The 60,948-nt window shown below is 40.2% G+C and overlaps 3 protein-coding genes and 1 pseudogene across 5 annotated transcripts; 2 read left to right on the top strand and 2 right to left on the bottom strand.

The window, feature by feature from the left end:
* Nucleotides 1-2,239: 2,239 nt before the first annotated feature.
* Nucleotides 2,240-27,416, top strand: GCR1 (G-protein-coupled receptor 1). 2 transcript variants are annotated; one of them, XM_039131517.2, is made up of 9 exons: nt 2,240-2,514; nt 3,894-3,925; nt 14,971-15,140; nt 17,221-17,315; nt 21,016-21,117; nt 21,274-21,327; nt 24,317-24,460; nt 26,506-26,576; nt 26,743-27,416. In XM_039131517.2, exons 1-9 carry the CDS (start codon nt 2,341-2,343, stop codon nt 26,846-26,848), a joined length of 948 nt encoding a protein of 315 aa, XP_038987445.1. In that variant the 5' UTR covers nt 2,240-2,340; the 3' UTR covers nt 26,849-27,416. The 2 variants fall into 2 exon arrangements, with proteins under 2 accessions (XP_038987445.1, XP_088570252.1); XM_088714126.1 differs by having other exon boundaries at nt 2,254-2,514; nt 17,221-17,319; nt 21,020-21,117.
* A 1,690-nt stretch (nt 27,417-29,106) lies between these two features.
* LOC148699537 (subtilisin-like protease SBT1.4 pseudogene) lies at nt 29,107-31,467 on the bottom strand (annotated as a pseudogene).
* An 834-nt stretch (nt 31,468-32,301) lies between these two features.
* LOC103703290 (uncharacterized) lies at nt 32,302-45,432 on the bottom strand. 2 transcript variants are annotated; one of them, XM_008786090.5, is made up of 5 exons: nt 44,797-45,432; nt 41,528-41,583; nt 41,049-41,093; nt 40,925-40,969; nt 32,302-33,337 (listed from the first exon to the last, which is right to left on the bottom strand). In XM_008786090.5, exons 1-5 carry the CDS (start codon nt 44,932-44,934, stop codon nt 32,419-32,421), a joined length of 1,203 nt encoding a protein of 400 aa, XP_008784312.3. In that variant the 5' UTR covers nt 44,935-45,432; the 3' UTR covers nt 32,302-32,418. The 2 variants fall into 2 exon arrangements, with proteins under 2 accessions (XP_008784312.3, XP_008784313.3); XM_008786091.5 differs by having other exon boundaries at nt 41,528-41,580.
* A 10,406-nt stretch (nt 45,433-55,838) lies between these two features.
* LOC103703407 (trimethyltridecatetraene synthase-like) lies at nt 55,839-59,182 on the top strand. The gene is made up of 2 exons (XM_088714327.1): nt 55,839-56,921; nt 58,328-59,182. The coding sequence occupies exons 1-2, from the start codon at nt 56,001-56,003 to the stop codon at nt 58,955-58,957; spliced, it is 1,551 nt and encodes a 516-aa protein (XP_088570453.1). The 5' UTR covers nt 55,839-56,000; the 3' UTR covers nt 58,958-59,182.
* Nucleotides 59,183-60,948: the final 1,766 nt, after the last annotated feature.

Genomic DNA, 60,948 nt, shown 5'->3' with positions numbered 1-60,948 from the left:
TTCCAACTCTTCCTTAGTATTCAAATTTTATTTCGACACCAATTTTGAATCTAGTCATGTATCAAATGCATCAGAGAATATGGCCAATCGGATACCCATTCTAATTCATTTCTATTTCGATCGCAAACCAAACGCATCCTAAACTTAGACATTATGCAAAGATAGAGAGAGAGAGAGAGAATCATTAGTCTATTGCCATCGAAGCTGGTGAGGTGTTACCAAAGAAAGTTCAATCACTGTGGTTAACCTAATCCAGGGAACATACAGCTAGTTGGCTAATAAACCTTAATGAGAATGGCGAACAGCTTTTTGAGATAGTGTTGATAATAGTGCATTCTTAGTTAGTAGAGATGAACTTGCCTAACCTATGAAAGGGGGGGGAAGAACTCTATTTGCGCACCAAGCGTTCTCTAGACTCCAAATAGAAGAAGAAAATGGAATCTATGGAATAGAGGAGTTAGTACTTTAAGTGATGGTTATGTTACTTGAGGCTGTATATTTTAAACAAAGATTCTAGGGAATTTTTTAATCTATAACTTGTTATGTTATGTGTCCCTTTGGCTCTAATCGGAGCTTTATTTGAATATGAAGCTAGATTCTCAAGCTTGAGCCAGTGGGAGCTTCTTTTACCTGGGGGATGACATAGTGACCTGGCCGTCAGAGTCCTGTTGGGCTCTTCTCTTCAATCATTTACTCTTGAAACATAAGGCTCAAGGAAGAGATTGGCTCGTGAGTTAGAGAGGGTTCTTTTAATTAACGGGATGACTTCAGGTTGGAGTCTTTAGAACCAACCATAAGTGGTAGGACGTTGTCTTGAAGAAGATTTTAAAACCACTGAGGTGGTAGCACGGTGGGAACGAAGCTTTGATTTCACCGAAGTGGCACAGATTCGAAACGCACGGGCGTCGATTAAATGCAGAGACCGAATGTCCCCCGCCTGGTTTGCCCGATGAAATCGCTATCTGGTCTGCCGTTACTTAGGTGGTGCTCGTGGGGGGAGAAGGGGCAGTGAGTCTTCCCTTTTTTTTCTAGCAATAAAATAAAATAAAATAAAAGGAAGATTTTAAAATTGGACCTAACCCGGTTCAATTTGCTGAATGGGGCAACAGCAAATTCACTTCGTCGGTGATGAATCCTGAATTGGATGGGTACATATTGGAAGATGAATCTTGATTAATTCATTTGAAGACAAGTGTTTTGAACCAAACCTCTCCAATTCAAAAAAATAATCAGAGATGATTCACGCTTTTGCTTTAAAATAGCGATTATTAAGGACTATTGGAGAATACTTCATTTCTTGCTATATTTGGAAAATGAATCTTTATACCTTTGATTAACTTCAGATTATTCGTTGGTTTGAAGTTTAATTCATCTAAAAAAAATTATGGGAATTTTTTAATTGTTGCTTGGATAATTAACCAGCCTCATATTTAAGCTACTAGATGTTAAATAATCTCAATAAAGTTGAAATTGAAATGTGATGACGATGCTGATTGGCATATACATTAAGAACCAACTCAACTCAAACCACCTTAATTAGTTATTTCAACTTATGATTCATTATGTTTTTTCAGGAGAAATTAAGATTTACACAACATTTAACATAATTTGATTATTAAATTTGATTAAAAAGTGAATTGCTAATACATTTGTTTTATCTTAATACAAATGCGTGTCGAGATAGGGTCTTCGCATGGAGTTAAACGACATAATATTTCATATAACCTGTTAAATAATCCGTGTGATGCCATTTGTGAGCCATTGAACCAATGAATTGGCTCTATGTCAATCATATAATCTTCCTCACCAAATCACTACCTATCCATCTTCCTATCTCAGCACTTTATAATCTTCAAGACTTAGGAGAATTGATTAACTTCACTCTCTCACCAAGGTGTAATTCATCGAAAAGCAATGATTTTCTTTTTAAAAAAAATCTCAATTCCACAAAGAAAAGATACATTGTGCATGGAAGAAATAGAATTATTTCTTAGGGTGCAATGATGGTAAAGCTAACAATCCTATTATGAGGCCTGTTTGGGCAATTTACTGTCTATATTTAGGATCCAACTCCCAAATTAATGTTGATATATCAATTGTCAAATTATGCTCCCAAAAAAGAAAAAAATGCTGCTAGTGACTGAAATAACTAGAAACCAGATCAATCCAGGCCCATGGGACATTAACGTGAGCATTTTCTACTAAAATACGCGGGGTTGCGCCACTTTATAAAAGCCGCCGTCGTCGGTCCATTGCTTTCCGTTAACGGCATCTCCTTCTCTCCTCTTCCGGTCTTCCCGAGAGAGAGAGAGAGAGAGAGAGACCGGCGTGATCGACTCGATGATGACGGTGGCGGCGAGCCTGACTATAGGAGATCGCCGGATCCTGGCGGCGGTGAGCACGGGGACGGCGGCGCTCTCGCTGGGGGGATCGGCCTTCATCGTGCTCTGCTACCTCCTCTTCAAAGAGCTCCACAAGTTCTCCTTCAAGCTCGTCTTCTTCCTCGCCCTCTCCGTAATCCCATCTCCTCTTCTCTCTGCTCTTCTTTTTTATATCCTTTGACTTCTTTCTGATGAGGTATGCAGTTAGGGTTATAGTTCTCTTTCTTTCTTTTAGTAGTTATAGATTTATAGTCTCTATGTATGGCAATATTTACTTCCATGAATACAGAAATAATGTCGGAGAACGAATAGATCCTGCAGGCAACAACGAAAACTTGAGTACTATTTTGTTGTTATAACCATTAAGTGGTCGTCAGATGCACTGAATTATGAGGGATCGGTTGGGCACTTTGACAATGTGCTAACCTAATTCAATGGTTGGGACAGCTCCTTGCATACAATTAAGCTTCAGCATGCTCTCAAGTTTTTCTTTAATTATTTCATGGCTGAAGTGAGATGAATGGCCTATTGCTGGATAGGAATCTGAAGTTACTACTTGTGCTCGATGCACATGAAAGGTTGTGACATGAAGATGCTGCACTCTAGTAGATTCAAGATGCATTAATGCTGAATGATGCAAGGTTTAATATGTCATGAGAGGAAACGAATGATATCCATCTTATAAACTGTAGGTTCTAGGAGTTACAAATGATTTTCTTTTGCATTTGCTTGGATGCTGGTACGGTTGGCAGGTTTAATATGTCAATTTCAGCTACACAGCTATGTTGATTTGGATATATATGTGAGCATGTATTTTTTATATCTTTTTTTTTTTTTTTTAAAGATAATCGTAACCATAACCAGCAAACTTGATCCCGGTTATTTAATGTCAACTTTATGCTCCATCTCCAAGTATTCCTATTGTGGCTTCCTCCAAGGGCAATGAGTTAGCTTCCTTGCCTTCGAGTTAGGTCTTGGTCAGAGTTATCAAATCCAGACTAGCCATTTACATGAGCAGGAGCCGCGTTAGTGGGTAATCAGTTTAACCACCAGGTTAGCTGATCAAACATGAGAGAGATGATGGAAGAGGAATTGGTAGAGAGGGGGAGGCTGAGTAGAAACCCATCAAACTCCTTGGACATGGTTTACAAAGTTGCCTCGTATCTTAGTTAAGTGAAGTGGTCACATGCACATGCGTTAAGTATTTATGGCTCTAATCCTAAATGAAATGCCTACTGTAAATTTTAGTCTGATTTCTGTTTTAAGCTGAAGAAACATGTTATTAATCTAGAGTTAATCATTATTTTCATATGTACATGCAGTACATCCTTAAAAATGCAACTTTTTTCTTTCTATAGTAGCTTGGAATTCTTCTTTTGCTCGTTTCCCTTTGGTTTCTTGTTAAAGGTTTAGTCAATACTTTGTCTACATTTCGGTTCTATGCATATCTCTTACATATGAATAATTATTACACTGCAAGGTTTCTTCTGATCAAGTGTTTTGATGTTGCAGGACATGTTTTGCAGTTTCTTCACTATAGTTGGGTATGTTTCTTTGATTTTAATGGCAAAATTAGCACTATTGCCTTCTGGATTTTTTATTTTGCTCTTTAGTGGGTCAAACAGATAATTTGCTTAATAACATCAGTATATTGTTTTTGATGAGGAAAATATCTATATCTCCCTCACCAAAGTATTTTTTTATTTTCCTTTGGTGCATTACACTGGCTGGCTTACATATGGAGTTTTTAATTAGAATAAAACACTACTTTCTTTTTTATTATTATTTTGGCTGAACCATCCTGGCCTTTCTTTCCCCAGCACTTTAGTTGTGCAGTAGTTTGGAGGTTTGCCAGATACTTTCTTCCAAGATGAACAGCCTTGTCTCATTGCAGATCTGAAATAAGAACCCTTGATCTAATATAGTTTCTGAGCTTTAGATCTGTTCAGTCCCGAAACTAGATCAAATCATCAGATAGAAACCTGTTTGCTTATCCCATTAATCAGGATATTTGATTCTTCTGGATATGGCTATCGATTTGCTAAATGGGCAGCTTTACTGTGCTATTCAATATGCATCTTGCTTGTAGAACTGATTGTTGCAGGCCCAAGAAATTTTGAAGTAACTTGCAGACCATGTTGTGCAAAAGTACAGAAAATCCTACCAAATAACTGAAACCAATGTTAGATTGACTGTTGGCATGCTTATTGAAGCTTTTCTCCAAGGAATGCCGTACCGGCCCGTACCGGCCGGTACGTACCGGTCCGGTCCTTGACCGGTACCGGAAACAGATGAAAGCCAGTATTTTCCCTTTTTTTGTGCGAACCGGCCGGTACGAAGCCCGTACCGGCCGGTACCGCTTGGTACCGGCCTCGTACCGGTGCGAACCGGCCGGTTCGCACGGGTACGGTTTTTTTTTTCCGGAACCACAGCGCCTCGCGCTGTGATTTTTGAAACCACCGCGTGGCGCGTGGTTTTTAGGGAAGAAGTGGCCCACGGGCCACTTCTTTCCTTCCCATCAAAAAACAAAGAAGTGGCCGAGAGGCCACTTCTGTTCTATCAAATCAAAAAAAGAAGTGGCCTCTCGGCCACTTCTTTTTTGTTATTTTTGTTTTAAAAAAAAGAAGTGGCCGAGAGGCCACTTCTTTTTTTGAGTTGACAGCACGAAAATCGAAGTGGCCTCTCGGATACGACTGCAGATCCGACAACATACGGATACGGATTCTATTATTCACAGCCTCAGCCTGACGAATATGGATATGGTGCATTGGATTTTGCTTCCGCCATATTTGGATGGGCCCCTACACAATCAGAGGACACCTCTCAGAGCCAGAGCGTGAGCAAGAGATCCGACAGTTCTTATAACCTGGCGCACATTCCTTCTGATTGGGTTGATTTGCCTCCTCCTGATTATACTTATGATCCGGATATCTACGAGAGCCATCGGCACTCGTCCCGATTTTTAGATATCCTAGAGTACTTTAAATGTATGTAAATGATTGTATCTTAATTTGAAGATATTTTATGTGTATCATTTTATCATTTGGAACGGGAGGAAAACATAACATGCATCATCTATATTTCAAATTTCAACACTAAATTTAAATATAAAAACATCAAAAATCATAAAAAAATAATAAAAAAATATCAATCTTCACTTAATTTAAGATCCAATAGAGACAACATTTTTTTAAAAAAAAATTCAAAATGTCTGGCTTGCGGTACCGGCCGGTAGTATCGATCACAGCTTTTTTTTTTTGTTTGAAAGAAGTAGCCCATGGGCCACTTCTTCCTTATGAAACCACGCGCCACGTGGTGGTTTCAAAAACCACAGCGCGAGGCGCTGTGGTTCGGAAAAAAAAAGAAAACCGTACCGGTGCGAACCGGTACGAGGCCGGTACCGGGCTCCGTACCGGCCGGTTCGCACAAAAAAATGAAAAATACCGGTTTTCATCTGTTTCCGATACCGGTCAAGGACCGGACCGGTACTGTGAAGACCCGAACTGAAGTCGGCAAGGAGTGCTGACTTCAGTTGGGTCATCGTGGTTTGCCCACGAAGACCACGCCGGCCGAACGGCCAGCGAGATCTCCGCCCCACCCCCCCTCTTCCCTCTTCCCCTCTCTCCCTCTCTCTCTCTCTCTCTCTCTCTCCCTTTCTCTTTTTCTCTGAGAGCCCATTCCTTCCTCTTCTTTTTTTCCCTCTTTTGAGAAGATCGCCGGAGCCGTAGCCGCCGCCGGAGCCGCCATCACCGCCGGGAACCCACTCGTCGACGACCGGAGGTGAGGAAAACAACCTATCTATTTGTTTTATGGATTTAAGGGGAGAGAAAAGATGGGGAGCCATTCGGTTTTACCTTCCCCTGTTTCGGGGAAGATTTGGTGAATTTTGGCCGGCCGACGGTGGCCGGCCGGGGTCAATCCGGGCCGAAATAGGTTCGGCCGGAGGTGGATGAACGGGGGGCCGGGCCTTCCAGGCCCGTCCTCTCTCTTTCCTTCCCTTCTTCCTCCCTTTCTTCCTCTCCTTCTCCTCTTCTTCTTCTTCCCTTCCGCCGCCTGTGACAGCATCGTGGCCGGCGGCGGCTGGCCGAGCGCCGCCGCCGAGGGCCACGGTCGGCCGCCGAGGGCCGACCGGAACCACCAGCCACCCCCCCCTCTTCCTTTCCCTCTTCTTCTTCTTTTTCTTCTTCTTCTCTTCCTTCTTCTTCTTCTCTTTCTTCTTCTTCTTCTTTCTTCGATCTGGGTGTTTTTCCTTGCTTTGAAATCCGTGCCTTAATGGTGAACCAGATTTTGAACCGGGTCTAAACTGTGAACCGGTTCCACCTATTCCGTGAATGGGTTCTGATTAGGGTCTGAATCTGAGTCAAGAATTTGGGTTGGGGAATCTGTGTTGGGCTGAGTTGAACCAAATTGGATCTGTGGGCTGGGTTGGTTTGGGCCCGAGATCTGATCTGGACCTGTAATCTGGTTTGGTTCAATTGGGCCTAATCTGTGTTGGGCCACAATTGGTTTTGGGTTTAAAGGATTCTGATTTTAGGGTCTATATTTGATCTTGGGGGCCCATTCTTGGATCTATGAACTTAGGAGTTTAAGGGTTTGAAAAATAGTTTAAATTATGTTTCTTAATTAATTAAATAATTAATATTTATGTTTAATCAGGGGTTCGTGATATCTGTGGCAGGAATTTTTAAGCGAGCCCAGGTAGGTGACCTATTGCTTTAAAGTAGAATTTTAACATGTATCTTGCATATGTCGATGTTATGATTTATTATTGGCATTATGTTTAGAATTAAAATTAAATATTTAATTTCATAAATTGTTATGCGCTTTACTGTGGGGAGTATGATTATGATTTTGATATAGAAAGTTGATTTATTGATTTTCAAAATCCGCGTGACTATAGTCTAGACCCCGCCAATGGGATGATACGTTGGCCCTGTCGACTTGTACTGAGGAACTAGTTCCGACACCGTGACCACCGGTGATAGAATAGTGGCGGCACAGGGGTGCGTTTTGCTCTTCGGAGCGGCTCGGTGGAGCGTGAGTTTGGCACCAGGGGGTGCGGCACAGTGGTGCGTTGGCTCAGTGGAGCGGCTCTTCGGAGAGTTGTATTGGCACTTCGGTGTAACCATGCCACTGGGTGATGTGGCCGTAGTCATGCGGTTGAGATATTTTGAGTCTCGGATCGGGTTTACAGATTATTGTGTGGATTTTTGGATTTATGAGTTTAGCTGCTTTTATATGCATTATGACATGTTATATGATGACTTTATTGCATGATGTCGCCTACTGAGCTGTTAGCTCACTCCTATTATTTATTTTTTTTCAGGTGATGACATGTGATTATAGGGATTACGGGATGGAGTGGTCATGATGTAGTTAGCTAATGGATATGGACTTTTCCTTTTGACATATGTATATATTTATGGACATTTGAATTGAAAACTGGAATTTATCTTTGTTTAGTTATTGATGATTGATCTGATTTATCTGCCTTGCGCGCCTGCGGGGTCCGCCCTGCAGGTGCGCGGCGTCTGCTCGCGCCCCGGGCTTCGGGTTCGGGGCGTGACAGATTTATTGGTATCAGAGCTTAGGTTAACGATCACTAGGGACATCAGAATAAAAAAAAAAAAAAACAATAACTAATGAAAACCCTAGGAGCATAGGGACACATGTGAGGAAATGAGAGTGGGGTAGTAAACTCATAGGAAGATTTTTGACTTAACCCTAACTTGTGGTATTATGTCTGTATCAGGATGCCGCCCCGCCGTACTCGTATACCACCTCGTCGTCTGATTGAGACGATGGGAGATGATCCGGCGACTCCTCGCCCAGCTGAGCGAGTTCAGGAAGAGGAGATTGCTCCGACAGTTTTAGACCGACTAGAACAGGATCAGGCGGGAGGATCGACCCCAGTATTGGAACTGGTCAGGGAGGTGATTGAGCTGGTCAGACAGCAGAGGGACCCACATCCACAGCATCCCTCTGCTAGCTCGTCGGATCAGGGGAGGAGCATTGCAGAATTCCGGAAGTTGGCTCCTCCGGCCTTCAAGGGAACTACCGATCCCCAAGAGGCCGAATGGTGGATAGATGAGATGGAGAAGGCTTTCAGGGCCATGGGTTGTACTGAGGAGGAGAAGATCAGATTTGCCACCTATATGCTTCAGGACCGGGCTCATCATTGGTGGGAGTCTGTGGAGAGGACTATGCTGCAGGATGCAGGATATGTGACCTGGCCGGGATTCCGCATGGCCTTCTACTCCAAGTATTTCCCTTCCAGTCGTATCAGGGAGTTGGAGAGGGAGTTTCTGAGTCTCTCTCAGGGGAGTATGACTGTGGAGGATTATGAGGCTGAGTTCGATCGACTGTCACGTTTTGCACCATCTCTTGTCCAAGACCCTAAATCTAGGATGAGTAGATTTGAGGAAGGACTGAGGCCTCGCCTGCGTCAGGGTTTAGCTGCTGTTCACTCGACTGATTATGATGACCTAGTTGACAGAGCTAAAAATATGGAGATCATCTGGAAGGAGACACAGGATGCTCAGAAAGGGAAGTCAAAGAGGACCAGGGACTTTGATTCTGACGGTGAGCGGCATCTGCGCCGACCTATGCAGTTCCGTCCAGGAGCAGGGCAGCGAGTTCCATATGGGAGGACTGCACCGGATCGCAGGGGGATATCAGGAATGTGCTTCAAGTGTGGCCAGACTGGACATAGAGCTGTTGAGTGTCTTCAGACACGGCCTGGTATTGGGGCATGTTTCAGGTGTGGTCAGCAGGGCCACCGGATAGCTGAGTGCCCTCAGACTCAGACAGTTTCTGGAGTTTGTTTCGGGTGTGGTCAGCCGGGTCACAGGATTTCCAATTGTCCTCATACTAGATCTGCGCAGAGGCCACCGAGTTCTGTAGCTCCTCAACGACAGACTTCCTTTACTCCAGTACAGGCTACCCAGTCAGCTGTCCTCAGGCAGCAAAGGGGAGGAGGATCTCGCACCCAGGGACGGGTATATGCACTGACACAGCAGGATGCTCAGGCATCCAACACGGCAGTGACAGGTACCTTATTAGTACATTCTACTTATGCATATGCACTATTCGACTCAGGGGCCACACACTCTTTTATTTCATCCACATATGTGCATAAGCATGACATATTTTGCTCACCCTTGGAGAGAGAATTATGTGTTAGTACCCCAGCTGGGGGTAAGATGATCACCTCACTGATATGCAAGTCTTGCCCAGTAATTGTAGAGGGTAGAGACTTGAAAGCTGACCTTATTGTCATGGACTTACATGAATTTGATTTAATTCTGGGTATGGATTGGTTAGCTATATATCACGCTACCATTGACTGCTTCTCGAAGCGGGTGACTTTCCGAATTCCTGACATTGAAGAGTTTTATTTTGTGGGTGATGGAGGGTGTGTCTCCCCTCAGATAGTGGCAGCCTTACAGGGTATTCGGTCTCTCAGGAAGGGGTGCTCTGTGTATATGGCAGCCGTCATGGATTCTGAACAGTCGGAACAGAAAATTGAAGACATACCCGTGGTCAGGGAATACCCTGATGTTTTCCCTGATGAGCTTCCTGGTTTACCACCAGTTAGAGAGGTGGAATTTGCCATTGATCTAAACCTTGGTACGGCACCCATATCTAGACCTCCTTACAGAATGGCCCCTGCTGAACTAAAAGAACTGAAGGAACAGTTGCAGGAGCTATTGGATCTGGGTTTCATTCGACCCAGTGTCTCTCCTTGGGGTGCACCAGTGTTATTTGTGAGGAAGAAGGATGGCAGTATGAGGCTATGCATTGATTTCCGGGAAATTAACAAAGTGACTATCAAGAACAGGTACCTCCTGCCCCGGATTGATGACTTGTTTGATCAGCTTCAGGGTGCCCAGGTGTTTTCAAAGATTGATCTGCGATCTGGATATCATCAATTGAGGATAAAGGAGTCTGATATAGCCAAGACTGCCTTCCGCACCAGATATGGCCATTATGAGTATCTGGTGATGCCTTTCGGGTTGACAAATGCTCCAGCTGCATTTATGGATCTGATGAACAGGGTATTTAAACCTTTCTTGGACAAATTTGTAATTGTGTTTATTGATGACATCTTAATCTATTCCAAGAGTCATACTGAGCATGAGCAACACTTGAAAATTGTTTTGGAAATTTTGAGACAGAATCAATTGTATGGGAAACTGAAGAAATGTCAGTTCTGGCTGGATCAGGTGATGTTCTTGGGACATGTGGTATCTAAAGAAGGAATTATGGTTGACCCGAAGAAGATCGAAGCTGTAGTTGACTGGAACAGACCGACAAATGTATCAGAGATCCGCAGTTTCCTTGGATTAGCCGGCTATTACAGAAGATTTGTAGAAGGCTTCTCTAGTATTGCTGGGCCCTTGACTCGACTCACTCGCAAAGGAGTGAAATTCGAGTGGTCAGATCAGTGTGAGAAGAGCTTCGAGGAATTGAAGCGCCGGCTAGTGTCAGCACCTATTTTGACTCTGCCAGTCACGGGTGTTGATTATACTATTTACAGTGATGCCTCCAAGAAGGGTTTGGGCTGTGTGCTGATGCAGAATGAAAAAGTTATTGCCTACGCCTCTAGACAGCTCAAGCCTTATGAAGAAAACTATCCCACACATGATCTCGAGCTTGCAGCAGTTGTATTTGCTCTGAAAATATGGAGACACTATTTGTATGGAGAGACATGTCAGGTATATACTGATCATAAAAGCCTGAAATATCTCTTTACTCAAAAAGAGCTGAACATGAGACAGAGGAGGTGGCTGGAGTTGTTAAAAGATTATGGCTGAGAGCCTGCTCTATTGATATGAGGGGCTCTTGGGATCATCACTTGTCACTGGTAGAGTTTGCTTATAATAATAGTTACCAGGCAAGCATACAGATGGCTCCTTATGAGGCTCTATATGGTAGGAAGTGCAGATCGCCTATCTGTTGGGATGATGTGGGGGAGAGGAAGATCTTGGGTCCAGAGATGGTGCAGCAGACAGTGAAAAAGATTCAGTTGATCAGAGAACGACTCCGAGCAGCTCAGAGTAGACAGAAAAGCTATGCAGATATCAGGAGGCGGGAATTGGAATTTCAGGTCGGAGATCATGTGTTCCTCAGAGTATCCCCTTCTAAAGGGATCATGCGGTTTGGAGTTCGAGGCAAGCTCAGTCCGAGATATGTGGGACCCTTCGAGATTCTCGAGAGAGTTGGATCTGTTGCTTATAGACTGGCACTTCCACCTGCTCTATCGGGAGTTCATTCTGTATTTCATGTCTCCATGCTGAGGAAGTATATTGCTGATCCAAATCATGTGATTGATGTGGCACCTTTGCAGCTTCGCGCCGATCTTACATATGTGGAGCAGCCTGTCCGTATAGTGGATAGGAAGGACCAAGTCTTGAGAAGACGCACTATCCCATATGTCAAGGTCCAGTGGAGCAATCATAGTGAGAGAGAAGCCACCTGGGAGCTGGAGGAGGAGATGAGAGAGAAGTATCCAGCCTTGTTCTCAGATTGAGGTATGTTTTTAATTTCGAGGACGAAATTTCTTTTTAGTTGGTTAGAGTGTGAAGACCCGAACTGAAGTCGGCAAGGAGTGCTGACTTCAGTTGGGTCATCGTGGTTTGCCCACGAAGACCACGCCGGCCGAACGGCCAGCGAGATCTCCGCCCCACCCCCCCTCTTCCCTCTTCCCCTCTCTCCCTCTCTCTCTCTCTCTCTCTCTCTCCCTTTCTCTTTTTCTCTGAGAGCCCATTCCTTCCTCTTCTTTTTTTCCCTCTTTTGAGAAGATCGCCGGAGCCGTAGCCGCCGCCGGAGCCGCCATCACCGCCGGGAACCCACTCGTCGACGACCGGAGGTGAGGAAAACAACCTATCTATTTGTTTTATGGATTTAAGGGGAGAGAAAAGATGGGGAGCCATTCGGTTTTACCTTCCCCTGTTTCGGGGAAGATTTGGTGAATTTTGGCCGGCCGACGGTGGCCGGCCGGGGTCAATCCGGGCCGAAATAGGTTCGGCCGGAGGTGGATGAATGGGGGGCCGGGCCTTCCAGGCCCGTCCTCTCTCTTTCCTTCCCTTCTTCCTCCCTTTCTTCCTCTCCTTCTCCTCTTCTTCTTCTTCCCTTCCGCCGCCTGTGACAGCATCGTGGCCGGCGGCGGCTGGCCGAGCGCCGCCGCCGAGGGCCACGGTCGGCCGCCGAGGGCCGACCGGAACCACCAGCCACCCCCCCTTCTTCCTTTCCCTCTTCTTCTTCTTCTTTTTCTTCTTCTTCTCTTCCTTCTTCTTCTTCTCTTTCTTCTTCTTCTTCTTTCTTCGATCTGGGTGTTTTTCCTTGCTTTGAAATCCGTGCCTTAATGGTGAACCAGATTTTGAACCGGGTCTAAACTGTGAACCGGTTCCACCTATTCCGTGAATGGGTTCTGATTAGGGTCTGAATCTGAGTCAAGAATTTGGGTTGGGGAATCTGTGTTGGGCTGAGTTGAACCAAATTGGATCTGTGGGCTGGGTTGATTTGGGCCCGAGATCTGATCTGGACCTGTAATCTGGTTTGGTTCAATTGGGCCTAATCTGTGTTGGGCCACAATTGGTTTTGGGTTTAAAGGATTCTGATTTTAGGGTCTATGTTTGATCTTGGGGGCCCATTCTTGGATCTATGAACTTAGGAGTTTAAGGGTTTGAAAAATAGTTTAAATTATGTTTCTTAATTAATTAAATAATTAATATTTATGTTTAATCAGGGGTTCGTGATATCTGTGGCAGGAATTTTTAAGCGAGCCCAGGTAGGTGACCTATTGCTTTAAAGTAGAATTTTAACATGTATCTTGCATATGTCGATGTTATGATTTATTATTGGCATTATGTTTAGAATTAAAATTAAATATTTAATTTCATAAATTGTTATGCGCTTTACTGTGGGGAGTATGATTATGATTTTGATATAGAAAGTTGATTTATTGATTTTCAAAATCTGCGTGACTATAGTCTAGACCCCGCCAATGGGATGATACGTTGGCCCTGTCGACTTGTACTGAGGAACTAGTTCCGACACCGTGACCACCGGTGATAGAATAGTGGCGGCACAGGGGTGCATTTTGCTCTTCGGAGCGGCTCGGTGGAGCGTGAGTTTGGCACCAGGGGGTGCGGCACAGTGGTGCGTTGGCTCAGTGGAGCGGCTCTTCGGAGAGTTGTATTGGCACTTCGGTGTAACCATGCCACTGGGTGATGTGGCCGTAGTCATGCGGTTGAGATATTTTGAGTCTCGGATCGGGTTTACAGATTATTGTGTGGATTTTTGGATTTATGAGTTTAGCTGCTTTTATATGCATTATGACATGTTATATGATGACTTTATTGCATGATGTCGCCTACTGAGCTGTTAGCTCACTCCTATTATTTATTTTTTTTCAGGTGATGACATGTGATTATAGGGATTACGGGATGGAGTGGTCATGATGTAGTTAGCTAATGGATATGGACTTTTCCTTTTGACATATGTATATATTTATGGACATTTGAATTGAAAACTGGAATTTATCTTTGTTTAGTTATTGATGATTGATCTGATTTATCTGCCTTGCGCGCCTGCGGGGTCCGCCCTGCAGGTGCGCGGCGTCTGCTCGCGCCCCGGGCTTCGGGTTCGGGGCGTGACAGGTACGTACCGGCCGGTACGGCATTTCTTGGTTGCATCTGTTACCAGAACTTGTAGTATAATAATTTATATACCTGACCCTCACAGATGCTAAGGGCCTTCTTAGTTATGATTATAACAATAACTTGCTTGGGATGCTGGTTATCATGAAGTTTTTCCTTTATTCTTTTTTTTTTTTTTTTTTTTTGCTAATGCAAAAGGGGTAGGGGGGAGGAAGGGACAAGCCCACCCCCGCGTAGCAGCCCCCATTGGGCCCCCGCCCCGCCAGGAGAATGTTCGATGCAGGCAGAAATGGCCGTGTGTTGGGCACCCCGACCGGTTTTACTCATACCCTCCCCACCCGTAGGCCCGGCTCAGCTACTCCTCTGAGCTCTAGCTCGAGTCCCACATGTGAGTACGTCACACCCGGCACCACCCCGGCTACTAGCGGTTCAAGAGCGGTCCTACACCACAAGTCCAAGCAGTGGCCAAAGTAGTGAGCTCCGGTCCACAATTTAATCGTCGCCGCAGCGATTCGAACTTGGAACCTAATGGTTAGAATTGCTGCCCAGTACCACTAGGCTACCACCTTGGTGGCCTAAGGAAGCAAAAAAGAAAAAAAAAATTGTTATTTGCTTCTTTGGTTGCTTTTCTTCCCTTTAGTCCTCCTCTTCCCCCCCCCCCCCCCCCCCCCCCAACCAAAAAAAAAAAAAAAAAAAAAAAAAAACTACTTATAGTTCTGAGATAATATAGTTAGTTTCATGCTATCATATCTGTAGCTTTTTTGTGGATATAAATTTCAATTAAATGAAGTCATGACTATGATTAAATTTTTGAAGCTTGCTATGTTTTCCTCATTAATGTTATCTAATGATGCCCTCATTCTGTAATCATTCTCTATATTAATGACTCCTCCAGAATGACACTGTTTTCTTGTTTCATCCTGCAGGGATCCGTCAAATGGATTTTTCTGCTATGCTCAAGACTATACTGCACATTTCTTCTGTGTAGCATCATTTTTGTGGACTACAACAATTGCATTCACTCTCCACCGAACAGTTGTTCGACACAAAACGGATGTTGAAGATTTTGAATCAGTTTTTCACTTGTATGTTTGGGGTATGCTTTTCGTTTGACTCTTCCCATTCTAATTTTCTGCAGAAAACCCTTCTAAAAATCCATAATTGACTCTTTTTAGGAACTTCATTGAAGCCCTTTCCACATTCTAGGGTTGAAACTAAACCTATATCTTAAGCTTATCTTATGAAGCCTAAGAATAGCATGTATGGAGATAAAAATCTGGCAAAAATACAATTCGAATTGAATAATATCTTGGGTAATGAATAGCCTTTTCAGAGATGAAGTGTAATGGTTTTGCAGTATGCACTGAAAGCTTCAACAAAAATAAGGATAATGGCTTGAAGTTCAGATGAAGGGATGGAGAAGAGTAGTTATGATTTATGAGAGAGGCATTTGAAGACTTAAAATGAATGTATAAAATAAAAAGAAACACTCCCCCCCCCCCCCCCTCTCTCTAAAAAAAAAGAGAAAAATTCAGATGAAGGACGAAAAAGGATTAATTTCATCTTTTGGAGTTTCTACAGGCACAGCTCATATTGAACTTAAATTCACAAAAATGATCATATATAAACATGTTTTTTGCAGCCACATTCATAGACCTACTTGTAGTTATGAACTTATGCAATTGAAATACATCAAAGCCAGTTCTATTAAATCAAAGTGGTCCCTGTGGTGAGGTACCTTTTCTTCTCTGAAAATATTGCATAATTATGTGATAGCTCCTTTCTGTTTCCTCGAACGGATGTTGATCAAGTAATAGAAGCACATGGACTAGGTACCACCTGCTTATATGAGTTGGCTCTTACCGCTCCTGAGAATCTCAGGACCTTATCCTGAGTGGCAAGTTTTATAGAGCTATAGCTAATCAGTAAATGTGCTTCCAGCTTACTGTGAACTGCATGATTCAAAGCGAGTTATCTATCGCCTTGTTCCCCTCATTGTCAGCATGGAATGAAATTGCAAACAGCATAGTGGCTTGCTTAGTTCCACTAGATCATTCTCTTTAGCTGTGAAGGCTTAGATTTGAACCGCCATTAGAAGCTATTTTCATGGTAGAGATTTCCAACAGAATCTATTTGAATTGCAATTAGTAAATGCAGTTCCAACTTATTATGAACTGCATGACTCAATCTGAATATCTTATTATTTCCTTTTCATAGTCAGCATGGATGAAATTCCAAACAGTATATTGTGGCTTGCTTAGCTTTGCTCGATCTTTCTTTTGGCTATGAAGGCTTGAGATTTGAACTACCAATAGAAGCTATTTTTATGGTAGAGATTGCCATAAGATGTTCTGTCTACAGGAAAAGACAGCACGTGCTACATGATGTTTGTGCCGACTATTCTACAGACTTCCACACCATGTATGTTTGAGAATACATAATGCATATGGCTTTATCTACTAATTTCTTTTATGCATTGAATGACCTCCATTTTATTTAATTTTGGATAAGGGTGCACCTCAGGCCACTTTTATCTTTTACAAATTGTTGTCGAGTACTCTACTACTAGGCTTTCCCCATTACAATTCAGTACCATTTCTCTTGAAACCAGTTTCTGGGACTGAATCCGGCAAGAATTTAAGTGTCTTGGCCTGCCAATGATAGGAGCCAGCCCCAACTAGTTGGGAAAAAGGTGGATAGTTGTGGTTATGGCCTGTCAATTATAGTCACCTGGGAACATTCCTTTGAACTTTTCTTCCATAAGAACCACTCTTGTCGATTGTCTAAAGTTGGCATTTTCCTATTATTTGATACAGAAATGCTTGTGACGTGTAAAAAAGTACATATCCATTAATGCAGTTAATGAGCTCTTAAACTCATTTTAGTTGCTTATGTCTATTCATCTAGTTAGTTGTGCTTCTGTTGTTATGTGCTCTTCTGAATTGCTATTCATGTGTAATGCTACAGATATTGAGAGTAAAATGTTGTTGGTGAACTTTTTTCAAAAATGTTAACATTATTTTTATACGTAGAGTTTAATTTGCTTAGTGCAGCTTGTTATATCCATCTATTTAATTAGCCTGCTTTCTTGATTGTGATTCTCCACTACTGATATTGCCTAGAATAATGATGTACATTTTCAAGGATGCAGTTATTCTTTTACTATCTTTTGACAGGAACTTCACTAGTTACGACTGTCATACGCTCTATAGGCAGTGAGTATGGACGACCAGGTGCCTGGTGTTGGAGTGAACCTGCACGCACAGGAAAGGCATGTTATACTTTTTTGTGTAGATGTGCAACCTTACTGACTTGTTCGTTTTTCCTTCAAATGATAACCAGTTCTCATAAAACTTTGCATCTCAAGGCCTCTAGTTTCTTACACACCATTAGCACATTTAATCAGTCTTCATGCATTATGTAGTGGTAAATGATTGACATAAAACTGTTTGCTACTTTTGACGGATCTGTCCCATATTTGCGTATTTATTTTTTGAGGACCCACAAGGCATCATGGGTATACTAGGAGAAAAAAGGCCTCCTTTTCAGATATTTGTATTTCAAGATAGCATTTCTACCTTTTCCTCAATTCATACCATTCGAACCGAGGGTTTAAATCTCGGTATCCGGTCCCATCTCAATTTGCTTCTAGGATGGCAGGGAACCAGGTTAGGAAGGTATGGTCAGGATGGACGAAACAGACACTAACAACAAGAGTGAGAAGGACAAGAAAAAACTATCCTAGTTCGTCCTACTCCATCCCAACCGCTCTGGTGTGTCTTAAGTGTTGAGATGTCGCCAAGATAGTCAGGACAGATCTGGATGTTTGGGATATCATAGTTCAAGAGAGCACCGGTTTCATGCACCCATCCTGGTAATTGTTTTCTTCCTAACATGAATCCTTGATTGGAACACTGAAGGTGATGAAGAAGGATTCAATAAAGTTTGTTGAAAGCTTTAATATGGAGAATACTGAAAAATGGAATTGATAGAATTTTCTATGAAGTGCAGTCATTGAAAATTTCTTTGTTTTTCGAACCCTAGAATTTTTCCTAAAATATTAGAATGATGTAGCTTCAAGATCCTAGCCTTTTGATGTTGCACAATCATTGATTTGCAAGCCCATTTAGGGAGAAAGCCCACTATTGTTTTATTCAAAAGCTAGTTTTCTTGAAGTGAATTCTTTCTTGCCTTCCATGAACCCCTTAGAACCATTCCTTGATTCGCCCAGTATTATTTTTTAAAAAATATCTATATTTTTGTTTTGAAGAGTATATGTAAAGGAAACAATTTCATTCAATGATTATTCCTCCTGGTGGATGCACTTTTTTAAAGATAAACATGATAACTCTCTTAGGAAACAAAGTATGAAATCTTGCTCTAGTTTTTTGATTGTTTTGGCCAATGCTTAGTGAAAAAAACCTAAGACACTATAAAAACCCAAATAAAGAAAATAACTACTATAAGTAAAACTAGTCAACGGCATATATTAAACAACACTATGTATCTTTGGTTATAATTTTGGTTGAAACATTAACAATCAAGAATTTATAAAAAGATAATTCATAAAAGATACAAATATAGAAAAAAAGCATATTTACATAATTGCAGAGTCTAACATATAATTTAATTTTTTACAACAATCTGAGAAGTGACAGATGCAGTATGAATATGTAAATCATGTTCTTTGAAATATAAAGTAAAAGATATCCATAGTGATGAACTAGCAATATTTTTATTTGAAAAATCTCATGATATCCATAGTAATGACTGAAGCATGGACATAGAGAATGCACGGCTAATCTTAGAAGTCATTTGACACATTTATGAAACTTTAATCCCCAGTTATTGTAATAGAGATGTAACCGAAATAAGCAAGGGGCAAATGTTAGTAAAAAGAACAAAAAAGGGATGAAGGATTGAATCTCTTTATTTTTTGCTCAACTCCTGAAACAAGCCTGTATGAGAACTATAGTTTTCTGACACAATATTAAATGATGAAGATAATGATGTTTGTGATACTGTTGGATGAATCTAATTTCAGTAAGTGATCTCTTTTTTTCAGTTAATATGTCAAAATGAATTTTATAATGGAACTGACTTGCAGTTCCATGCTTTCCAAAGCCTAGTCATGGGACAACTATTTACGTGGCTCTATCCATCAGAGTCATAATCACCAGCTATTGGAGGAGAGGAGGTCACATCTTTTAGCATGCCTTAGGTCACTGGAAGCATGGGTGTTAGTTGACCTTTGGAGAAAGGTTAAAATGAACAAAATGGATGTAAAATGCACACGATAAGTTACTTATAATTTTCACTTACATAGTTGGATTAAACAGCAGAGATGGTAAGAATGGACAAACTTGAACAAGGAAATCTTTTGTTTGCTTGAACAGGAACAAATCTGACAGCAACTGACATTTTTTTCCGTTGATTTATATCTTTGTACACAAGTGCTTTGTGCTTCAGTTGACCACAAGTGCTGAGAAAAATCTGTGGGATGATAATGTGCATTTCATATCTGCTTAGGTGTTTAAAAGGGGGTCATCAATCGCAAACAGACTGGGTACAAAGAAAATTATGTGACTGATTCACACATTTGTGAAACTATTATAGGCTCAATCAGATCTTATAAAAGGAAGAAAGCATTGGAGCATAGTGAAGGATTGGCTCTCCAGGTGTTAGTTCAAGCACCAGGAAAGTACCACGAATTGAGTGAAAAGAAATGGGTTACAGTGATAGAGGTTGAAGAGATAGAAGACACAGGAAAATAAAGGAAGTTGGAGAAAGTGCAACTTCAAGATATATTCATCATACGTGGCTTCCTGTACAAGTTATTGAAGGAAGTGAGGTTGTGAAATATGAAATGGGAGAATGACAATTTATCCCTTATAATTTATTATGGACATGATCATATATCTACTCCATATTCAGGCCCACTAACATTGCAACTAGGCCCGATGACAACATAGGCAAGCTTGATAGAATATGGCAACACCTGGCTGGTGTTTGCTTAGCCTTGGATATGTAATGAACTTTCCTGCATGATCAAAAAAAAATCATCAAGTGGAACAGTCATCGGTTATTTTATTACATATTGTATTCACAAATTTTATGTAAACATATGGCTTATACTGATGAACTATGCAACTACTTACAATCAATATCTCTGGCACACCTAAAATACCAGATTAATAAACAAGGGTTTTAGAAGCAGGATGTGGTGTTTAATAGTATCCTGAGAGTTTATCTTGCAACCTACCTGAAATTGAACAAGTGACAGACCGTGAGTTCTATTCTTGCAATTTCTTACTTGGCATATATATATATATATATACCTATTCATTTTCTTAGAAGTTATGCAAGCAAATGCTATAATTTAATAAACAAGAGTTGTTAGCTGTTGTAATTACATCATGGCAAATGAGATCATAGGTTTTGGTACATGATGTCTATATTTTTTTTTTTTTTTTTTTTGTTTTTAACTTCACTGGGATACATATGCTCATTTGTTTTTCTGAAATATGTTACTCTCAATTTGTCTTAAAAGATGGTATACAGACAGGTGGCCACTAGCACCTAGGTGTTATGTGCATGCTTAGGCAGATACCCAAACATCAAGGCAGCCAAATAATAAATTTAAAAAGAAAAAAAAACACAAGGAGAAATGAGTATAACGAGTTGATAGGAAGTACCCGCTTGGCAACAGTTAATACCAATTCATCAGTTAATCTCATTCTTTGTACACAAACTTGATGCGAAATATAAAGGCAAGTGCCTAGGCTATTGTCAGGTGGCCATGCCTAGGCAGCAAAAGCAGCATTTTTTTTAACAGGATCCATAAACCAATTTCTTATACATATTTGTGAGAGACTGTTGATATGTATAGTTTACTGCACATTCCTCTATTTTTTCGGTTAGTTTAATTAGTTATTGCATGAGTTTTGAGACTGTATATTTTTATTTTGTAGGTAGCTCACTTAATAACATTTTATGGTCCACTCTGGAGTGCCATTCTGTACAATGGATTTACATACTTTCAAGTGACTCGCATGCTAAACAATGCAACACGGGTAAGTTCACTTTAAGGCGTTTCCTTAGATTTGTAATGGGATGATTGCTGTCTTGGAACAGTTCATCGTCATTCAAAATCATTTAGTTGAGAATTCTGCTGTAACTCCGGGCATATTTACAATGTGTAAGCTATTGTTTCAATAACCAATTTGCAGATGGCTGTGGGCATGTCAGATCAGTCACGCCATTTTGATACAAGGGCAGAAAAGGTAATATGAATATATTACCATTATATGAATATATAGTTCACAACAAAGAAAAGTAATCTTCCAAAGTCGATGTGCTTCAGATGCTGTTTACTACTTTACCCCATGGAATGCCGTACCGGTCCGTACCGGCCGGTACGGGCCGGTACGTACCGGTCCGGCCGTGGACCGGTACCGGAACGGATAAAAAACCGGTATTTTCCGGTTTTTTATCCGAATCGGCCGGTTCGGAGCCCGTACCGGCCGATTCGCACCGGTACGATTTTTTTTTTTTTTAGAACCACAGCGCCGCGCGCTGTGGTTTTTGAAACCACCGCGTACCGGCCGGTACGGGACCGGTACCAGCCGGTACGTACCGGACCGGACCGGTACCGTACCGGTCCGGCCGGCCACCGGTACGCCGACCGGTACCGGTACGGCGGACCTTGCTTTACCCTGTAATGGATTAACATTTTTTTAAAGAAAATTATTGCAGGTAAAATAGGTGATCGTTCCTTGATACTTTGTTCTTATTACCTGACAGTTGACACACTTCTAATCCATCTTCTAAGAACCCGAATTATGCGGACAATTTAATTAGTCTGCTGATACGGTAATTTCACCTTGTTGGCTCATCATGACTGTGCTTTTGTGTGTCAAATTAGAACAATCACTCTGCTAGTTCAAGCTATGTATAGATATTGAAAATCAGAGAGAATACAAGTCAGTGAGTAAAATTTGTACTAGTGGAGGATTATGTTCACGGATTTAGGTGTTCAGAAGACATGTTTATTTTGTTTTATTAGATTCTTTTACACTAAGAGGGCCCATTTGGACAAGGCTTGATAGTTATGATAGATTTTCTAAACTATCAGCCTTTGTGTCCGCATCCTGCAATGTTATGATTGTTTCCAGTGGATTTCCTTTGGTCTACAAACAACTTACTTTTCTAAAGATGGATATGATAGAATTTTATGTTATCCACCTTTGTTTTTCACATCCTATGTGTGATATAACCGTTCTAGTGGATTTCCTTGGTCTAAGAACAGCTTATTCTTTTTGTAGTTGTATCTTATCCACCTATATATGGAACTACTCTCATCTTTTATCTTAAGAACTTTAAATCATGCTTTTTAGGTTTTTCTTGGATTTTTTGAGCCACCAGCTATAACCTAGATGGCCTTGATAATCTTCATTGTTCAACTTTTGCCATTAGGATGGGGGAATGAACGAAGGTCAATCTAGGCGGCAATGCCTGGTGGACTTTTTTAATCTTTTGTGGCAATGTAATGATTCCCAAGTGTAGAATAAGCTGAACTTGATAGCTAGACCTAGTAAAAACTTCCATTCTTAGATTGTACTTTAGGTTTTGGTCAGAAGAGCCAATGAAGTTGGCAATCTTTTTTAAAACAAGATATGCTGTAAATTTGTTACCGGTTAATAGCCCAATAGTTTATAGACTTATATCAGCATTTGGCCCTCTTATTTGAGTACAAAAAGATGATGAGATAAAGCACACATAAAATACAAACTACAAAGATATCAGAATCCATGATATCCTTCATTGCTTCTCTTTATGTGATTCCACTCAGTAATCTTAAAAGATTGTTATTGTAAGTGCCACCTATAAACCTGAGCAAAAATTATTTCTCCATGATATCATCTGGCATCTCCTCAAAACGTTCCCCTCAGCGTTTCCAAGGGTTTAATAAGCAATACAGATATAGAGAATCCACAAAACAACCTTACAGGTGATTTTTGTCGATGTATGGAAATGTCTTGCCTTTTTCAACAATAAAATATCCTCACATGTTTAGGGCTGCAAATGGGTTGGGCTTGTGTTTGACCACCCTTTGGCCAAGTCTAGCCTAAATTGTTTGGGCTCTAGGCTGTGCCTAAGCTCAAAAGTCTCTAAGAGCCTCAGCCTGAGCTTGAGCTAAAACCCAAGTGGGTCTTGATTTGATGGCTCACCTTCTGGTGAGGAGCTTGAACTAATAATCTATATTGGTTAAAATAGTCTATTTTGGTGATCTAGGGAGAATAGAAGGGAGGACGCCAGGGCCCCTAGCCCATCTTTCTCCTATCTCGGCAAAGGGGGGAGTATTTCGGCTAGATCTTGTCTTGATCTTCAAGGAGGGGAGAGTTGTTTGGCTAGATCTTGCCTCAATTTTTGAGGAGTGGAAGAATGAAGGGGAGGAGGCCTAGGCTATTAGCCCACTTTGGTCCTATCTAGGAAAAGGCAAGAGAAGTTTAGCTGGATCCTGACTTAATCTTCAAAGAGGGGAGAGTGGTTTGCTAGATCTTGCCTCAATTTATGTGGAGTGGAAGGGAGGAGGCAAATGAAGCAAACAAGGGAAGATAGGGGCATTATACAAGGAGGAGAGAGTAGAGGGAAGGCCGGTAGGGGGCAAACCGGCTGCCCCTCCCTCTCTCACTTTCTTCCCTTCTCTCCTATCCTTTTCTTCCTCTCTCTCTCTCTCTCTCTCACTCACTCACTCTCAGGCATCCCTCCCACCTGAAAGCAAGTCTTGCCCCCTCTCCCCTCTTCTCTCTTCTTCTCGGGCAAGACACTAATAGTGATGGGGTGGCAGACAATAGACAATGGTAGTGGCAGGTCCAATGAGGGAAGGGGGATAGCCAAAAGTAGGCAAAGGAGGCCGATGCATCCTCTTCTTCCATGATCACTCTCTCCTGCTGTGGCTTGAAGGCCTAGTTAGGTCAGGCCTGGTTGGGTCAAGGTCAGCCAGGCGCAACCTCGTCCTAGCTCGAATCTGGCCTGGCCTGGTAAATGCTCAGTTCTAGCTCGAAAGTCACAGCCGGTTGCCCGAACTTTGAACTATCGATATGCAAAGCTTCCATATGGGCATACCAAGATATGTTGCATTTTGATATTTTTGTTGTATTAGCTAAACTGTATACAATTGTCGGCTGCAAGTAGAATGAAAATATCATGACCTATGCTGCAAGCAAATCAAAGTATTTTTGCTGATATCTACTTTTGTTTCTTTTGTAGGCAGTAAATAGGTGGGGCTACTATCCTTTGATTTTGATAGGGTCTTGGGCATTTGGAACAATCAACCGTCTATATGACTTCATTAATCCAGGGCACAAGATCTTTTGGCTTTCTTTTCTTGATGTTGGGTTTGCTGGACTTATGGTACATCTTCTCTTAATTTTGTAATTTCAATTGTTTTTTTGAATTTCTCATGCTCTGCAGCTTATATTTTCTTTTTCTTTATAATTTGACTGGATCAAATGAATGGTAGAAGATATGAGATACAGCTATTCCAACTATTTCTTATTAAAAGTTCAACGTGGCATCCCTTTAATATTTTGAGGAACTAAGTGAATGCTTGTCTTCTTTCTCAGCAAATATGTTTCTGTTTCTACCTGAGCTATACTTGTTAGTTGACATGAGGACCTATGACAACCAAATAGTTGATGCAATTTTTGAACTTTTGGTTATTTAGAAATCTTGGAACTAGTTACTATGTTAATAGGATCCTTGTCAAGATATATCATGTTTTGTCAATCCATACCATCAATATTTCTAATTAAATTTAAAGCAACCAATGTGTGTAAATGGTATTATTGTAGTCCTCATAAATTATGTATGTAGACATTGAGAAACACATGCCCAGCATGTCAAAGGCGCCAAAAAGACAGTGTTTTGACTTGTGAATGGCAGAGGAAGAAGAGTAAAACACCCCAGGGATTTTTACTTACTCATAAGCAACTCATGTTGATTATACTTGATCACACATCCGGCTAATGCAATTGGTTAGTGATAGAGAAGATCCGTAATGACCAATGGTTCTTGGGTCTGGTCTTATAGTCTCTATTTTATTGACTTGACCAGCGCAAGTACTGAGGTGTATATTATTTAGGCTGAAGTATATTTACAGTGTGAATAAGTTTGACAGACATTTCTTACAATCATAGAAAGCAAGGCTATATTACTTCTATTATATAATGTGAAAACCTTCAAGTCTTTCTTCGCACAGAATCCAATATCACTTTCTTTTTTTTTATAATAAAAATGAGGTCATTTTCAAGTGAAATGAGACCGAGCATCCCTCCTCCACACAAACCCATGACTCTTGTTAACTCTACATGTGCTCACATCTTAAATAATTATACCCGACTTTGTTATGTTCTTACTTTTAAGTTGGGTAAATAACCAGAAAAAAAGTTTTATGCAGATGGGGACATTTCATACTTCCTAATTCCTATCGTGTGCAGAGCATGTGCCCCACAATAGTTGAATATAATTTTAGACACTGATATTCTTGTCAATCTGGTAAGCTTTGTTTTTTTTTTTTTTTCCTGTTGAGTCTAAAAATGATATGGTTCTTGCATTTGATATACTTGATAACTGTCTCCAAATATCTTTCGAAACATTCTAGTATTATATGGAATACCATCTCTAGGGAACTGGTTACCGTCTAGAACTGTATGTAATCGTCCATACAAGCTGCTTTACCTATATTGATAAGTCCTCCTGACTTGCCTGTGCTTGAAAGTACATTTAATAAAGAAGTGCCTGCTAAACTTGTCCATGATACCTTTTATCCTGATATTCTTGTTGTAAGAGCTGGGGTTGGTATAGACACAATAGAAAATCCTTTGGCGGTAAAACTAAAAAGACCCTTCTTTACACGCTGATAAATGCAAACCATGTCTCTATTGAGAGCATACTCTTATTGTTATAAATATTTAGAGAATTGGTTTCCTAAGATCAGATACCTGAATAGGCAGACTAGATGTGGTTCTGGTTTATATGAGGATATAGGTGAATATACTATTTTGTCTAATCATTTAGATGAGAACCTCAAATTGTATTGAGTAATTGTTCCAGAAACTTTGGATATTGGTGTTGTCAGGACTCCTATCAGGGGGATTTCTCTGTAGAGTCCAGCAATATGAAACCTGTAATATTCTCTTAGTGAAAAACTTGTGTAAGACCATATTGAAGCAGTAACCTTTTAAGTTTTTTTATACTGCAGAGTGGATCTAGTACAAGAATGTTCTACATATTTTCATAATCAATAAGCTTGCAGATTGAGTAAAGTGGAACGTAATTAGGAATGGTCCTATTGTATATACATTGTCATGTATCTTCAGAGTATTTGTCAATAGTTGTGTTATGTATATCTGTTTCATGTCTGCTCCAGTTTATTATTTCACGTCTTCCTGATTTAGGGGCTATTCAATTCAATTGCTTATGGGCTTAACTCTTCCGTGAGGCGAGCTATTGGAGAAAGAATCAATACGTAAGTTACAATTCAAGGACGACTAAGTGCTACCACTTGTAAAGATAATGCCTTGTTATTGTTGTTTTCTTGAGTTGGTTTTAGTCTATGTAGTTTCCTGACTGTAACCTTGGTTTATGTAGCAAACCATTTTGTTGCTGAATATTGTACTTCATAATTTTGACAGGTGGATACCTGAGAAATTTAGAAGGTTCTGTCCTGCTTGGTTAAGGCCCAGAGGTCAATGGCAAGAAAATGAGCTTGTGTCGCTGGTGGTTGAAGGCCAGCAATAGTTAAGGCTGGTTATGCTGTTGTAGTCCTTTGTACTACCTCATTTCACATCAATCTTGTTGTCAAATTCGTAAGAAAACAGATCCAGAGGAATCAGAAGAGGAACATGGATTGAAAGAATGGTCGTGCATCCCTGTGATTATCACACATAATACATCCATTCTTCTAAAACAGATTGAATGCCAGCACACTGCAGATCTCTCACCTAAATTCAGTTTCAATCTCTTCTTTATCTGCTCAGCAGTTGTGGGTGCCAATCTGTGTGGTCTGCTTCAACATCAGGGGTATTTAGGATGTTTCATCTATGGCGTTGTTTTCAGCAAAACTGTAGATGATAACAGGGTGGAGGAAGAGATTTCTAGGAAAAAGAAGATACAGCAGATCAGTGGATATGCATCATTGAATGGAGATCATCATTATTTTCTTTTAATATATTTTTTGAATCTTTAATGTATCATATTATGAACTTTTGGTGTTTCATATGGAGTCTTTGGATTTATGATGATTCTTTCTTGAACTTGTGTTTTTCAGACAATTTTTGCTATCATAATGATGTGATTCTTGTTTTCAGATGTTTTGCATATGTGGAAGTTATAACTTGGCTGCATTGTAAAAAATGTTCCAATTCTATTCCGATGGTTGGTTGGGGAATCAGTAGTTGTTCTTGACAGTTATTTACTGCTGGTATAATCATGCAGGCTTTGGCTTATAGTTCAACCAGTTGGGTGAGAATGTGTCCGTTTTGTTACAATTCTAGTTGCTTCCTCCTATGTTGTTGTTGAAGCCTGGCCACTATCAGGGCGAGGGTGGGATTGAACACCGGTATCCAACACCTAGTGACTTTAGCCCGTTGGCACTTTGAAAAATTCAAGAATAAGCCGTTGCAACGATATGACTTGCTGTTTTGAATCTGGATATAAGACTTCTGGCTATTATGTTGCAATAATGATTAGAACTATGTTACAATCTTATGCCAAATGGAATTAGTATTGAGAAATGATAACTTGAAAAAAAAAAATGAATTGATGTGTTTCTTACTGATTTGTGAGCTTTGGGGGTTTATTTGCTGCCTTTGTGCTATAATACTTTGTTACAGAATGAGATGCCTTTGTGACGATGATTAAGATGATACACAAACTGGACATGCAGCGATCCCTAATAGTTCAATGTCATCTCAACTATCTGGGATTAGGTTTTTGTTTTATAATAGGAGCATAAAGTATGAAATGCTCCTGCTTTTATGATGACGCAGGTTGTTAAGGTGCCTAATGTCCCTTTATCAACAACCGGGAAAAAAAAGGGAAAGATACCTTTTAATTGAAGAGCAGGTTCTTCAAATTAAACACACTCTTTGGGTTCTCTTATATCAATTAACAAGATTTTCACATTCTGACAGTTTTTGATCTTCACATTTGATCATTCGAACTACCTGAGAATTTTACAGCCTCCATCTGCTGGTTTTCTTCTTTACTTAGTCATAAATCCCTTGGCTATTGCTGAGCCATTCAGAAACTCAAATCTTCCAAACTTTTTTCCCTTGTTCCTAATCAAACGTAGAACCTCTCAGAAACTATTACATAGCCAGCCTAAACGGCAGACCCAAGACTCGTGCGCCAGCTTACAGCAATGGAGCTCCTCACACTATGCGTGCCATCACTCCATGAGATCCATCCAAAGCTATGCGAATCGGCAACTGCTACGTCGGCTATAGAAGCAAATGAGATCTGCTCTACTGAATCAAATACTAAGCTTGCTCGAAGTCATCATGACATGCACACTAGGCGGGCTGGAGATTTCAGCCTCGTACACGGCATCTTCTGGTACTCCGACGTTTCGAACCATTCTATCATATGTTACGACATCACTGGCTGACGAGAACACGACAGAGAAAGCTGGGTAATTGAGATCGCCAGGCCTAGCCAGAGTCACGGTAGAACAATTCACACTGATCTCATTCCTGCTGAAGATTGCAATCTGTTGAGGACCGTATCCAATTGCACAGAGGAAGGCAAGGTAGTCGTCGACGTCAGCATCGGACAAGATTTGAACTTAGGACCTCTGCTTTGATACCATGTTAAAATCACCACTTATTCCAAAAATTTAAGTTGATAGGATGAAGTAAATTTATTTATATATTTTTATATTTTTTGAATATAAAATATATAAATAAATCTATCTTATTTTATAAGCTTAAGTTTTTGAAATAAGTGGTGATTTTAACATGATATCAGGGCAAGAGTCCTGAGTTTGAACACGGTCTTCATACTCTTTTAACCCTGTTATTAAAAATTTCATATGTTGTGCTATGGGATTTGACCGCAGCGGAGCTCCAACCCAGGAAGGCCTTATGCAGCAGGGCGGCGTGCCGCTGACGTGGGGGCATGACATGGAGGTTCTCGAGATAACATGAACTCGATCCACTCTCCTCGGATCGATATCGAGGTCGGTCAGGTTGCTCGCCCCCATCCAAGCCGCCAAAATGTTGACGCTAGGGGCAATCACGTCCAGCTTGAGGATCTCCGAAGTGCGGTAATTTGGCCCCGGCTCGAGAAAGCTGCCACCTTTGGGGCGGGTGGCGATAAGCTGATCACAGTCCCTCGGAAAACAATGGTGGCAGTGGGGGAAGAGTGTGACTTGATGTAGTCCCGGATCTTTTCTTCGGCCAACGCACCGACCATCGTGGCGGGGATGAGGTGGGATTCGGCGGTGAGCTCCTCTCCGTTCTTGTCGGTGTTTGTTGAAATCAACACTTATCTTAAAAGCTTAAGCTAACATGATGTGGTAGATTTATTTATATATATTATATTTTTTTACGCTTCTTCTCATATGTGGATCGGATTTTACTTTAATGAGTAAACCCGACATATAAAATTTTTAATAATAAAATTAAAGAATGCAAAGACAGATTTGAACTTAGGACCTATGCCCTGGTATCATGTTAAAATTACCATTTGTCCTAAAAATTTAAGCTGACAGGATGAGCTCCTTCTGCGGTGCTGTCCAGAATCATCGGGGGGGCTGCCAGCCAATTTCACGGCACTCCCCTTCTCTACCCGGGCATGGGTACCCCTGTCGCATTGGCCAGGGAAATCAGGAAGGGTTTCGGATGCACTGTAATACAGGATGGAAATGACTTTTCCCTGATAATTATTTTTACTTATTTACGGATTTGTCCTTTCGGCTTCTCTATACTCTTTGTAGTTGTATGGCAGTTTTGTGATTAGAGGACGTATTGGGGTTCTTCTTTATTTTGTAGGATAGAGGACGGAAAAGATTCCATAAGGTCCAATCGCTGGGATCTCCTTGGACACATCTATGAGGGAGTTTGTGGATAGTTGCCACGTAGTCAATCCGCTTGATAGTGGGCGTTGGATGGATTGGATTACGTGGCTGTTATCCGGGATGCTTCGCATAATTGCATCTAGGGATAGGATTTTGGCTCGTGGGGGCGAGTGGAAAAGGGGTCCGACCACGTGAGACGTCACGTTTCTTTTGGGAGGGCTAATCGAAGCGCTGTCCTTCCACTTACTACGGACCGAGCTGTGGCAAATAGAATTCTGCCACGTACAACAGCAGAATGGAACAGGACAGGATTTAAAAATGGGGCCCTCCTTGGACAGATTGTCACACGGAAAATGCCGTCACAAAAGGCCGGATGGCGCTGATTCTGGCAGGCGGGAAATCAAACGTTTAGTTCTCCTAAAATTACTCGGAAGTAAACCCGAATGAACTCACTGGTGCAGCCCAGGGTGCATTTATTAGGATCAAATAAAACAAGGCAAGTATGGAAGTAGGTAGCATATTTGCGAGCAAATTTTTTTAAGAAACTTAGAGATTTTCGGCATGTTTTTTTTATTTTTTTTATTAAAAACAGTATCAAATTTTGACTAATTTTTTATATTTGTAATAGTTCTAAAATATTTTCTTATTATCGAATTTTATTTCGAGTATGATTTCATATCGGATTTAATATCTAAACTAAACTTAGAGTATCATTTCTTATAAATACATGCATAATATATTGTAAGAGCAGCTTTTGGCATGCTAATAATTTTTTTTTCCGAAAGAATTTTTTTCATCGAATAAAAAATTCTTTAATTCAATTGATCTTCAAAGTATAACTTCGTCAATCAAACCATCCTTTCTTTTTTTTCCCCACCGAGTCACCTCTATGAGAAATCCAGCTCAAAAATACTTTGAAATGGCTTCTCTCATAAATCAAAATAGCTTCTACAAACTAGGTCTCAGTTTGCTTGCTTACAACCAACCAAACACTTCCAGGGCATTACCTCTAATATACACATGCAAGCCAAGACGGACAACCACCACTGCGATGCGCAAACGCACAAAAGAAAGCCAAGTTGAAGGAAGCTTAATGATCTTAGAAGGTAATTAATGAAAACATTTTCGAGGTAAATTTTGTTTCCTATCATAATTTTCATTATATTTAAAAGTAGCCGCTTATTTTCAATTTCATGTATTGATTTATTGATATACTTTCCATTTCATTGCAATCTCCTTCTTCTGAGTAATGGCAATCCTCACAACCAATGTAAGTGAGCTTTCTAGCACTCTTGATGAACCTGACAGCTGCAGTTGTACTCCTCAATCTCTGTAACATACCTTTAATTAATCAGAAGGAAACTTTTCCAACATATAATTCAGATTTCCATGCATAATCCATTCAGTTAATAACCATAGTTGTATGCACAACCATCAAGCCCCGTCCAAAGGGTTCAGTTTTCCATCTTTGTACACCAATTATTCTTACTAAAAGCTACATCGCATTTACTGCAACGCTTCTGATTTGGCAATTGAGTGCAACAATATGGTGATTCAGACCAATATATGTAACTCTAGGTGCAGATCTGAGCATTGATTACATGATTAAAAAACGTTTACAGAACTCATTATTTACCAACTTTCATCCTTCATAGTATCACACATGATCATCTCTGAATTTTATCCATCCATGTTTTTCCTAGAATATTTCTGGATCATAACTTCTATTTCCCTAGATTCATTGAGCGCAAATCCTAGTAGGTACCGTGCAACCATCCTCGGTAGCATAAGAAGAATTTTCTTATCCTCATGATTCAGAAAAGGGGAGGAAGTTGTCCCTGTCGCAGTCACAACTGGAAAGTATGAGACAAACAAGGCCTGGACACAATTCTCGAGCAGGATATTGTCAATTGAAGATCATTTACAGTGATCAGGAGCGCCAAGGATCTATCATGCAACCTTGGGTAGATATTATTGTCCCAGTTTCCTTTTCCTTCATTACTAATGTTCTTGGCAGTCTTTATAGAGGCTATGGGGACAGAAAAAAGGAAAAAAAAAAATATCCTCCCTAAACTGAAAATTGTTAGTATTAGGCCAAAAACACCTGCTATTTCTGAAACAAGATCAGAAGAATGAATTGAAAAGAGGACGACGGATTCTAGCAACATTGTGATATTGATAACAGGACAAAAATTTTAATTTCAAATATATTATGATTCAGAATTCCAATAGAATAATATGCATGTCAAAAAAACTGGACGCTAAGAGGAATACAATGCCATGATCTAACCTAACATAGACATCCACTACGACAGCAAGTTTTAGAGCATCTTGGGCACAGGCGTACCTCTGTACATCTTGGGCAGGACCAGATACAGCCACAGGAATACTCAGGGCAGGAGACGCTTGGAAGGATGCATCGTGGTTTGGAGCAAGGAAAACCCCAACCACAGCAACGTGGTTTGGAGCAGGAAAATCCCCTGGTACAGCATTGGGATTTGAAGCATGAAACACCCCAATTGCAGCAAACAGACTTGAAGCAGGAAAGCTCCGAGCAATTGCAGCAGGGCCTACAGCAGGAAACATCAAGGCAGCTGCCATGTGTTTTGCAGAAGAAACCCTCGCAGCAATTGCAGCTTGGTCTGCAGGATGGGACCTCACAGCAAGGGCAACAAGGGCATTCACATTCGGAAGGGCAACAGGCGCAGCTCTTCGGGAAACAACTGCAGCTCTTCGGACAGCAGCTGCAGCTCTTCGGGCAGCACGCGCAGCTCTTCGGGCAGCACGCGCAGCTCTTCGGGCAGCACGCGCAGCTCTTCGGGCAGCAGCTGCAGCTCTTCGGGCAGCATGCGCAGCTCTTCGGGCAGCAGGGGCAGCTCTTCGGGCAGCACGCGCAGCTCTTCGGGCAGCAGTCGCAGCTGCAGTCCTTAGGGCAGCAGTCGCAGTTGCAGTCCTTAGGGCAGCAGTCGCATTTGCAGTCCTTAGGGCAGCAGGTGCAGTTGTTTGGGAAACAGTCGCGACACCTGCAATTCTCTGGGCAACAGTTGCAGATACTTGGGCGACAGCTGCAATTCTCTGGGTAACAGTTGCAATTCCTTTGGCAACAGCTGCAAGTCTTTGAGCATGGGCATTTGCAGCTCGGTCTTTTGAGCTCTAGCAAGCTTCCGCTGGAGCAGCACATCCATGAGAAGCAGAGGCAAAGTTTCGATCTGCTCAGAAACAAAACCACTATCATTCAGATGTGACCACACATGAGTAATACCATCACCCACAAGTTAATGATGCAAAACCACAAACTGTCAAACTGCAGCAAAAAATGGTTTGACTTTTTAAAGGTTATGATGATAGCAGTTCAATGTGTGCTTTGCTGTGGTTTCACTGGCACAGTTCAAACCTGTGTCTTGGATGATCATTTATAGATATTGATCTATTGTTGCTAAGCATAGCATACAAGTATCATGCATTTTATTGGCTACAATGTGATAAACAGGATAACTGTACAGAGTACTCAAAAGAATTTGAAGATAACAAAAACATTAGGTATCAACTTTCTATGATCATCATCAGTTTCTATGAATAGCAGTTGCATTATTTAAATCCTACGGCAGACATTTTTGAGCTGAGGAAGTAATGTTTCTGAAAGCATGCAGGTGAATGTCTTCTGAGTAACAGATTGAAAATATATAATGGTTCAGGATCAAACACCAAGATGGATATGAAAAGGCAGCACAAGAGCAGAAAAAGAGATAAAATTACCATCATCAAGTAATCAACAAAGGGGATAAGAGAAGCAGAAGAAGAGCCAAAGGCTAGAATTTCATTCAAAACAACAACTTCAATTACAATTTCTCAAACATGGCTACTATTATACTGGCATAGGATTCTCCAACTCTCTACATGCATTATCAACAGGATAAGTTTCAAAAAGCCTCCTCATGTTTTCATGGAAGACAACACAAGTAACTGTAAGTCCAAAATACAAATTATATAGTCAAATACAGCAGCCAATTCACCAAAATGACTATCCACCAACCTAATAAGTGCTAACCACATGAGATTTAGAAAGGAGATGCATAGAATGAGTTTCATGGAGTGGGCTTCATGAAAAATGCTTCTTTAAGCATGATCCATGGACACCTTTAGCATCAAATATTGGCATCAGAGGCTAAACCATCACATAACAATGCTTGTGATGTCAAGTTGGATATCTTAACAACTCATGTAGCATGCACAAGACATCTTGCAAGCAATGCCTATGAAGCTTTTTCATAGCATGGCATCTCCAGCAATTGTGAGAAACGAGCTTTCTAATCTGAGGAAAAAAATTTTCTATATTGTACTAAGCCTCCTATGCAAAGGATGCATTGGATGTGATTAATTTCATGTTTCAATATGAAGGAAACTTTTACCACAAAAATGAGCGTATTGTCGGGAGCAACCTATGCTAATTTTTGATTTTGGATAATATTGTGATGGCAACCCTCATTGATTATCATGATTTTTTACTTCATCCAAGATTTTGAAGATCCTTGTGATCTCATACTAATTAATACATTCAATTGCAATTCATCGAGAATTTTACGATGAAGCATCCGGTTACATATTATTGGCCCATTTGGATGGATGCCATTTCTCACCAATCAGGAGAGTTTGACACCGTCAGTGTCTGACAAACTTGGCCTTAAGACAACCCAGCAAGGAGGTCCATTTCATGAGACCATTTGACAACCCTCATACCATAAAGCACCTAATTAAATCTCATGTAGGTATCATTTATTAGACCATTTAGTAGTTGAATTAGGCGACATTTTTGTTTTCATATTTAATAATATAACTGACAAGTAAACATCATGGGAACCTGCATTGGGCATAATCATACTGTGGATTGTTATTGTAGTTATTATTTTGAACGAAATTCTACATTTTGGCCTTTGGGAGACTTCTAGTATCTCATGGCTTTTATCCCCTTGCTGGATTTGTTGAGGGTGGTGACTGGTGAGTGTATTCTTGTGCTATCTCATCTCCAACTCAGCATTCAAGAACACCTCTATAGTCATTAACCAACCATGGATCAATATAACTCAGCTTTTATTGCAAGCTCTATAACTCATTATATTAGCAACCAAAATTTGAACTCTCTGTTTTTTTTGCAGATGCAGACCTATGAAATAAAGGCAATAAACATAAATCTTCTTCAACAAGGAAGAAGAAAACTTCAGAAAAAGTAAATCTGATTTGACATTCAGGCCCTCCTATTCTCTCTATAACAAGACAGTATACCAATTGTTTAGCATTCCCCAACTTAATCCTATGCAATCAAGAAAAAAGCAAAGTCTTTCACTTCAACCAACACTATTCACATTTTTCAATGGCTATTATCACCATGCAAAGCCCACCAAATGAAATCATCAGTCACCTTCCATAAATCCATAGTATGATTATTCCGGATGAATGTTTCCATCTAATCAAGGTCATTTCTCAAGGAAAGAACCTTGGTCCATTCAAATTATTGACTTATGATAGGTCCAGAAGGGCATATTAGCTGCCCATAGCATTTATCACCACTTCAATGCCAAAGAAACCCATGTTGCATAAAATTTCTAGAAATACCAAGCTTAACCTTGAACCATTTCTCTTTCATTGGTAAGTGAAGCACTTCTTTGGAGAAGGTGACTTCTAGAGATTTGCTTTTTCAATCCATGCAAAAAGCTCAAAAATTTCCAGTGTTCGTGATTAGTAATACTAAACAAAGGAAGGTATCTAATAGAACAGAGCTAGAAGGTTGAAGATGAGAGGCACATATCTGATGTTATATAAGCAATACATAGTCTTGCAGCTCAAGTGAAATATTTGTAAGTGCTAACAGGATCTACAATGTTGCATGGTTTAGATTTCTGGAAAACAATATAAGTTTTAAGCACACCAGAGTGGGCAGCAGAGATGATAGTATTAAAGTGGATTTGCGGGAAAGTATGAAGGGTTATGCATGGTATGTTTGCACTCTATGATACTATAAGAAATTCATTACGCTAAAAACCATTTAACTGATGGCATCACCATCTCTAATCAATGCCAGGCACTTCTATATAAAAGACATCAAACCCAATATTATATCAAGTAAATCTAGCTAGTTTTATTGGATCATAGGGCCGTTGGCCAGCAATGAATTTATGGAAAGTATAATAATGCAGCTCATTAAATGTAAAGGGAGGGTATAAGAGACACAAATGACAACCCAATAGGAAGGATCTCCACAATGTGGAATTATGAGGGCTTGCTAGGTTCACATATATCCTTTTCTGCATTCAACAAGCATATTGGAGCATCAAAATCATCTAACATATCAAATATGATAATATATTGACTCTTCACTGGTTTAGTGGTCTTTAAATCTTTAAGCTACTTGACTTGGATCTTTTCTTTCTCAGGGGAGGGGGGGTATATTAAAGACTCCGACTGGGAAAAGATATAGCGCCGTCTGAGCTATTACTATGAGGTATTAAGCGGCCAAGACGACCTGTATGCTGGTTTTATTTTGTGAAAAAGTTTGGAGAATAGAGGCCAGCTTCAGCCCTCCTGTTTCATCTTAGTCTCTCTCTTCCTGTCTAATTCTTCCATCTCCTTTGTTCTTCTTATTATGGATTATATTTACCTCTTTGCTGTTGCATTCCCTTTAAACTGATCTCTTAGAGACATTTTTGAATTAGTTTTTAAGTAATGCGCTTTCTCCTTTATTTAACAAGTCTACTATGGACCATCATTACTAAACCTAATTCTTCTATATTAGCTTACCTAGCACCTTTATCTACCTTCTAAACCCTTGTAATAAGACTACAAAGCCTTCTGATCTCTCCTTATCTTTGATTTTGTCCACTTCTGTCTGACCCATGGGTTTGGGGCAGCAAGGCCAATCTGGCTTAAGCTCTTAAGGCAGGAATTGGTTGGGGAATTGAACAGGCACGAGGTTCAAAATAATCCTTATGCCTGGCATAGCTTTTAAAGGAACATGTATAAGCAGGGTATAGTTGTGCATTGTGCCAGTCAAATCTACTTACACCTGTGGCATCATGACTGCAGTATCCCGTGAGAACCGGTTCAAAACTTAAGTTCGGATCGATACATGCCCCATACTACTCTGTACCACCCTATACCATGGTGTACCAAGATATATACCGACCTGTACTGTAAGGAACCATATTTTTGGGCTTGGGCCGGTCAATAGGCCACAAGATGTGCTTGGCAAGTGTGGCAGGGAGAAAGACTCTAAGGGAAGTCTTCCTCTTCTCCGGTTCCAAGTCTGCTAGAAGGAGTCTAAGGGGCTCAAATCCTACCTTCTTTGAGTCGATTTTCATCCATAAAAGGACCTCTCTCTCCCTCTCCTTTGCCATCAACTTTAAGGGTCCTTCCATTGAGGCATAAGACTCTAAGTAATCCGAGAGAGGTACTTGGGGTTTTTGCCGTCAATCTGACCAAAGGAGATTGTCGGAGGCATGGTAAGCTTCCTCCCTCCATTCTCCACTCTTTAGGGCCATCGTTTCCCCTTGAATCCGGCCTGCAAGTTGCCGGATCGGTGATAAATAGGGACTCCCATGTTTCGTTTTCCTTCCTCCCATTTCAGCCGGCCATAGCCGGGCATGGCATGCCGCTGGCACTGTATGGCCATCGACCGCTGGGGGTCACCGGCCACGAGCGGCTGCTGCCGCCAAGCATCCTCCTCCGTTCTAGAGAGAGCCTCACGGTTCTTTCTTCTCTAGTTTCTCTCTTCCTTCCTTTTTCTCTCTATCTTGGTATTTTTCCTCCAGCTTAATCTAGAAAAAATTTTGGAAAAAGGGACTCAGAGGGTAGTCCTAGACTACCACGTGATGGTGACCCTTTAATGGACCAGTAGAGGGCTCTGGATTGTCAGATACCTCATATAATTGTTTATATTGATTTGGTTATGTAGGAGAACAACCTTCTGGACAACAGGACATTGAACAAGGTTCTGCGCACCCAAGTCTAAAGATCGCGATGCGGACAAGTGATTAATCTATCTGAGTTGTTAGCAAAGAGGTAAGAATCCTTATACACTTGCTTGCATGATTATAGATATTTTGTATACGTATGTATGATATGCTCTTGATTAAGATAAGAAAGATGCAAGAATTCTTTTATGTTGGTTTCTATATTAAACCATGTTTTGATTATGTATGCTTGTAATTGATAGTATAATGGATGCATATATGAGTATAATTTACACTTATATAATCGGACTAATAAATGTAGTACTTTGGACTAACCATGTTATTTTGATTGCCCCGTCACAGGCGAATAATGTAACACTTATCGATTGCCCCATTACAGACTGAAAATGTGACTTATCGATTGCCCCGTCAGGGTGAGAAACGTAGCCGTGATTAGTCTAATGCTGAAAATAAAAAAAAATTGGTGTGAATGTGAACTTGATTGAATGAACAAGTCTAGACTAATCTCGTTATCATCGATTGTCCCGTCACAAGCTGGAAATGTAACAATATCGATTGCCCCATCACGGGCGGAAAATATGACACCTTTTAATTGCCCCGTCACGAGTGGAAAATCTGACCGAAATTTGGCCCAAAGTCGAAAAGATAATTGATTCTAGATTCGGATCGATTTAAAAAGGAACGAAACGAAAAGTTGTTTGAAAATACTATAGAAGATTTATGAGATATCGTACGATATATCACTTTGAGTGGTTGGGTTTCTATTGATATTTGATATACATGTGTATATTGTTATTCGAGCAATTTTGATGGTTTGTGATTTCAGTAATAATTTCTTGCTATTTTCAAACTTATATTATTGTGTTGGTGTGGATGTGTAGAAATTCTTACTAGGCTATGAAGCTCATATCTCTTTTTGCATATTTTTTTAGAGTCACATGATGCGTAGATTTTGGATGGGTTGGCGTGGAGTTCGAGCGACAGTCATCAGCTAGTTAGCTAGTTTATTTTCTGATGCCAATGATCTGTTATAATTTTGTATTTGAATATTTGAATTATGATGAAATTAGTAGTTGGATCCTTTTGGTTATAATTCTTGAGTTAAATTTATGGAATTCATTGGAAACCGTTCATGTAGGCCTAACACGGGTGCACAAGGAGAGTCCATTTCAACCAAAGGAGCCAAAAAGAAATTGTCTATGGCGATTTTGACACGGATGCTTAAGGAGAGTCCTTTTCAACCGGGAGAGCCAAAAAGGAATTCTTTCTATGGCAATTTATTTTTGGTTTATGCCTAAGCAAAGGCAAATTTTTGCATGAACTTTAAGGCACAGCTCTAGGCTTCATGCGGCTATGTCATGCGGTCGACATAGATGGTGAGTTTAGGGCATGACATAGATGGCGAGTTTAGGGCGTAACACATACTGAGACGTACCAAGATCAAAAATCGAGAAAAATGGTTGCAAAGCTGTTTTGGTATGGGGTGTGTACTGTACCATATCGACTTGTACCATACCATATTGGTAAGGTACCCCTACGATACCCAGTACAAAGTTTATAGACCTTGCCACACATAACTATTCCAAAAGGAGGTTGCCATAAGCTACTCCATGCATAAATCTATCATTTATGCCTACTTTCTATTTTTTATGGACAAAAGAACCCTTAGCCAAAAGTTATTCCAAAAATTGTATCCAAACAAGAATTGGACTAACTCATTATACAACTATTCCCATAGGCACAAACTTTTTCTATTCCTGTTTTTCTTATTTGCGAACCGACAAAGCATAAACTAATCCCATCCTTAGGTCCACCCAAGCATAAATACGACATGCCCTGGTGGTCCTGTAGCGCATACAAGTTGCGCCTATCGAAGGCGAAGTGATGGAAAACCACTTGCAATGGTTTGAACATTTGCTATGGTCATCTAAGGAGGATGTAGTAAAGAGAGTTGACTTCTGTCAGAGATAAGAACTAAAGATGAACAGCATTTGGGAAAACTTGTTATGACATGAGACATAGCCTTGATAGAGATGGTGAAATATCATTAAAAGCTAACACCAATAACTGAGAGAAGCTAGATGATTATGATTACAGAACACTCAAGCACTTTCATAGGATGTACCGTATCTAACAAACATACAGTTTTAACATCTCATTATACGATTATCTTCCAGAAGTGTTTATCGTATAATAAATCATTAGTAACAGTAACATTAGCTTCAAAAACAAGCATTATCTTGATAGATACTAAGTAGCATATACTGGTAAGGAATACTAGTAAAAAAAAGGGTTTGAGCAGATATTAGATCAACTAAGGTAATTACAAGGTTGGGCAAAAATGGTAGCCATGTCCTCAAAGTTAGATTATGGACTAAAATAGAATTGCTATCCCTGTAGAACAGTAACTGCAGGAAAAGTTCAACCGTCCATGCAAATGTTAAAGGAACATCCCAGATAATCATGAATAAAGCAAACTTCGATGAGTTCTTAAATTAATCTATATTCTAATTTATCCTGTTCTTCCAGGAATAAGTCCAAATTTTGTTTGGTTCAAAATCTGGAATAAGCTGAAACTGAGAGGAATAACACACCTAAATAGAATCATTCACACCCAACCACAGGGTACATATGTGAGCACAACGGTGAATATTCTATTTGGCAAAAAGTGGTTATGCACCTGCTAAGCAGAATAAAGCTATGTGAATTAAGTAAAAATAACTTTATGCACTTGGCTGAATACATCCCTTATTTTTACTCTGATTTCATTCATGAATGAAACAGAGCATCAGAGTGCAAGACAAGGAAAAGGTAAAGGATTTTAGGAAGTACCCAAGCCACCTCCAAATGCGACAAGACTTGTGTCTCTTCTTATTTCTGTTCAGCAGAAAAAAAAACATAAAGATATGATATTCATAAAGGTCAAAATATAAAGCACAAGTTTAAAGAACTATACATAGGTATTAGAGGATCTGGTTTTATCCCCACAAATTCGTTGACCCTGTAAGATTATCAATAGATCAAATCAATAAGCAAATATCAGATATTCTTAGAAAGAAGAAAGCTAATTTCCACTCTTAACAGGAAAAAGAATAGTCTTCAGCATAATTAAAGTTAACAGCCTGGTCTGAAACTCAGTGGAGTTGACAAGTTTATTAGGAAGACTCAAATGACCCAACTCAACCCATATGAACAAGAATTTTTTTGTGTGGAGTATTTGCTGTATTCCATTTTCAGATTTTAATTTTTATCCCCTCATCATGTTGTCAAGCATTTATCAGGAAAGCCACATAAATTTTTGATTTTGTACATTTATCACTTAGCCAGGCAATTGAGGTCTAAGGACTATAGAGGAGAAACTGAAGGGCATCTGACATTAAGCAATAGAAAAAAACAGGAAGCTGCATAAATAAGAAACAAGTTAATGAAGCATACTCCTTGCAGCACCGTGAGACAGGTTGAAGTCCTTCAAGCGATTGTAACTCCTCCTGCTTAATATGAAATTCTCATGAGTTTTTGTTCTTTTGAAAACTAAATTAGAAACAAGATAAATAACATAGTAGCATTAGTGCCTGGGAGGTTTTTATGGGCTCAATCACAGTTATATTGATGATCTCAAATAATGTAGATCAGAATTGAAGAAGATAGATATCACTTCTTTGGGTGACATATTGATGAAAAACATTTTTCAGCACTATATTAGAAAAAGTCTAAAGTGGGAAACTTAAAAAATCAAGGATGAGAATACAACTGCCCATGTGACTCCCTTGGACAGGTCTTCTTCATTCCTTCTACTTGTTAGACCATGTATTGGCCTCCAAGTTTGTCCATTTTTCTACTTCATTCCTATAATCCTGTTGCTTATATAAAGAACAAACTCAGGAATAATGCTATATCACCTTAAATCATCAAATTTCATTTAAAAGCTAACATCTGTTTGAAAATAGACCACAAAGGTGCCTTAAAGATTATGTCTTTGAAAGGCAGATGGCTTGTGTGCAAACGAAGGGCTCAAAACAAGGTAAATACCAAAAGAGGAGATGAAAAATCTAACAGTGACCTACAATACCTGAAACAATTGATGTAATATAATTTCACTAAATACAATTGGGAGTGCAGAACTGTGGATTTTGCTATATTGTCATTCAGGACATGCATATGCCTTCAGAACCTGACATCATCTAAACAGATGAGTTGTTTTCTATACTGCCTATTGCCCAAATTTACACTTAAAAGCAAATAAGAAAGGTAGAAAATGTGACGCATTGAGCATGAAACACAACACATTGACCTGCTGTTGTGTTTATAAAAATTTGTTGGGGTTAAGTATATCTTCTGCATGCTAGAAACAAAATCTCTAGCACTGCAACCACCCACCTCACAACCCCCAACAACCCACGAACACATATACATACCCACCAAGAATGAAAAAATATACAACAATAAAGAAATTAACTTCATCATCAATCCCAGCCAAAGAGATTCCTAGTTTTCAATTTCAATACCTAAGCCTCATGAAGGCAATTTCTTCCATTCAAATCCTTAAAAATTATGATGCAAGGAACATAAAATGGTAAAGAAATTGCAGACAAGCTAGCAAGAGTTTTCAAATGTTAATACAATAACAGAAAGATAAAATGAGCAAGCAAGCAGAAGAGACTTTAAAATATTTATTCTTTTAAGATCCTTAGGAAACCTTACCAAAACAAACCATGGATGATAAGAAGGTAAAGACATAAAGAACAAGCTAGCAAGTACCTCCAAATGCTAAAATTGCAATAGAAAGATAGAATGAATAAGCAAGTAAGAAAGAATGTAAAATATTTATTTCAAATGGAACACATACAGTGCACAAGAAAGCAAGTGCCCTAAAAAAAATTATTAAAAAAAACGAAAAATAAGACACAGAAAAGGTTGGATACATCACACTCACTCTTTTGTCAAAAGAAACTCCCAAAACATGCCAAAATTTGCTTGTGTTTCTCCTTATTTGGGAATCAAATTACAGATCTTTATGGCAAGCCAGATAAATTTATTATTTTATCATATTAAGTTTCATTTCTCATTCTCAAGAAACTTTTTAGGGGTTAAGATCCAGCCTTTCTTATTAAGCCCAGCCTGAAAACGTAATCCCTTGGAATGTAATTACCTCTTAATAAAAAAATGGTTCATTAAAATGTCACAGTAAAGAGTCTTCACAAAATAAAGAAATACTTGGAAACCTCCACATTAAGGATGACGGAGTACGTTAAGGTAAGGCTAGAATTCAAAATGTTAACCCAAAATGTTTTATCCTACTGTCGAGCAATGAATGGAAATGCTTTGAATAGTAGAGATGTAGAATACATACAAAATCAGGAAGTCCCATTAATGTACATTTTGCTTGCACCTTAGGCTACTTCTTTCGTCATTATAGACTCACTTAAAGGTCCAACATTCTACATACTATTTGTTGAAAATACGCCCCATAAAATTGGCTCACAGTTCTATCCCTCAAGTCCATAGACAGAACAGGAAAGCAGAAATCTTCTTGATTTAATTCTTAATTCCTTGAGAAGACATGTTTTGAAATCTTCGCAAATACAAGTGTATCCCTCTCTTGAATGTGGAGAAATGGCTTTTTGTTGAAATTAAAATCTGAATGCATAATAAACAAGTATATCTCACTTTTTTTTACTTCCAAATAAAATGATGATCCCTTCAAAGGATGTTTAACCATTTCAATAGTGTTACATAATGGCTATAATAATCACTTGGGAAACATTGTCCCCATTTCAAACCCAAAAGATTAACTGTCAGGTTATTTTATGTCTTTACAATCTTATTCTGTAGCTCTCTAATTTGAAAAGAATTATCGTAAGCATAATATAGCGAATAACAGGTATAATAACAGGGTATCCATTTAATTCACGTTTTGCTTTATCAACATTTATTACATTTTGTTTTACATTCATAAAGCCGTTTTATGGTTTCAAGCTGGTGCTACTATTTGCAAATCATAGCATCAAAAGGAACCGCAGTATCTAGCAACCTTTAGTCTCAAACTTGTGTGCCTCTGTCATATAAAAAGTATCAATATTCTTTACCGCACCATATGCTAAATCACTTTCTAGAAATCATAAAAAACGTAAAATTTAAAAATATTTTCCTGTCTCAAATTAGTTTGAATCATAACAATCCCCCGTCGCTCATAATCCTTCGACCTACCACTTTGATTTGCGAATAATGGCATCACCACTCCAAAAGACCAATCATTATCTCACAAAACTGCTCTTTTTCCTTCACATCGCATAGAAGCTCGACCAATTTGCGGAGATTAGGAAAGAATGGTACTGCGAATAGCTTCTTTGGAAGAGTAAAGAATGACCAAAGAAAGCATGTCCGAGAGTAAGGATGCTCCTAGCTACTGCCGAACTCCTTCTCCCCTTTCCGCTGGCTAACCAGCTACGTTTTCGCAGCGCTAAAATCCTGACCTCATCCCATCTTATTCCACGAACTTTTACACGACGCCATCGAACTCACTCAACTAAAGAAAAACTAATCTCCTCGAGCCCCTCTAATCTCATAAGACAACGCCAGTCCGATAACAACCGCAGCTTCAAGACATCCACTTGTCTTCAAATCACTCGGCTTTCCCTCCAGAAATCAGATCAAACACACAGAGAGCGAGATCAAGAAACGAGCCAAGAATAGCTTCGGATTACCTCAAGGAAGCCGATCTCCCGGTTCAAGATCTGCACCTCGAGCAGCAGCCTCCGCCGGCCGCAGAGATCCGGGTACCTGGGCGGCGACTTCGGGCTCGGCGGCGTCGTCATCGTCGCTCGCGGGTCCGCGGCCGCCATTATCGTTGGCGACTCACCGGATCCAATGCTTCCGCAGCGTGAATAGCAGCAGCAGCCGCAGCAGCAGCAGCATATATCCGAGGGAGAGTTTAAGTAATAGTAAAGGGGGCGTTACTGCGCGCCGCGGTAAGTTGGGCGCGCGGGGCAGGAGGGGAGGGGACACCGACTGCGAGCCCGGCACAGAGGGGGAGTGGGGAGGGGAGGTACTGCAGGGTTATAAATGCGGTACGCGGCGGAGGACAGGAGGAACAGCAACGATGCGGTCACCGCCCCATTCCACGCCGCGCAAACAGCCCCCATATCTCTTCGCTCGCCCCGGCTCGAGCGTGCTTATTGTCCGGTCTCGCTGCAATAACAGTGCGCCGAATGCGATGGATACACTAAGGGAGAAGGCAAAAATATTCACGAAAGAAAAGGGCAATTCAAAAGCCTGCGCGAGCTCGTACGGATGCCGTCCCAACGGGCAGAGGGCGTTGCAGCGCGCTGCTCCTCCCCCCCACCCTAAATAAATTATTTCTCTCACTATGATCTCTCGTGGTGTGTTGGGCCGCGATGCCAGAGAAAGAGATAGGGGTTTTGTCTTTCTCCCGGAAGATGGATCCGCCTTCCTTCTTGCGAATTCACCGTTGGATCGCACAATGGTCGCTTCGAGATCCGTGCAGGAGGGTGCGCAGGGCGCGATCCAACCGTCGGCGTCGCGAAAGATACAACCCGCGGCCGAGGGAGGGAGGGAGGGAGCGGCGGGGGGAGCCCGCACTGCAGACGCGCACGTGACGTTCACGAAGAAGTGGGGCCGGCGTGGGCGCAACCGGAAAGAGACCCATAGAGTTTGTTAGAATTATGCGGACGTCTGGAGACGACTTATTTGGGAGTTTGGAGTTGGAGAGCGGGAAAAGGCCAGAGGCCACGGGACCGCCGGATTTGATAGATGGAGAGCTTCCTTTCACGTCGGTTTCCTGTCTGGTATCAAACAGCAAACGCCCTTTTCGCTCCTACGTGGCCTCATGAGAGAGACTAGCTTTTTTGAAGCATTGATGGCTAAGTTTGCTCGCACTTCTTTGAAGTCCAGTAGAACCACATGTTGGTCCCCATGATGATAGTGTTGACTAGTACTGGTAGCTACCAGAGCAAGTGGGCCAATTCTTATCAATCTAATAAAAAATCTGACCATGAGATCTAAATTGGAATTGCTACTCTCTTTGCTTTACTTGGGTCAACTCCATTTGCACTCTAAATTTAGAATAGTTATATGTTTCATGATCAGTTTGACTTGCACTCTCAGACTAATTTGTTCATGTTTGGTGAGCCTGATCACAACTTGGGTGGGATTTGAGCCTTAGTTCAAGATTAATCACGGAGTAGTGGATCTACGTAATCCAAATTTGCCCCAACAGTGTGCATAACCCGTGCGTCTGACCAAGACAGATGAAGCATGTTTCTGCACCGTCTGATCGATGGAATCGCACAAGATAATTGAGCAGAGCACAGCAGGATTATGGTCCCGAATCTAAAAGCGGGGCGCAGACTGTCGCGCCCGCACGGAGATCCCGCGCCTTTCGATCGCCTCGAGATTCCCGCCCATCTTCGAGAGCAGAGACGGACGTCGGTGGCCCCCGACCGGGACCGCACGAACACCGGGTGAGATCCTTGTTGTCGCGGCGCGGGCCCCGCCAGGAACAGCGAGCCGGGGGGCAAAACCGGGACAAAAAAAATATCGAGCGGGACCCACCAGACGTGGACCAGGGCGTGCGCCGGTGGGGCAAAAGTCGACGCCTGACGTGTGACGCCCTCGGGCAGAGTGCGACGTACAGCCAAGCAAACCCCATCGCTCGACACGTGTTCCATCCACGTGGGGCTTGTCCTCTTACGTCACCATCCGATATGCATGAGAAATAAAAAAAAAAAAAAAGTTTACTACTCCTTGTTTTATCTGCTTCAATTAATTACTAATTTCCATTACGTAAGCTTCTTTCCAGGGAGCAGGAAGTGGTCGGCTTCTATTCTAAATTCGGTGAGGTTTCTAAGTTTTTTATTAATTCTTTTCAAAGAAGAAGTTTACTGATACGTTGAAAATAAATTAAAATTTAACACTGAGATCCGATCCCGTAGATGTTTCTAACTTTTTCAATATATATATATATATATATAATATAAAGGTTAAAGATTCTATTTCCGACCAATCGACAGGTGCCAAGTCAGCAGTGCAGTGCAAGTTGTGCCACGCGACGATGGGTACGGTTTTTCTTTTTTTTTAGTGATCTGCGCCCAAGAGCAGGCCAAGTGGCAGGTCCTGTCATCTCGTGCATCGGTTGTTTTATAATTTTACTATTTATGGTGCATTGGTGAATTTTGAGGTCGCGTGGCTATGTTTGGAATTCGGCATGTGTGATGCTTGCATGGTGTAAAATATAAGAGGAGTGGTAGCTTACGAAGGCATTCATTTTTGGGGGTTCTATTTATGGAAACGGCTGTTCTTTATCCCTTTATCTAGTTATAATGATGGTTATTTTAATGCTTATTCCATTCATATAAAAATTTTAATCTTCATATAGTTAAACAAATAAATAAATCCAATTATATGATTAGTAACATGAACAAAAAAACCATTGATTCAATCTGAAATTATACACTATTTATTGTTTGGGATTCTCTGTTAAAGATCCAGTGCTTTGCTAGGCAAATAATAGCTAATATTTTAATTTCTATAATAAATTGTTATTTTTGGAGGAGGTCCATTGCTGAGAGATATTAGTTTATTGAGAGCTTAGATGCATTTGATTGGTCAAGAGACGATCATACATGTGATACAAGCTAGTAATCTTATTAATGAGATGTATCTTGTGTGTGATCAATAAAAATAAATTACAATTGATAGGCAGTCATGATCCTATAGACTACTGAAATATTATTTGGATATATGAAATATATTAATTCAATATTATAAAATAGATAAGTAATAAGTGTAAGTGAAGCATGTGATGAATGCTTGATTGATAGAGAGCCATGATTCAACTATAATATTTTGGCATTTCTAGCCGAACAATTTTATAACCACTTGTCTACTTCTTTATCTCAAGAGGACTTCTTCAATTGTAGCAAAATGGTGGTTGAAGCACCACCACTCTTTTAATTAAAAAATAAATAAGTTAGGAATTCAACAAAAGCATGAGTACAATAAGAAGCCACAGTAGCCCATAATTGTTATATCTATATTATATATTTTCTCCGGCCTTTTTTCCTCTCCCCACCCCCTGCCCCTCTCTCCTTTGTTTCTTTCATTTCCCTCCCTTTCTCTCTACCTCTCTCCCTTTCTCTCTCTCCCCTCATTTCTTTCCCTCATTTTCTTTTCTCTCTTCCTTCTCTCCCCTCCTTTTTTTTTTTTTTTGGCCTTTGGCTGTTGGATGCTCTCTAACATCGAAGCATTGCAAATGGTGGGGGAGACGAAGTTTTAACTACAACATAAGCTCCATCATAAGCAACTATTGAATGTGATCTATTATTTTTAAATTATTTATATAAAAAATATATAATTTGGTGATTCTTTGATTTATGCATCAAATGGTCAAAAAATTAAATAATTATTTTATGCTAAAAAATAAAAAAAAAATACTTACAATGGACGGAGAAAATAATATGAGATGCATTCTCCTAATTAGCTGATGGTTAAGAAATAGAAACAGGCCTACTTAGAGTAGCCCAAGAACTATAAAATATTTTTACATCTTCAGCACAATTTATTATCTGATTATTTAGAGAAACTCACCACCTAACATGACTAATCAAACAAGCATGCGCACGGTGGTAAGCTGCTACAACCCTCTCCTCATAAAAAGATCACCAAAAAAAAAAAGCCACAACCCTCCGGGGACCTTCCTTGAAGACAAGAGGGTGTCTCAATGTGCTACGTGGACCATAGTTTGTAATCTTCCAACTTTTGTTAGTACTTCATAATTTTCCTAGGGATTGCCTCCGTGAACAAGATGGACCATCAAGTTTATTCCCATTCTGGGCCTAAACAAATCAAGATCTTACATCAATCCGAATTTATAACACTGAAACTTCTTGTAAAGGTTTCAAAAATCCGTCAGTTTAAGCAAGCCCAGTCGATGAAGACACGGAAAGAAAAATTCAAATTAATTGTGGGTCAGTCGACATTGAGTTCTCTTGGGCCAATACTAGAAGAGGGGTTTAAATAGGATCCGTACCGAGGGGAATAAGCTCCGGGCTGTCAGAATCATGGTCACATTGCCTTTTTGGAACCAAGGTAAAGGTCCCGTCTCCTCCCTTCTTCTTTCCCTTTGCGATCGAACAATGGCCAGAATCTGATAAAGAGTCGCCGAATTTAGATATATAAAAAAAAAAAGAATGCTTACTTAGGGCTCGTTTGGTTCGCGGAAAGCATTTTTCTTCCTAGGAATATGATTCCTGAGAAACAAATTCCTAGAAAGAGGATGCCTAGGAAAGTACTTTTGGCATGTTTGGTTGACCATGGAAAAGTGACAAATTTCCAAGGTGCTTTTGTTTGGTTAGCCATCCACTTTTCTAGGAAAGTTTTATATAATTCCTATTCTGCCCTTAATAAAAATTAGGTTTTTAATACCTCTTTAATGCTTCTTTAATGCTGAAGGGACTTTTTGGGAAAAAGTAAAAATGGAGTGATTCCCGCCTCATGGGAAAGTAACTTTCCCATGTTTCTCATGGGAAAGACTTTCCCATGAAATGTGGGAATCACATTCCCATGGGAATACAACTTTCCCTTCTCTCTCCTTTGAAAACTCCAACCAAACAAGAGGCATCTCATTACTTTCCCGTTGGCCACACTTTCCCCCCTTCTTTTCCCGCGAACCAAACGAGCCGTCTACTGTGCTCTGGCTGCTCCTCCGGTTGCAGCCGATGTCGAGCCGGAGGCCTTCTCTTCACCTCCCCTATCTCTTGTTAGGGTGGGCTCTCAACCGATGATAGAGAAGAGAGTTATAGAGAAAAAAAATAAGAGAAGAAAGAGGTCTCCTCCTTTGTTCAACATTTTACTCTCTACTTGATTTGTAGATTCTAAACCGATTTACCCCGTCAACACTTAAGCTTGCTTAAGTCCATTTTGGATTACTTAGAGTTTTTTTAATTCGCATTTAGATTTTTAAATAATGAATAGTAAGTAATTTATTCTTCTTAAATAGTTTTGATAGGTACAAAAAATTTGCCCAACTGAACCTAGTAATCTTTGGGCAAATAATGGTAAGTGACCTGGCACAAACCTTGCTAATTTTTGTATTATAGGTCAATTTAATGTATATAGACTATAAAAATATAAATTATATTGATATGAGTGGCTTTGCAATGGGATCAAGTATGTGACTATCTTCACGATTCATGTTTTTATAGCATTGTCTGATGGATACTCATGTATGAATAAAGAATGAAAGAATAAAGCTCGAAGTATAATTGCAAGCTATCAATAAATATAGTTATGACTATAAAGTTTGGGTTATATAGTATTAAATATTCAAATACTAGATTTAGATGCTCTGTACTCAGCTTTTTTTGTTTAGCAAATCAAATTGGACTAATTATATTATTTTATAAATTTTTATGAAGAATTTTTTTTTTGAGGGTTTCGTGTTATTGCCTAATCCGCGGCGTGACATTTTATGTCTCCAAAACAGCATTGTAATTCCCTAAGGGCAGACAAATATGGTGCCTATGCAAAATCTTCATGGGGTTTGTGCAACAACCAGCCGAAGCACATACAAAATTGAACCCCTTTGTTGGCCCATTTTGCATCCCTAATATTGAGTGTTTGTTTGTTAAATTTCTCTCTCTCACACACACAATCACAATCAGATTGTGCATAAAGATTAGTCGCATAGAGTTCATCTGTTACACCCTCTTGTGTAGTATTTGCCTTGAAGATTAGATGGTCCACGAATGCTCAATGAAGATACAAGACTCTAATAGGCTAGTTAAAATAAAGGTCCTCCACAAAAACATGCAAAATCTACTAAAATAAAAAAGAAAAAAAAAGAGACATGTCCATTTTTGCAAGATGGCTTCTTTATCTCAGAAGATCAATGATGCTAAACACTTCTTGAATTTTGGAACCATAGTTTAGCTGCCAATAAAGGTGCCAAAATAATAAATATTTTAAGTAATGATTAGGCGATGTAATTGCCTGCTAGAAACTCTCACCTTCGAGTTTTCTCAAGATCAACTTTAATAGTAATGTATCTGACGATGGCAGCAGAAGAGAGACCGGCTTTATGATCCGAGGTTTGGACTCGAGGCTACCGGCAATAAGTGAATCTACGGTCTTTGATATCTCGATTCCTGGTGCAAAATTCAGAGCGATATGAGCAGGTATTATCTATGCTAGGCAGATCCTCAGAGCTGACAACATAGCAGTTGAGGGTGACTCGGCCACTGTGGTCGGTTGAATTGGGGTCAGGCAGAGGCAACGTCCTTCTACCCACTTTTGGTCGACATTTGAAGCAGCTCGAGGGAATGCACCAGTGAATGGTGTGACAAATTAGATTGCTTCCTTTGTGGCGAAGCACTCGAAAGAGATTTTATGGACCACTTCGTCAGCTCTCTCAATCACACTTTGTGATATTTTTTGATTTTCTTATATGTATTCATACTAGGTTTATATGATGCACTATCTGTTCTAATAATAATAATGATAATAATAATAGAGAGAGAAGAAAGAAGAGAAGGCTACGCTATTCTGTTCTCGTCGTAGACTCCAGCAAAGACCACTGCCCTATAATCCTAATGATCCCATACCTTGTCAGGGAACTTGAGGCACCCCACTTCAACCACAGTGACCCAGTAGTTTTATTAAATTGTCCAACTTCAGAAATGTGCTGGGGATTTAGGTAAAGGCTCTTGGTGGATAGGTACCTCAGGAATAAACTACTCCCGACCCACTTACTCTAAGAGGGGAAATGGATTAATTTAATCCTCATGCACTTTACTCCGAAATAAACTCCACTATATGTGGTGGATCAATTATTCCATATTGGATAAAAAAAAATTAGATTGGTGGAAGAGTGGCTTTAGCAACTTCAAGACATCCATTTTGTCCTTGGAATAAAATAATGACTTTTTCGCATTTTGTTGTAAATTAAAGGAAGGTTAGATGGAGTGAAGGCCTTTTTTTTTTTTTTTTACGGTTTAACCCACCAAATGATAGAAAAGCAATTTATTTTATGGGTATAATAAACATTTTTAAGAAGTTTGCGAAGCCACTTTTTCACCTAATTTAGACTAAACTATTCCATCGTATAGGATGGGCTAATTCATTTTGGGGTAAAATGGTTTAGAATTATCTACACTAGCAAACACTTGATTATATAAAATTGAGGTGTTGATTTTTACTAGTACATAAAAAACTACCAAACTCTGCCGATGTAGCATGCATGGCATGTGAGATTGAACAGGAGAGAAATGCTAAACCGAACAAAAATCGTATTGGGCAGGTACCAGACAAGAAAAAAAAAGACGGGCTTCCTATTTTGCCATATTTTCTCTGGTGCCCATTTTAAAGAAAAAAACTCAAAAGCTAGGGACTCCTAATAACGGAGTAATCAGTCCCATAATTAAAAAATAAAAAAGGAAAGAAAATTGTATGCAGTATCTTCTTTTTTTTTTTCTCATTTTCAGAATATGCCTTCTACTGACACATATTATATGGCCAAATAATACGCACTAGACATATTAGTCATCTAGCAAGCCAATATGCACCTCTAGGTAAATCAATACATAGTTTCTAAAACAAGATATTCATCAGTATATAGTACATAGCCAATGATACATACTTAGTAAATTAGTCATCTAACGATTCATTATATATTTTTAAACAAATTGATATATAATTTGCAGAATATTATATTTACCAGTATACACTATATGTCCAAGTGATACATACTCATCGACTTCCTGATACATATTATAAGCTTATTTGATACATACTTAGCAGTGATCTAATACACGCCTTCAGATAAATTGATATATAGTTTTCATAATATATTTTTTACCAAGTAAATTAGTCACCTAATAAGCTATTATACATCTCTTGGTAAATCGATATATGATTTCTAGAACATAATATAAAAATCGGTAAATTAATGCCAGTGCACAACACAGGTTTCTAGTTTTGTGTGACGTAAGCAAATATTTATATTATTTTTTAGATTCTATGAACTTTTAGGCGCAAAGATCTAAAAAGAAAGAAGAATTTTAAAGAAATATAAAAAGATTAGAAAAGAAGGAGGACAACTTTACGAACGTAAGATACGACTTGACAATAAATAAGACAGATAGAGAGGCTTGACGAGGACATAAGAGGATGCCACATGCAATTTACTTTTCATTCTTTGATGTTTTTTGTTTTAACTTTTTAAGATGGGCGCTGAGTGAAAGATGGCAAGCTTGCCACGTACTTCCTTCTTCGGTGCCCGCCCCATATGGTTTTTGCTCTGCTAAACGTGATACATATGGAGTGAAAAGGTCCCTACATGTGTGATTCATACCATATCAAGATCTCCATACGCCATGGATGTGAGGCCCAATAGTCCTACATTGGAAAGACTCGTTCCAGAGCCTAGGTATATGAGGCGGGTGTCTCCAAATCCTACAGACGCATTTTGGGTGGAAAACAAAACCGGGAAGGGGTGAAGGACGCTTGCGTGAAGCCTCAGAACCGGATAATATCCGGCAGGAAAGCCCCGTGTTCCACCCTCATGTGGCCCCCACGTGGGCACTGGGTGCCTCATGTGCCCCGCGTAGGTGGGGGCGTGACATTTTGGTATCAGAGCCGAGGACGGCTCTGTCCGATAATGGGAAGGATGTGAGACCCAATAGTCCCACATCGGAAAGACTCGTTCCAGAGCCTGGGCATATGAGGCGGGTGTCTCCAAATCCTGCAGACGCGTTTTGGGTGGAAAACAAAACCGGAGAGGGGTGAAGGATGCTTGCGTGAAGCTCCGGAACCGGACAATATCTGGCAGGGGAGCTCCGTGTTTTCCCCCCTCATGTGGCCCTCACGTGGGCACTAGGTGCCTCACGTGCTCCGCGGAAGCGGGGGCGTGACAGTGGACTTGGGATGCATTTGATGGCAGGCCGATTCAAAAAAAAAGAAAAAAAGGCTTTGAGGTCCATGCTATGTGCGGGCAAATTTTGCCGACAAAGTCTATATCATGAATAAAAGATCCAGATATCCAATCTAGTTATTTAATCCAAGAGCTATTTGGTCCAGAATGGATATTCTCTTGGTAAGATATCCAACAAGGTGAATTAATGCTGCCTCACAAAGGAATGCTATGGAAGTTGGACAACAACCTCACATGCATGTGGAGGTTTGGAACAATAAGAATATCTACTCATTTAATCCACGAGATTTCATTCAGGTGAAATGGAGTTATTGTATCTACTGTCGACTAAATACAAAGGAAAAACCTCTCATTAATCAACCTGAAGCAATAAACATGAAAATAATAGTTCAAGAAATTAGGCTCGACCCATAAGATGTAACCTAATTAAGCTTGCGTGCAACTTGGTGGCATCAGAAGGAATTCGGCTCTTTTAAGTAAGTAGGATTCTGACGACTTTTTTAGGCGTCGTCTGCTCTTTTGTTCTTTGGCCTCCGACGATATTTAGAAGTGTCATCTTATAAACTTAGTTTCTTAGTTTAATATCCGCCGATGTTATTAAAAAGTGTTGGCAAATTTTGGTGTGCTCACTAATTTGCCGATGCTTCTTTTTTGCGTCAGCACAAAAGAGTCGGAATATTTTATTGTTGTTGTAGTGGAGTCATGCGTCTGCATAAATCTCGAAGTAATCATAGCGCAATCCAATAATAGATGCGTGCATAAAAAAAGTACACTATTCTTTCATGTACAAAACGTGACTTGCCGTCTTCTATTTTGAAACCCGTTCGTTTTTACAACCGTATGATGCAACGATTAACGAAAGCGGATGGCGGTAGAGTTTTCAAAAGTAGAATTTTTTGGAATAAAATTTTTATAAAAAGCTATTTACTATTTGCTAACTATATTTATAAAATGTTGTAGAACTCTAATATGTGTTTTGTAAACAAACTGAAAAAGTACTTTTGGTATAACAAAATGATCATAAAGAATATTGCTTAGTATTATACAACAGAGCAAAACAAAATAAAATATATATTAATACATAAATATATGACATAGTATAATATTCATATTAATATAATATAATATAATTATAATATAGTAATATAATATTATACACAATAGCATAATAATATAATATAATTTGATATTATATAATATAACATATTAATGTATTATGATATTATATTATATTATATTATATTTATAGTATAATATAATAATAAATGTATAACTTGTTATACTTATTATCATTATATATTAATAAATGTAAAGGAATATTTTTTTGTAATTATAATATTTTATCATAGGTATTTTAGTTCAAAAAGAAAAAAATTATTATTATTACAGTTTTCCAATGCATGCTAAAAATGCTTTTTCGAAGAAGTTCTATTTTAGATCTTCTCCCAAAAAGTTATTTTAACTTTCCGGTAAAAATAAAATAATTTTTCGATTTTTTTATCGAACATATTTATTTTATTTAAAAATATTTTTTGGACGAAAAGTACTTTCTGAGCCGCTAAAAGCTCTGCCAAATGGATTCTCGGTTATCTCACGACTCCCTCTAGTCATCCATTATTAATTAGTCGGTCCCCGATGTACAAAAGTTGTTTGCTTGTAATTGGGTCCCCTTCAGTGGTGATAAAACTTGAGAGAGAGATTGACAAGCTCAGCAAGCAATGAGCCAAGGGCATCTTTCTAGTACTACAACATGTGGTAATTACACTCTTATCTTAAGCATTGGGCAATGAGATTATAACTAAACACACAGGGAGAAGCTCAAATGACTTTCTCACGTTATAAATAAACCCCATACCCCCAGCGCAAGCTACCACCACAAGCACCTCTCCCAGCCATCACCACCACCACCCCTCCTCCTCCTCCTCCTCCTCCTCCTCAACTCCCCCTCGGCTACCACCACCAATGGAATTACCATCATGGGCCACATATCTAGCAACCTTACCAGCATCCATCCTCCTCCTCCTCCTCCTCCTCAAATCCCTCTTCTGCCGGCGCCGGCGCCTCTGTAAACTAAACCTGCCCCCCGGCCCAAAGCCATTGCCCGTCATCGGAAACCTCAACCTCATCAGCTCCCTCCCCCACCGCTCCCTCCACGCTCTCTCGCAGAAGTACGGCCCCCTCATGCACCTTTATTTCGGCTCCTTTCCGGTCATCGTCGCCTCCTCCGTCGACACGGCCAAGCTCATCCTAAAGACCCATGATGTCACCTTCTGTGGCCGGCCCAAGACCGCCGCCGGCAAGTGGACCGCCTACAACTACTCCAACATCGGTTGGTCCCAATACGGCCCATACTGGCGCCAGGCCCGCAAGATGTGCATGACGGAGCTCTTCAGTGCGAGAAGGCTGGACTCTTATAAGTACATAAGAGTGGAGGAGGTCAAGAACCTCCTCCGGGACCTCTTCAACTCCTCAGGGAGGCCTGTTAACCTCAGCGACCACCTCTCAAACGCCAGTCTCAGTATAATAAGCCGAATGGTGCTGGGGAAGAAGTATTTGGACAAGTCCGAGAGCTCAGTTGTGTCGCCGGTGGAGTTCAAGGCGATGCTCGACGAGTTCATGTTGCTTAACGGCGTCATGAACATCGGAGATTCGATACCATGGCTGGATTTCTTAGACTTGCAAGGCTACATCAAGAGGATGAAGAAGATTGGCAAGAAGTTCGATAGGTTCCTCGAGCATGTGCTTGATGAACACGGCGAGAGGCGGCGACGGGAGGGGGAGAAGTTTGTGACCAAGGACATGGTCGATGTTCTCCTGCTACTTGCCGACGATCCCAACTTGGAGGTCAAGCTTGAGAGGCGTGGTGTCAAGGGGTTCACTCAGGTGTATTTTTCTTGGTCACGGCTTCTTCCACGCACAGCTAACTGTTATAAAGGGATAATTAATTTTTTAAACACACTGGGTCATATACTCCAAGAAGGTGTGGGTTAGGTTATATGGGCTTGCTCGAAACTTGTTAGAGAAAGAAACTCATCCGGAAAGGGGTAAAATTATTGGTTAGATCATCCAACTGCAAAGCTAACATGCAGGTCCATTTTCCTCTCTCTTTCTTTTTCTCCATTTCTGAATATGTTAGTTTGCGGTCGGACTGTCCCACTGCTGAGCTGTTGGACCTGATCTAACCAATAATTTCTTCTAGAAACAGACCTTACGACTTGGACGATCAACTTAGAAATCTGTTCGACAATATATCATCCATTTTGGAGGAAATCATACCTTACACTTTGTGCACCACATGGCGGTGCACCATGCTAATCGCCTCCTCTCATTATTGTGGGCTATAAAAAGTCGCAAGCTGAGGTGATTGGTGTGGCGCACCATCATATGGTGCACATGGTATAAGATATAATTTCTATCCATGTTGGCACCTAACATGTTTTATGGGTCCCATGAGTCATTCTCGATGAGCCTTACCGAGGGAGAGGCCAATTATATGTGCCTTGTGGCCTGAAATATAAGCTAACTATGAGCTACAATTAGTTGTGCCTAACCCATAGTTGAGATTGTTAGGTATTCTACTTTTTGTATACCCTTTTGTTTTTTCTTTCTTTGAGCACATATTGTGTTCCAATTTGACGACCTACCTACCGCATCAATAAATAGTCTAGATATTTGCCAAACTAAACTCTAAATAAGACTACGTCACACTAGTTGAATGATATTAATGTAAATTATATTTTTGAGTTGCTAAAAGAATTTTACTTCATTTTTTTTAAGAAACATGATATGTCCTCGATGATAATAGATTGGCCCACCCGCAAGAGTCGTGCACATGCAACATGTTTTGCTACCCTTTTTTTTTGACATAAAAACATACCATATAATATACTAAAAATAATACAATTTTTAGTATATTATATAAATCAAGACCAACCATAATAATTGATTTTGATCTTTTACTTTTAATTAATTAGAATATCAGATCTACTTGATTTTGAAGCTTAAATAGAGAACAAAATTATATTCAATTAAAAGTATTCATTTTTTTTTGTGAGAAATAAACACGTCCACCCCCATACTTGCTAAGTACGCAGTTATTTTCTACCAAGTACATCAGGATCTAGTTTTGGCCCAGGCCGACCACAAATCAGAGCGGCTTGAAACATAACCAGCAATTAGACCGGACCGGTTCAATTAGCCCACAAGAGTTTGTTTGTTCTTCTTAATTGAAAGCTCGCAAGACTCTGTTAAGGTCCAATTAACACGGGCTCCTTGCTCCCATGGCCCAGGATCTGATCGCCGGCGGCACAGACACCTACGCCGTGACCATGGAATGGGTCATATCCGAGCTCCTCAAACGGCCGGAAATCTTCAAGAAGGCTACCGAGGAGCTCGACCGGGTGATCGGAAGGAGCCGGTGGGTCGAGGAGAAGGAGGTGCACCATCTCCCCTACATCGAGGCAATCATGAAGGAGACCATGAGGATGCACCCAGTGGTACCCATGCTCATTCCCCGGCAATGCATGGAAGACTGCCGTGTCGCCGGCTATGACATCCGGGCCGGGACCCGTGTTCTGGTCAATGTATGGACCATTGGGAGGGACCCTGGAATATGGGATGCGCCGGAGGAGTTCCGGCCAGAGCGGTTCATCGGCAGCTCGATAGATGTCAAGGGGAAGGACTTCGAGCTTCTGCCATTCGGGTCCGGGCGGCGGATGTGCCCTGGTTACAGCCTTGGGCTCATGGAGATACAGCTGAGCCTGGCCAACCTGCTGCATGGCTTTGCATGGAGGCTACCTGATGGGATGAAGGTGGAGGACCTGAGCATGGAGGAGATCTTTGGGGCGACGACACCGAGGAAGGTGCCACTCGAAGTAGTCGTCGAGCCGAAGCTCCCGGCTCATCTATATGCTGTGTGATTTTAGAGCCTCTTAGAATCAATCCAGCCAATAAAAATATAAGTATATCAATAAATTTGGCGGAGGTACTTCGCTACCTCCGTTTCTTATCACAAAAAAGTATCCGGAGTAACAATGGTAAATCCTTCTGGCTTTTAATGTAACAGAGTGATGTAGAAGGATGTAAAACTAAGGTATATGATGTTAAGAGTGATAATGGTAAATGCAATTTCGTAAGATGTAAAAGAGTGGCATATTACTTAATTACGTATGCATGAGATCTAAAACTAAGATACATAGATGAAAGCTAGCATGTCTAAGAGCTTGTTTGGATAATTAAGAATCTAACCCTTCTCTTCTTCTCCTCCTCCTTTTCCTGTGACTGGCCACGAGTTACAAGCCTTCTCTTTGTTCAGCTCTGAGGGCTAAATAAAAGTATGGTGACCAATATATAATTTTTCTCTTTGATGAAAAATGGTGTCCATATAGTTAAGTTGCATATATATTATTTGGGAACACATAAAAGTGGGAAAAAGATAGTTATTTCTGCTGAGATAGTTATTCCTGTCGGAATAGTTGTTCTTACTTATCTGAAATATGAAATTCTTCGGTCCTGGTTGGGATAACTCTAGGTCTCAGAGTGTTTCGGTCCATATAGCACAAGGGTGAAGGATTAAAAGAGACCCTTATTCGAGAAATCATCTGATTCCAGCCTCCTGTCGGAATTGTTATTTTAGGTATAAGCAAGTTTGTTGGAATTAACTGCTCTTCCTCATCTTGGTACACCTGATTAGTCTAATAAAGCCTATTCCGTGCCTTATTCTCAAATCAAACGCGTTAGGGGGCATGCGATCCAACAAATAGTATTGGTCAACTAGAAGAACAGGTGCATGCATGTAACTGAGTCAAGCTTGGGTGGGCCTTCGTGCATTGCGTAACGGCCCATTATCTAATGGGCTTTGTGGCATGCTCCGGGCCATTCAATTGGGGATTGCCGCATGATACGTGAATGGCTATGATTGCGGGAATCCTATCCAGTTTAAGCACCAAGAAAATTGAAAGTTAATTTTGAAATAATTAACTTTTAATAGTCTATAATTTAGATGACACGTGTCACTTATCATAACTATCTTCCTTTAAAATAAGCATAAAAAATGATGGCAGCATCATTATACATATGACGTTGCTACTTTTGAGAACCATTGCTCATTTATACTAGAATTTTCTATTCCTAGTTTTATTCTATTTTGTTGTCTCATTTAGAATAAATATTCTTTATTCTACTTAGTTATTGTTTTTAGAACAGTTAGTGTGGTGTTGGTTTTTGATTGAATTTAGGTAGGAATGAAACATTCCATGCATTTGATACTCTATTTAAAAGGACTTTTGACATCTCCTTTAATATGGCGTAAGAAAAAAAAAAAGAAAGAGAGAGCGTGAGGTGTCCTCATTGGTCAAGCGTGAGAGAGTCTTTTTGTGTGGTATTTGTTTTTAATAAAATATTTTTTCTTTCCTAATTTTTTTCTTACAATGCCTCTTTTCTTTTTTTTTTAATTTATTTTTTTTATGTTTGCTCTGAATCTTGGACCACCGTAGTCAATTTACTTCAAGTAGCGTGCTGTTCTACAGCTACATGGGCATTATCTAAATCTTAGCCATGCATTTTGTATTGCATGGAGAAGACCAAAAAGAAAGACTTTGAAAGGGCCCATTTTTCATTAGATTTTCAAAAATTGTATGTATGTATGTATGTATGTATGTATGTATGTATTGGTCGCACACCTTGAGGCTTGAGGACACGGCTTATCCTGACCATATGTGGTCAATATATTTGCCAAGTATGTGGTTAAATGTACCAAACTAATAAAATGAGCGAGCCATAATTAATGAGGTCATCTTAATTTCTATGGCGGTCATGAAGTCTTTTGCTAAGTAGTATATATGTGGTTTGTCGAGCAAGTCAAGAAGGAAACAATGTTGCAACTGGAGAAGTACATCAAGCAGTTATATGG

The sequence above is a fragment of the Phoenix dactylifera genome, chromosome 18 (assembly GCF_051530095.1).
Source record: "Phoenix dactylifera cultivar Ajwa chromosome 18, Ajwa_hap1_PhDact_Kaust_v1.1, whole genome shotgun sequence".
Lineage (NCBI taxonomy): Eukaryota > Viridiplantae > Streptophyta > Magnoliopsida > Arecales > Arecaceae > Phoenix > Phoenix dactylifera.
This window is presented reverse-complemented; position numbering and strand designations above follow the sequence as displayed.

What these genes read in the sequence shown, in the direction of transcription:
- LOC103703290 (XM_008786090.5), bottom strand. Translation starts at nt 44,934, where the DNA reads ATGGCGGCCGCGGACCCGCGAGCGACGATGACGACGCCGCCGAGCCCG. An exon ending in CCAGATCCTCTAATACCTAT is followed by an intron (nt 40,970 to 41,048) that starts GTATAGTTCTTT and finishes TCTGCTGAACAG; the next exon opens with AAATAAGAAGAGACACAAGT. An exon ending in CGCATTTGGAGGTGGCTTGG is followed by an intron (nt 33,338 to 40,924) that starts GTACTTCCTAAA and finishes GTTTCTGAGCAG; the next exon opens with ATCGAAACTTTGCCTCTGCT.
- LOC103703407 (XM_088714327.1), top strand. Translation starts at nt 56,001, where the DNA reads ATGGAATTACCATCATGGGCCACATATCTAGCAACCTTACCAGCATCC. An exon ending in GTGTCAAGGGGTTCACTCAG is followed by an intron (nt 56,922 to 58,327) that starts GTGTATTTTTCT and finishes CCCATGGCCCAG; the next exon opens with GATCTGATCGCCGGCGGCAC.
- GCR1 (XM_039131517.2), top strand. Translation starts at nt 2,341, where the DNA reads ATGATGACGGTGGCGGCGAGCCTGACTATAGGAGATCGCCGGATCCTG. An exon ending in TTGATACAAGGGCAGAAAAG is followed by an intron (nt 21,328 to 24,316) that starts GTAATATGAATA and finishes TTTCTTTTGTAG; the next exon opens with GCAGTAAATAGGTGGGGCTA. An exon ending in ATTGGAGAAAGAATCAATAC is followed by an intron (nt 26,577 to 26,742) that starts GTAAGTTACAAT and finishes TAATTTTGACAG; the next exon opens with GTGGATACCTGAGAAATTTA.